Source organism: Lineus longissimus, unplaced genomic scaffold (genome assembly GCF_910592395.1).
Source record: "Lineus longissimus unplaced genomic scaffold, tnLinLong1.2, whole genome shotgun sequence".
Lineage (NCBI taxonomy): Eukaryota > Metazoa > Nemertea > Pilidiophora > Heteronemertea > Lineidae > Lineus > Lineus longissimus.
In genome coordinates this window covers 6,971-74,178 of record NW_027020281.1, presented here as the reverse complement: position 1 = coordinate 74,178, position 67,208 = coordinate 6,971, and the positions used below count along the sequence as shown (strand labels likewise).

At 40.7% G+C, this 67,208-nt stretch overlaps 3 protein-coding genes and 1 long non-coding RNA gene across 8 annotated transcripts; 1 reads left to right on the top strand and 3 right to left on the bottom strand.

The window, feature by feature from the left end:
• Nucleotides 1-7,623: 7,623 nt before the first annotated feature.
• LOC135503560 (uncharacterized) lies at nt 7,624-24,286 on the bottom strand. 2 transcript variants are annotated; one of them, XM_064797164.1, is made up of 6 exons: nt 23,744-24,286; nt 23,002-23,142; nt 22,258-22,294; nt 17,797-17,920; nt 17,217-17,525; nt 7,624-12,163 (listed from the first exon to the last, which is right to left on the bottom strand). In XM_064797164.1, exons 4-6 carry the CDS (start codon nt 17,890-17,892, stop codon nt 11,948-11,950), a joined length of 621 nt encoding a protein of 206 aa, XP_064653234.1. In that variant the 5' UTR covers nt 17,893-17,920; nt 22,258-22,294; nt 23,002-23,142; nt 23,744-24,286; the 3' UTR covers nt 7,624-11,947. The 2 variants fall into 2 exon arrangements, with proteins under 2 accessions (XP_064653234.1, XP_064653233.1); XM_064797163.1 differs by lacking the exon at nt 22,258-22,294.
• A 993-nt stretch (nt 24,287-25,279) lies between these two features.
• Nucleotides 25,280-39,114, bottom strand: LOC135503558 (tigger transposable element-derived protein 6-like). Of its 3 annotated transcripts, XR_010449914.1 has the most exons (6): nt 38,522-39,114; nt 36,567-36,684; nt 34,498-34,632; nt 33,519-33,630; nt 30,177-30,407; nt 25,280-28,271 (listed from the first exon to the last, which is right to left on the bottom strand). XR_010449914.1 is itself a non-coding variant. In XM_064797160.1 (5 exons), the coding sequence occupies exons 1-5, from the start codon at nt 39,076-39,078 to the stop codon at nt 28,047-28,049; spliced, it is 1,260 nt and encodes a 419-aa protein (XP_064653230.1). In that variant the 5' UTR covers nt 39,079-39,114; the 3' UTR covers nt 25,280-28,046. The 3 variants fall into 3 exon arrangements, 2 of the variants coding, with proteins under 2 accessions (XP_064653230.1, XP_064653231.1); XM_064797160.1 differs by lacking the exon at nt 36,567-36,684; XM_064797161.1 differs by lacking the exons at nt 25,280-28,271; nt 30,177-30,407; nt 33,519-33,630; nt 34,498-34,632 and having other exon boundaries at nt 34,644-36,684.
• A 17,737-nt stretch (nt 39,115-56,851) lies between these two features.
• LOC135503562 (uncharacterized) lies at nt 56,852-60,781 on the bottom strand. Of its 2 annotated transcripts, XR_010449916.1 has the most exons (5): nt 59,875-60,781; nt 59,150-59,210; nt 58,723-58,798; nt 58,445-58,515; nt 56,852-58,224 (listed from the first exon to the last, which is right to left on the bottom strand). It is a non-coding gene; the product is annotated as an uncharacterized LOC135503562 (long non-coding RNA). The 2 variants fall into 2 exon arrangements; XR_010449915.1 differs by lacking the exon at nt 59,875-60,781 and having other exon boundaries at nt 59,150-59,373.
• Nucleotides 60,782-60,853: 72 nt separating this feature from the next.
• Nucleotides 60,854-62,173, top strand: LOC135503561 (uncharacterized). Its single transcript, XM_064797165.1, has one exon. It carries the CDS (start codon nt 60,947-60,949, stop codon nt 61,868-61,870), a length of 924 nt encoding a protein of 307 aa, XP_064653235.1. The 5' UTR covers nt 60,854-60,946; the 3' UTR covers nt 61,871-62,173.
• Nucleotides 62,174-67,208: the final 5,035 nt, after the last annotated feature.

Below are 67,208 nucleotides of genomic sequence, written 5' to 3'. Positions count from 1 at the left end.
GGGTGGCAAAAAATGTGTAGGCTGTAAAACAGAGGATTTTTTTCTCTCAAAGGGGTGGACCGCCTTGTTAGAATGGCGTGTGGAGTAATTGTTATTTGTACTTGCCTCCTCAAAATGTACATGAGCCTGTTTCATTTCGGTTCATTTCAGGAATTTTAGACATCTATTGTATTGTATCTTTATAAAGATTTCATTTACATTTATATACACTACTATGTTGAATCATTGTACATATGCCTCTTGCTGTAAAGTAACCCCTAAATTTTTAGAATCAAAATGGACTGAAATGTATTGCTTCAATAAATTCATAATTATCTGATTTATGTACTTAATAGCTGTGTTTGTTGGCTTCCTGATAATTTATGCAGGGTGAAAATAAGGCAGTGACCTGTCAAGTACCGTACTTTGTAGTGGGCAACGTCACAGTTTTCAAAAATGTTAAGAGATGTACGCAAGTATTTGCATGACGACCACTCATTTATGAAGACTTGGGGACCTTTTTGCCAATCATATAGTTCATATTTCACTTTATCATCTGAGAAAAAAATGCCTACAATGTATGTCTCAATGATAAAGGGTCCAAATCGACCGAGAAAGAATCTGTATGTAAAAATGTACAGGGAAATTTCTCCCCAAAACGAAATGTTTCCCAAGGTCGAAGTCTGGTGTGACGTAGCCGACTTAGTTACATACCACTTGGTGTCCTGTACACTCTTAGAAATAAAGGTTTTTCAGCTCTTGAAAACCTTTAATGGTTTTTCAGCCAGCACAAATATGCACCCGGTAGAGGTTTTTCAGCAAAGTGAAAACCCTTAAAGGTTTTTCACGATCTCGAAAACCATTTGGGGTTTTTCATTTTACCAAAAAACCTCTACGGGGTGCATATTTGTTTTGGCCAAAAACCCTCAAAAACCTTTATTTTTAAGATTGTAGATAAAACTAGCAATTACATATAACCCTGATTTGCCCAAACGATTCCCATTCTGAGTACTAGGGCCTTGTATGTTATGATTGTATGTTATGTGTACGAGACATTCATCGTTCAAGCATACATTGTAGTTCACCAGTTCTTCAAGGATTAGCCTATGGATGATGGATGAAAGTAGAATATTCTGTCTCCCTATTTCCTGCTCAACCAATCGATCCTATCGTCTATGCATCTCAAGGACGGTCTGAATATTGAACCATCCATGGACAATCGGTTCTGGATCCTGACGACTTGCATCTCTAGTTCGCTGCAATTCTGACAGAAACCGTATCTAAAGTCCCATTGTAGTAATAAAAGTGTCCCCCCCCCCTGAAAAAAATTCTCCCCTTCTGTATTCGACGAATTACGGCTCTAAAGAAGCCGCTCGACCGTCAATAGCTCAGCGCCTGATTGTCCGGGTAACAAATGACTTTCCATCATGGGACATTTCAAACTTCTACATCGGGACTAAAAAAAAAAGGACCATGCGAGATCATAAGTAGGGTCCCTTGTCTTGTGTGACCATGTGAGGAGGAATCGAGAGTTCTTAGTCGTTGCCATATTTTGTCAGGTTAGTACCCCATATCTTTGTGAGGCTGCTGCCGCTGCCGGGCCCCGCTGTTCCTTTACGGGTTGGCTATAGGCACCGCCATTTTGGCTAGAGCTTGAAATCTTGGAGCAAGTAGAACTCGTTTAAAGTGCTGTTAATACCAATTTCAAGGCTGGGATGCAGTTCCCTGGAAAACAACTGCATACCCCGTGCATACCATCCTTGAAATTTGAATTCATTTTGAAGAAGTTCTAATTACTCCGAGATTTCACATTCTAGCGAAAATGGACCGCTGTCGTATACAAGGACATCTTGCATGAAACCTTAGAGTAAGGGAGTATTAAAAGTACGCAGCCGACTTCAAACGTTCAATCGTACATCCCCCGCCACAGCGTGGCACAGACTCCCTGAGAGTTGCCGTTCGTGTCAACCTAAGTTGGTCTAACTTGTTACAAAACATGACCTGTAATCGCGTATAAAGTACTTGTAATTCCTAGTGGTCTGGGATCTCTTGGTACCACTCGGTAAGAAACCTGCTTCAGAAGACAAAATTCAGCGTACAGTTCGGGACATCAAGTGTGAAAGAGGTCTGGAAAAAATGTAGGCCCTAAATGTACTTGGTCTGCATAAAATAGTCGTATAAAAATCGATGAGTTTGAGATTCTATATTCCGTTAATTCTATCTATTGATATTTTCTTTGTATCTAGTTGGCTGTTTCAGTAGGCCTAGGCTATGGCATTTACCCGGCAGTTTATTTCTCAAGTCCACAAACTAAATGTATCAGTTTTATTGAACTCCTGAATTAATTCCATGTCGCTCCACTCATAAATATATTCTTCAACAACCATGAAACACAATTCGCCAAAGGCCCGAAGACCGAGCAGCAGCTCAGTTTAGCGTTCTCCATGTGCCAGTGCAGACGGAACATCTTCACTGATTGGCTGATGGCCGTCACCGCATATCAGAGCCTCGCCGCCGGGGCGTAGGCTCCCTGGGCAGCCGTCCGCGTCAACCAGTTCTGGTTATCCAAACGGCTGCCTTTTATCGCGGGTTTTTTGTCATATGATCAAAGGTTGCTGCCTCCTTCCTGATGTTCGGCGGGACGAGCTTGATACCTCATCGATTATTGCAGTGCAATATCGTTGTATGGTATTGATTCATGCGTGAATTCTGCGTTGTTTATACCATGCTCTCCATCGTGAATGTCGATCTTTCCTTGCTCACCATAGTGATATTGTTTAGCCTGCTCATGGTGAATACATGTATGTGCGTCCCGGGATTATTGTCAGTTTGCCATGCTGCCATTTGGTGGTGAGTTCCGCTAGGAAAGTGTGGATCAAACCCTGTATACCTAACAGTAATAAAGGTGACTTTGCTCATAAATGTGACTTTATGCATAATATCAAGATGTCAAAGAACAAAATACTGAATGAAGATAGATAAGCTACTCTCTGTGTACAGAAATCAAATAAATTTATTAATGCAATACATTGTAGTGTATACTTTTACATTCACGACACAATGAAAGGCCAAGTTGAACACTTTCTTTTACATTCAATACAACATTTCATGATGACAACCTCTCTGTCGCCATATGACCGCATAAATTCATGATTGGCCTCGAAAGGGTAAAATTCTGATGCATCTGAAAATATTTTTTGGCTCGATTCCATGAGAAAATAAAATTCAGATAATTAGTCGCTTGAGGGGACGCGCGTTGTCCATCTTGCCAGTAATAGCCTATGGGCTCCACCTGTTGAGTTGACTCCAATGTTTTTTATTACTCGTTTAAGTGGACATGGTCATGGTGAACCTGAGAAGTGGCCGAAGCCTGGTATATTATACACGTGCCTTATACGGTCGAGTCATGATAGATATCCATTCGTTGTGAAAGTTTTACATCAAGCTTGGCATGAATTTACATCCAAACAATGGGGGAGGACCAAACCCGATTTACTCGTATGCTGGTCAAGTGTTCAAGTCGACGTTGCGACATACGCGAGTTAAAACTTATACCGGCGTACTAGGGAAGGGTTGGTTCAACTGGAATTGTTGTATATTATGGGTTAATCAATATTCATTTCAATTCAATTTAATTTATTTGACTGATATTTAGGCCACCAGCCCCTTTACAGTATAATAACAAGGAGAAGCTACTAGACTCTGAACCCAGTCTTTTCGGATTGCGGCGTCCGTCATCCTCATGCAAAGGGGCGGGATAACCACTGCGGGGGGGGGGGGGGGGGGTGTAGAAGCTACTGGCATGTTAATACAATTGTATACAATGACATTAAGAACTTGCGTTACACTCACATATCGTGTCTTTGCCTTTTTGCTTCTTGTAGAAACGATGATACACCACGTAATACATCATAATGTTTTGAAGACATAGTATTGATGAAGGATTGAATAGTTGGCAGTATAAACGGCAAAGATCAAACCCGTAAGTCATGTAAAAAACACAGATATTGAGGATATGAATTCATCATCCACTTCTCTGTTACCACAGTAGCGGCAGAAGTCTAGTTCACGCTTGTCTCTGAAGAGGCCGCATCTAAAACTTGCAATATATACAATGTCGGAATGTTTTTTATGGAAGCACTAGAGGTATATAGCTCTGCCTCGAAATTGGTTTTAAAGAGTTTGTAGTATGATAAAGTTGTTCTGGTTATCCAAACGGCTGCCTTTTATCGCGGGTTTTTTGTCATATGATCAAAGGTTGCTGCCTCCTTCCTGATGTTCGGCGGGACGAGCTTGATACCTCATCGATTATTGCAGTGCAATATCGTTGTATGGTATTGATTCATGCGTGAATTCTGCGTTGTTTATACCATGCTCTCCATCGTGAATGTCGATCTTTCCTTGCTCACCATAGTGATATTGTTTAGCCTGCTCATGGTGAATACATGTATGTGCGTCCCGGGATTATTGTCAGTTTGCCATGCTGCCATTTGGTGGTGAGTTCCGCTAGGAAAGTGTGGATCAAACCCTGTATACCTAACAGTAATAAAGGTGACTTTGCTCATAAATGTGACTTTATGCATAATATCAAGATGTCAAAGAACAAAATACTGAATGAAGATAGATAAGCTACTCTCTGTGTACAGAAATCAAATAAATTTATTAATGCAATACATTGTAGTGTATACTTTTACATTCACGACACAATGAAAGGCCAAGTTGAACACTTTCTTTTACATTCAATACAACATTTCATGATGACAACCTCTCTGTCGCCATATGACCGCATAAATTCATGATTGGCCTCGAAAGGGTAAAATTCTGATGCATCTGAAAATATTTTTTGGCTCGATTCCATGAGAAAATAAAATTCAGATAATTAGTCGCTTGAGGGGACGCGCGTTGTCCATCTTGCCAGTAATAGCCTATGGGCTCCACCTGTTGAGTTGACTCCAATGTTTTTTATTACTCGTTTAAGTGGACATGGTCATGGTGAGCCTGAGAAGTGGCCGAAGCCTGGTATATTATACACGTGCCTTATACGGTCGAGTCATGATAGATATCCATTCGTTGTGAAAGTTTTACATCAAGCTTGGCATGAATTTACATCCAAACAATGGGGGAGGACCAAACCCGATTTACTCGTATGCTGGTCAAGTGTTCAAGTCGACGTTGCGACATACGCGAGTTAAAACTTATACCGGCGTACTAGGGAAGGGTTGGTTCAACTGGAATTGTTGTATATTATGGGTTAATCAATATTCATTTCAATTCAATTTAATTTATTTGACTGATATTTAGGCCACCAGCCCCTTTACAGTATAATAACAAGGAGAAGCTACTAGACTCTGAACCCAGTCTTTTCGGATTGCGGCGTCCGTCATCCTCATGCAAAGGGGCGGGATAACCACTGCGGGGGGGGGGGGGTGTAGAAGCTACTGGCATGTTAATACAATTGTATACAATGACATTAAGAACTTGCGTTACACTCACATATCGTGTCTTTGCCTTTTTGCTTCTTGTAGAAACGATGATACACCACGTAATACATCATAATGTTTTGAAGACATAGTATTGATGAAGGATTGAATAGTTGGCAGTATAAACGGCAAAGATCAAACCCGTAAGTCATGTAAAAAACACAGATATTGAGGATATGAAATTCATCATCCACTTCTCTGTTACCACAGTAGCGGCAGAAGTCTAGTTCACGCTTGTCTCTGAAGAGGCCGCATCTAAAACTTGCAATATATACAATGTCGGAATGTTTTTTATGGAAGCACTAGAGGTATATAGCTCTGCCTCGAAATTGGTTTTAAAGAGTTTGTAGTATGATAAAGTTGTTGAATTCTTCAATCTGGCAAACCATTCTTGTTGATAATTGTCCTTTATTCTTTGTTTGAACTCGGAGATAAACTGTTCTTCTCCACGTTCTGACATGTCTTACGCAACATATCACGCATCACATTTGCAACCCAGTTTGGCCTTCCCCTTTCCAAATCTTCTAATTGGCACTCATATGCCATTGTTGCATATATTGTAGAAAGGCATGTGGGTCAATCGTAACCAATTTTTCATGACCTTGACTTTGGAATAATAAGAAACCAGTTTGAAACGGCCGCAATCTCCCAAAACGGCAGTATTGTTGGCTTTTAAAGAAACATCGCTTGCACGCTTAATAACAAAAGAACAAAGGACCATTTTCGAGAAATTTCTGGCAACGAAAGGGTTAACCTCATTATTCAAATCTAAGCATGCAAGTGTGGTGAAATCCCGAGAGGAAAAAATATTCTCTTGAAGCTGCACAAAGTTTTCGCATGCTTAATTGAAGGTTTTTTTTCATCCTCGACAGAATATATCGATCAGGATTCAATAATGTTGATAACAGCTGGGGTGTGTTTCATGCGTCTGTGGACTGTGGCCCCTATTCACACTACTAGTAAATGACAAGTCAAATCAAACTGAGGTACAGCCATGATGTTAAAAAGAGGACAAACGTAAACAAGTGAATCTGACGCATGTTCAGTGAAACAATATCGAGATCCTATGTATAGATGTAATCACATCTATGATCAAGTCTGGGGTTCTGGACCCAAGACGCATCAAAAATGTCGTCATATGACCAAAGAATATCGATAATGCTATGCGTCCGCGAATATTTAAATCCATTTACATTTCCAAGACGTTCCCACTGTGAGTAAAAACAAATCAACTCGGCTCTATCTAGAGGAAATTCATATGCACTAGCACTCTGCGACTGTATTCACTGCAACAGGTGTAATGGTTTTGTGTGTTTCAAGTTTTGAGTGTTTTCCTCTCATTGTTTAATTTGGGAGCAGTCAGCAGTCAACGATAGATTGACGACTTTTATTGTGTTTTCCCCTATATTGAAAAGTCGTGGTCTCTCCAGCTGTCTCTATGTTTGGAAACAATGACACATGCACTCTTAGAAATAAAGGTTTTTCAGCTCTTGAAAAACCTTTAATGGTTTTTCAGCCAACACAAATATGGACCCCGTAGAGGTTTTTTGGCGAAGTGAAAAACCCCAAGAGGTTTTTCACGATCTTAAATACCATTTGGGGTTTTTCATTTTACCAAAAAACCTCTACGGGGTCCATATTTGTGTTGGCCAAAAACCCTTAAATGGTTTTTCAGAAGCTCAAAAACCTTTATTTTTAAGAGTGTGGGGAACATTCCACAGATGTTACATCGGTCAAGATTCAAGGAGACTTGCATTAATTCTTTATTAAACCGTGGCGACATACTAGTATCCTGCTTGGGCAAAAGAGAAAAAAATGGTCTAGGGCTTTAAACGCATATTCTAGAATGGGCCAGCAAAAGGAACTGCAGCAAAAATCCACTAACGCTTCTTTATAACAATCTACTAGGCCCATTTTAAGTCGCTACTCTTTCTCTCCCCAGAAGATTTGAAAAAAAAAATTGGAACACCGGATACACGTTTTCCCGGCATTTCAGCACCAAATTGCATTAGAGATAGGAGACCTTTTGGATGTGTCGTCTCGCAATGCTTTCTGGCAAAAAAGGGGCATCTTCTGGCCAGATATTGGGGGGGGGGGGGGGGGCACCCCCCCTCCCTGCTCCGCCGACCCTAATTTGTTGATCGATGCAACGATGTATCCATGTTTCAGACGTATTCGACAGTAGTGTAATAAACGTCATACATATCAATGTATGCACGGCTAGGTAAGGAATTCGTCCCATGAGTTCACCAGTCAGAATAGAATTTGTTGGAGACCTTGAAGAACACATATTTCCTCGCATACGCTGTCCCTTAGAATAAATGGTAGTAAATTGGGTGGCCTGACCCACAAATTTGTTGAAATGAACTGACCAAGATATGACTACGTCATTCGAATTAAGCATCTAACATTCTAAAGATAAAACTACACGTTATAGTACTACTGCGTTGTGTGGCCAGAACCCGGGTTCGGGGCCACGCCTAAAACCGTCGAGGACCTACATTGTTTCCCTACTCTGGACCCTATTTTACACCACCGCCTATTTACAAAAATGAACGAGGCCTATGCGAGTTCTGGTAGGAAAAAGCATATCGGTTTGTATGGAAGTTGTGCATGAGTCATCACTGGGCTACTGACCTGATTTCGAGCTCAAGTTGGAATGAGGTCATTGCTCTCATGGACTGGCCCAGTTATATGACCGGGAATTTGAAGACAATTGGTAATCTGGGTCAGGGTAGTTGTGATGCTCTCTAGTGGTAAAAAAGGGCACCAAAAACTTCTTATAGGAGTGGGGACATTGGGACAAATTGTGGGGACATTCCGAATTTGCATGCATTGGACCTTAGGGAAGCGTTTTGGTGACAATGTTTTGTGGGGTCTTTCCTTTAGCCCCACAACCGGTGGGACGTCCCCATTATGAAGTGGAGAATCCAGCAATGTCTCCACGACTAGGTGCTTATGAATATAATAATAATAATAATAATAATAATAATAATTGAGTTCTTATATAGCGCATTTCCAGGTTCCCTGCTCAATGCGCTTTTGGGACTACATTATTATCATCCCGGTCTCCACAGAAATCAATCTGGGGTTTCAATGAGCAGCTACTGAGCGCTCGATTGAACTCGACCAGTAGGAAGTTTCTAAGTGGCGACTCAGCCGGGAATCATACCCACGACCTTCCGGTTATGAGACCGGCTCTCTGCCATTGCGCCACCAAGTTTCAACTCAATAGCTCTAACAGTTACGAAACGTGCCCTGCTAACGGACGACGGACGACGACGACGACGACGACGGACGACAGACGCCACGGTATGGGATAAGCTCACCTCTGCTAAGAGGTGAGCTAAAAACATGTGCCTGTCACAAGGAATCACAAACAAAATAAAATGCAAAAGAAATTGATCAAAATGACAATCAAGATATTACCACTGCCATACTACAGCAAACGGGAAAACGAAGTACATTATATGAGTCTTTTTGAAAAATGGCCTTCCCTAAAATGTTTTTTTTTGACAAGAGGTATATACAGTGTGGATACAGTGTTACCTTTCATGCCTTCAAGGCTCAATCAGATGTAGCACAAGCTCTATTCTGAAATGAAATCATCAGGGGAAAAAATGTGTGTGGTGTGTTTTGACTTGACATGACGGAAGAACTGACCATGACGGATACAGTTTACAGTCTCAAACCAGCGATGAAAACAGACTGATAACATTATTGTAACAATGCAGCTGTATGGATTGGGAGGGTTGTGGTTCTGTGACTTAGGGTAGGAGCAAGGAAATCTTCAAATTTAAAGCACTCCAGATCCTTATATAATATTGTAGTTAACCCTTTAGATCCTGGACGGCCGCCGTGTTTCGTCAACATTTCCCTGAACGGCCGCACCCGCCCGGTCAGGTCAAGTAGTTCAGAGCGTTCGCAATTCCATCTGCGAATAGAGAGTGGAACTAATACCCCGGATCCAGGTTCTAGAAGACCAGTGGCATTGAATGCACGGTAGATTTTCATATGTTGCCGTACAAAATGATGGAAAATTTTGCAAAGAGGTTGGAGGCGAGGTCGTCAGACAAAAATCTTCCAGGGAAATACGGACATTTCGATAAAAAATCCCCAGGATCTAAAGGGTTAAATATAAATAACAATTGGAAATCCTCCAAAAATGCAGCGAGTTCATCAGAATCAAGGATATCAAGACACTAAAAAAAACATATAGTCACTAAATAATGAGAGCAAGATTTAGACAAGGCTTTGAAAAACAATGCACTAACAGTTCATCATGGAGGTCACATTGAGAGAGTATATGAATTTTTTCTACATTTTTAAATGGAAAAAGCACAATAACAGAGCGATTCACCCTTCTATTCAAAAGAGATCACCATATTACATATAATATCCCTCAAGTATCTCTATGAGGAACCGGTGCGGAATCTAACTGCGACATGGCCCTGATTCACAACTCAGTCTCGACGACGTCATCGAAAGTGAGGCTAACATTAATTTTCATTCATTTTGGAAAATATAACCCAACTTCTCCGACCAATACATTAGAACCTCCTTGTAGAATATCTAGCATGAATATCTAGTTTAAATATCTAGCATGGAGAATCGTAGTGAATAAACAGATTCTAAAACATCTCATATACTTGATTTGATTGACAACCTTTACGATATTCACCCCTACAACAGAAGCGCTGACCCACAGCCAGCTTGAAATAATGACTGACGTCGTGCATCGTCATCTGATCTTAGACACGACATTCACAATGCACAGCATCACCATTCACTCTGTTCTAGAGGTAAATATAATGAAGTTTATCATTCAAATTTATAGTGAGCTTTCGCAATCCTTTTTCAAGAACGAATTCACCGAGGAAGACAAGTTTTTGTGTATGACGTCATCAAGAGGGCAGGTTTTTCAGTTCTCGAAAGCCGATACCAAGAATCAGGCCAACGAACCCGGTGGCTCCATCGCGAATAAATGAGGGTTAATTTTTGGAACATTTTAGTGGTAAATGACCTCTTTTTTTCACATTCGATTGACCAGATAAAGTATACGGTATTAGGAAAAGTCGAGACACCATGATAACAGTCAGTCTGGTGAATTGGTTCTCGGAACGGTAGAGCAAAACGTCACTATATCAAGTATGTTCCTGACAGAATGTTAATTTCAAATGTTTTAGGATCTGTTAATTCACTACTATTTTCCATGCTAGATATCGAAACTTTCAAATTCAACAAGGATGTTCTAATGTATTTGTCAGGTAAGTCAGGTTATATTTTCCAAAATAAAAGAAAATTTACATTGGCCTTGCTTTCAACGACGGACCGAGTTGTGTGTTCGGCCCACTTCGGCGATTAGTTTTGCCACTTACTCATTATTCAATAAAGAAATAGAAATACTCAAAGAAACACTGCTACTAATATATACAGACATGGCACAATGATGAAAAACCATCAAACACTTTGTTACTGTAAATGTAAAGAATCAAGTTGTGAAGCAAACAGAAAAAAAGATTGCCAGGCACCAGGATCATGGTTTCTCGGCAGATATTGTGGAATGTCATTACAAAGGAATACCAAAATGGAAAGAGGCTGACAACAAAATATAATAAATAAATGGTAGATTATTGAATTACATACGATATTGGGCGACCCCCGAAAAGAAGACTGGAACGCACTTTACCTTTGTTATTACTTCTGGCCATGGGCACCAGGCACATAAATGTAAAAGTGGGAAAATCCCAATGTTGGAGAGAAAAAAGTATTTTTAGCTACTGATATCTGATAGAACTGCTTGACCATTGCTATGTGTTAGACTAAGAGGTACTCGTCAGGTAACTGATAAATTGTTAACAGTAATTTTAAACAGCAACAGCAAAAAAATAAAGGCCTCGACATACAATGTAACACTCCCTCCATCTACTGAGAATTGGGGCATTATTTGGCCCCTAAACCGGAAAAAATTTGGACAAGATACATGTACAAGTTCTTGAGCCATCACGCCTTTTGGTATTCCATAAGCCATGAATACATGTAGAATGTAAATGTTTAGTAATACCAATGTACCACACACCTGTCTCCTCTTACATGTCTTACCTCTTTCAATCATCATGTCACTTTAACATGCAAATTAATGGCTCATTATTCATCATTACGTAAGAACTGCCAGCGTGTTTGCTAGTTGACAGACTCAATGGGAAAAATCCATCCATATAATTCCATATTGGATTAGTCAACCTGATTTATTGATCTTTTACCAATTCAATGAAACACCAAACCATTTAGTGTGCTCACGTTGCCAAGCATCATCATTCTTCGTAACTTACACCATTATTGTTTGCATGTCACAGCTGTATCAAACTTTCTACGTTCTGCACTCTGTCCATTGCAATAAAAAGAGAAAGTAGAGATCGCAAAAGGAAGAAGAAGACAAGAGAAAGTGACAAATGATTGCCCTAGTATTAAATGGTCACAACATTTGCTCAGAGAACAGTGGGTAAAAGATTTGCATCATTGTCATTTGAGAGGAACAACAGGTGCCGCATAATGTATATCAACTGTGCACGTTCATCCCTCTTCAGCATGTCATATGCTTTTGTATAGAAGATGGTTGCTACATGAGTCGGATTTTCCTCGGGAGGTTTGCCTTGCATTTTCTTCAAGTCATCGAGGTCCATCTCCAAGCATGTTAGTCGGACCTGAAAAATACAACTATCATTAGTGAAGACACAGTCCCGAAAACTACACGTAAGCTTCTGGGCCACTGTCGATTTTCAGCCTTTTCGTATTGGCCACTGTCAAATGGAATAAGCCAGCGACTTTTACGTTTGAGGTGCCTTCACTTGAGAGACCAGATTCCCTATCGAAACACAGAACACCTGACACAGGACGTTTTTTAAAAAGAGTTATTTTCCTGTGGCAGCCTAAAAAACAATGAATGGTCCAGGGACCATGTGCTCACCTCAGTTCATGTTAGTGCATATCATTTGCATGTCTCTAGGAAATTGGTTGACATTTAAAATTCAACGAAACTTTGTTACTCCCTAACCTGCTGATTAGATTTAGGTTAGGAAGTAACAAGGTTTCGTTGAATTTTCAAGATGGCAGCCTAGCAGCCATATTCGTCATCAGATTACATTAAAAATTTGGGATAACATAAACTAAAGTGTTGCAATCCAATCATCAGTTTCAGAGTAATAGGACTTTGAATGATTTTCAAGATGGCCACCTGGCAGCCATATTAAATGTAGGTGAAAGATTTGACTAAAAATTCAGGAGAATGTAAAGGGTACCTATATACATAGTCATAAACACGAGAAATTGGCTTGAAATCCAATCATCAGTTTTAGAGTAATATGACTTAGTTCAATTTCAAGATGGCCGCCTGGCATCCATATTTGAAGTCCAAGGATGCCAAATTTTAGAGGTAGATCAGAGGGTAACTAGATACACGCCACACAACTTCAGAAGCTTATTTTATAGCTCAAAAAGAAACAAAACAAACCACCTTACTGTAAAATTATTAGTTTTAAATGAAGTTCCGCCTCTGTGACCTTGAAAACTAGGTCAAATTGAAAACCCGGAGGGATGTACCTTTGCTTAAGTACTACCACATTTTTTTCTAAATTTTCTGACCAGTATTAAGGGAGATATTGCATAATTTCACTTTTAACGTTTGGCCCCCTGGTGGCCAAACCATGCATCGAACCGGACCGAAACTTGGTCTCCAAAGTGCCACTACATACATTGTAAGGCATGTAAGGGTACATGTGTACCAAGTTTCAACACAATAGCTCCAACAGTTACAGAACATTGCCCTGCTAACGGACGCCGACGACGGGCAACGACGGACACTATAGGACATGTAGGATAAGCTCACCTCTGCTGAGAGGTGAGCTAAAACCTTTTAAATTAATTGTGACACTTCTATTGTACATTGCTCTCACTGAATGAATTAATGGTCTTTTTGAGGGGAAATGATTGAAAATGGATGGTGGGCGTGGCCCATCAATGTGGGACTCTATTTGGGCTGTACCCTGTCACCACACAAACTCCATTTAATCTACAAAAAAAGTATTATCTTTTTATCTTTATAGGATAAAGGCATACAATGTAGGCAGGAGCTTTCGCCTATGAATAAATAATTTTCAACAATGGCAGAGGTTATTTCCACTTGTGCCGTTTACGGAATCAGTGAAAATCGGGTTGCGTGCACGACTGTCCGTGTACTGAATGACGAAACTGACTTAGTGTCTATGACAATTTTTAGATAAAAAGAGATGCATGTCGGCAAGGATGTAAATCCTTGTCAGCAGCGGGGTTAGATTTTTTTGTGAAAGTGTCCACAGTATATTTTACATCTCACTCAACGAATGATTACCATCAAAGTCAGCTTTTTTATTACATGTACAACTTACAAGAGAGACCATTTCTTGGGCACACTCTGGAGACTGACCATGCATAGGCTGTGACACTCCATGTACCAACATAGAGCCTGTGAGTTACAGTACACTACAAAATGTAGCTTCTCAGTGAAGAAATTGTGCAAGATCTCGACATCAAGGGGTCACAATAACATGAATAAGGGTTATTTCAAGTTCTGATCACTCAATTCTCCCAACAGCATATTATGGGATGGTAAAGTTGAAATGTCTACCAATTTGCATGCAGAGGCCAGATGGGAGAATTGTAAAATGTAGCATTATGAGAAGGAACCAAGGAACCGTTGCCAGGAAATAGACAACAGAGGGCTCTTTTTAAATTAATAGTAGGCCTACCTAAGATGAAACGGCCAGGGGCCATTGTGCTCACCGTATAGATATTTGGTGCTTTGTAATTCATCCAGATTAAGAAACATTGTACATGTATAGTATATAGATCAAACCAAAGTCGGTATGACATGTGATGTATCGTTGCTTGGAGTAAGTACCATAAGAATATCATCAAAAACAAGTCAATAATAAACGAGATATTGCACTTTTTACCTATTTTAGTTTTGGCCTCCTGGTGGCCGAGTTGAGTACCAGATCAGATCGAAATTCGGTGTCCGAGGTTACATGACGTAGGGAGTCATGTGTATCAAATTTCAAGTTCAAAGCTTTAGTGGTTAAGAAACGTGCCATAGTTACAATCAAACGACAAATTTACGCCATTTGACCTCTGTGACCTTGAAAAGCAGGTCAGATCAAAAACTCATATGATATGTGATGTATCCTTGCTAGGAGAACCTACCATAAAAATGTTATTGAAAACGAATCACTAAAAATAAGCAAGATATTGCACTTCTTACTTTTTCCATTATGGCCCCCTGGTGGCCAAATAAAGAATCATATCGAGCCAAAATTTGGCATCAGAGGTTATCTGATGTAGGGGGTTATATGCACCAAGTTTCAAGTTCATAGCTTTACTGGTTAAGAAACGTGCCATAGTTTACACTCTAACGGCCAATTTACGCCATATGACCTCTGTGACCTTGAAAAGTAGGTCAAATTGAAAACCCGTAAGATATGTGATGTATTCTTCCTAAGGGTACCTACCATAAAAATTTTATCGAAAACAAGTCACTTATAAGCAAGAATCACACTTTTTAGATTTCCACTTTTGGCCCCCTGGTGGCAAAGTTGAGAATCAGATCAAACTGAAATTCAGCACCAGAGGCTATGTGATATAGGGGGTTATATGTACCAAGTTTCAAGTTCATAGCTTTAGTGGTTAAGAAACGTGCCATAGTTTACACTCTAACGGCCAATTTACGCCATATGACCTCTGTGACCTTGAAAAGTAGGTCAAATTGAAAACCCGTAAGATATGTGATGTATTCTTCCTAAGGGTACCTACCATAAAAATTTTATCGAAAACAAGTCACTTATAAGCGAGATATCACACTTTTTAGATTTCCACTTTTGGCCCCCTGGTGGCAAAGTTGAGAATCAGATCAAACTGAAATTCAGCACCAGAGGTTATGTGATATAGGGGGTTATATGTACCAAGTTTCAAGTTCATAGCTTTAGTGGTTAAGAAACATGCCATAGTTTACACTCTAACGGCCAATTTACGCCATATGACCTCTGTGACCTTGAAAAATAGGTCAAATTAAAAACCCGTATGATATAAGATGTATATTTGCTATGAGTACCTACAACAAAAGTTTCATCGAAAACAAGTCACTAATAAGCGAGATATCACACTTTTTAGATATCCACATTTGGCCCCCTGGTGGCCAAGTAGAGAATCAGATCGGACAGAAATTTAGTGTCACGGGTCATCTGACCTAGGGGGTCATGTGTACAAAGTTTTAAGTTCATAGACCTAGCGGTTAAGAAACGTGCCACTGTTTTTGAACTAGGATACGACGGACGGACAACGACGACGACGACGACGACGACGACGGACGACGACGGACGACGGACACTGCGGTATTGTATAGACTCCCCTACGGTGAGCCAAAAAGTTGCAGAGAGAAAAAGAAGAAAAGACGACAGAGTGGAACTCGAACTCGGGTCGCTGGCGTGATGGACAATCAAAGGTGTACCATAAGGCATGTAAGGTCACGGCACCACTCTGAATGGAGGGACAAAGCAAGTTCAACAAGTCAACACACTGAAGTATGTAATTGCCCAAAGAATCTCTACAGAATTTCGCCAATTATCCCATTTCGAAAACATAGTAGTTGATCTAAAAGACGGTGAATGCAGCATGGTACTTTATGCCCATGTTTTTTACCCTAAGACTAAGTGAAAGAAAACTCGCCGAGGATAGTCCAAGCAAAGTACTCAATTGGTTTCATCGGCTGAAAATTGTCATGGACGCAGCTCAATTTTCGCTGTTCGGTACAAGTCAGTCGTGGAAATAACCACTCCCTTCAACAATACAATGTGCAAAAAATACCAATGTCTTCATGAATGGTCCTATTACTCAAAAGGATTCTCTCCAGGACGTTAACCGGGGACAGAAAAAGAGAAGGAGGTACCTAACCTTGTCGACGGTTACCACTTGGTTGGTGGAAATCATCAACACAACCCAGCAGCTTGCAATCTATTTTGTTTCTCCAACTGCTACAATTTTGTTCAAGGGATGTTTTTAAAAAGTCAACAAACCATGTCCTTTATAAAGCAAGGCAAGTTCAATGAAAAGTCCAGGGACCCTGTGCTCACTTTGTAGGTAACGCTTATGCAAGTAATTTGCAGTGGATATACAACCATGTTAGTCCACAAGTCACGTGTAAATTGATTGTAATGGAGTGTCACGATATTAGGTTGCAATCTGATCACGAGTTTCAAAGTACACGTAGGACTTTGCTTGTTTTTTAAGATGGCCCCCTGGCGGCCAAATTGGTTATCCCATTTGACAGACGATGGATGCCACGCCAAAGGATAAGCTCAACTCTTCTGAGAGGTGAGCTAAAAACAGTTGAAAAGTTTTAAAATAGCAATTTTCAACAGTTGAAAAGTTAATCAATAAATCAATCATTTTACCGGCGTCATAACCCCTATTGGGGTTTTGTCGGAGGTATGGAGTCCACTATAGGCTACTGTCCACCTATTTGGGATCTAAACTTGCCCTGGCATAGACACTCAGGTACAAGGGACCACGGCTTTTTAGAGTCTCATCCGACAGACTCTCTTACTTTTTGTCCTTTAGACCTTGACGGCTTGAGACCTTGAAGAGCCAGGAATTTTAGTTCCTTGAAAGCTAAATAGCAATTTTCATCAGAGATGCAGTGAACAAAACAAATGCATGAAGAATACATACCAGTGTGGCTTCAACAGTCAATCCCAGAATCATGGGCTTGTTATCAACCTTAATCAGACATGAACGTTCAATGTCGGCTAGAAGTTCTATACCGAGCTGTCCACGCAGTTTACTGCCAAATTCAACATCATCGTCCATGTCATCATCACCTTCATCATGAAAATCATCACCAGCATCGACATGCAAGTCACCTATGTCAGTAGTGGCTACCTCATCTCCTCCGTCCATTTTTCGTATCTTAACACACTGATCAAACTCTCGTTTGGGTACCTTTTTTCTCTTCTTAGATTTTTGGGCTGTTTTCTTCACCTGCCAAGTGCCAAAGGCAAAGGAACATAGTTTTTTAAAAACACAATTACCGTATTGTGAAAGAGTGATTCTTTCGTCATGTTAAGTCATGAATAACAGAAAATTCTTCAAACAATGACGTTTTGAAACGATAGATAGTATCTACCTCCAAACTGATACTTTATACTAGTTTCACTGCAAGAAGTGTATCAGAAGCATCCAAAATAAAGTGGACTCTGCCTCCCTCCACCCCGCACCCCACCCCACCCCACCCAACCCATATCTTACTTACCTCTGCAACAGTAACTACTACTGTCGGTTTGTGAAACACTTCATCTTCATAATCGTAGCGGAGGTCATTTATGGAAAGCACATTCATTCCACCCATCTTAAAACTCCTTTTCTCTCCAATCACTCTGAAAGAAAACATGATCACATTGCACATGATCTGAAGTACATGGTAAATAAATTCAACAGCAACCAGCACATTTTTTAAACAATCTGACTATGGAGTGTGCTGATAATACAAAAGACATTTTGAGTAGTTTCAAATTAAAAATGAAACGGCCAGGGGCCATTGTGCTCACCGTAAGTATATTTAGTAGACAATTAATTCATGGTATTTAAAGAAAGTGCTACAGCATGTAGCCAAATGGAACCAAAAACCGCATGTGCAAGTATGGTGGGTTAGGTGGTCCCATGTTCATCAGACTGCAGTGACTGCCTTTTGAAAAAGCCAGGTGCATGGTTTTCAGTGCACCATAAAATCCTAGGTGCACTGTTTTTTTTACCACCAACCAACTTTTCTTCTGGTATCCATCGACAACGTTAGTCTGGTGGACACGAGGTTGGCCTTAAACTTGCTTGAAATCGAAAATTTGGACAACACACGTGTACTACAGCGCAAACGGCAGCATTCCGACATATAGAATGAAATGGCCAGGGCCATTGTGCTCACCTCATGTGGAGGAAAGATGGATAAAGACTAAAAGAGCATGGTATTTTGACATGTAGTGTTAGGTTTGATGTAGGTCCGAGCAATTATAATTTCCCCAAAATGGCCAATTTACATAACATTCGACCTCTGTGACCTTGAAAAGTAGGTCAAATCAAAGAAGACCCGGGTGACACATTGAATGGTTGTTAGAATTAGATGTACCTATGATATAAAATTGGTGCCAATCGGGCAAGTCATTACTAGGAATAATGGCATTTTGAAGAATTTAGGATTTGGCCCCCTCCCTGGAGGCCAAACGGCAAATCAGATCGCACCAAACTTCGGTACCTGAGATCACCTGACCAAGGGGTACATGTGTACTTAATTTTTGATCAATAGTCATTGCAGTTAAGAAACGTGCCATAGTTACGGCCTTACAGCGAACTTACGCCATTTGACCTTTGTGACCTTGACAAGAAGGTCAAATTAAAAACCTGTGTGACATATACTGTATGGTGGTTAGATGTACCCATGATATCAAATTGGTGGCAATCGGGCAAGAAGTTAAGGAAAATCACATTTTTAAGGTTTTTGGATTTTGCCCCCTGGTGGTCAAGTGGTGAATCATATTGGACCAAACTTCGGTCCCTGAGATCACCTGACTAAGGGGTAAATGTGTACCAAATTTGGTATCAATAGTCATTGCAGTTTAGAAACGTGCCATCGTTACATCCTAACGGCCAATATACACCATTTGACCTCTGTGACCTTGAAAAGGAGGTCAAATCAAAAACCCGGAGGATATATGATGCACCTTTGCTAGAAGTACCTACCATATTTTTTTCAAAATTTCCCGACTACTATTAAGGGAGATATTGCATATGTTCACTTTTAACGTTTGGCCCCCTGGTGGCCAAACCATGAAACCATGTAACGAATCGGACCGAAACTTGGTCTCCAAGGTGTCATTACATAAGGGTACATGTGCACCAGGTTTTAACTCAATAGCTCTAACAGTTACGAAACGTGCCCTGCTAACGGACGACGGACGACGACGGACGACGACGACGACGACGACGACGACGGACGACGGACGCCACAGTATGGGATAAGCTCACCTCTGCTAAGAGGTGAGCTAAACATGTGGTCTGATTCTATTTTTACTTGTCACTAAGTGATAACGCGTCCAACCTCGTATGCAGGGTAATGTGGCTTTCTCATTGGTCGAACGTTAACTTTGTTCACAGCCTTATAAGGCACTTGAGCGCAACGCAGTATTTCTCTGAAGGAGAAAAGCTTGATGGGATATATCCGGTACGCGCGAGACTACCGCAAAGATATTTCCAGAACTGCGAGATTTACGTCGGAGTACCGGTATAGTATGTCTTCTCTTGAGTATATAATTTCGGCGGGAATATTGCATCTCGGCTCGTGCACCTGCGGCAGTCGCGTCCGGTTTCTATAATTTCTGTCTATCATGGCCTAGTCTTTAGCACAAAAATAGTTCGATAATTGAAATGTCTGACTTACTGACCCCTGTGTAATTAGCATCACTTTCCACTGCGTCGCAATCATTTTTTAGGCGCGCAATTTTTTAATGCATTTTAAAGGGCAGGCGCGCGACGTTTCATTCACCTAAAAAAAATTGAGGCGCGCGATGGTGCGCGGGCGCGATCGCGCGCCTCAAAAGGCAGTCACTGAGACTGGTGGCAATTGGGCAAGTAAAGCAATAATCACAACTCTTTAACCTTTCAGATTTGCCCCCCCCCCAAGGTGGCCAAGTTGAGAATCAGATTGGACTGGAATGTGTTATCTGACATTTTGTCTGAGGTTATATCTGACCTATTCCGCCATGTATACCCAGTTTCAGGTTCATAACTTCAGTCGTTAAGAAACGTGCCGAAGTTACATGTATGTACACTCCAACAGACAATTTTTGCCGTTTGACCTCTGTGACCTTGAAAAGTAGGTCAAATAAATGAAATGGCCAGGGCCATTGTGCTCACCTCATGTGGAGGAAAGATGGATAAAGAGCATGGTCTTGTGTCATGTAGTGTTAGGTTTGATGTAGGTCCAAGCAATTACAATTTCCCCAAAATGGCCAATTTACAGTACATTCGACCTCTGTGACCTTGAAAAGTAGGTCAAATCAAAGAAGACCCGGGTGACACATTGAATGGATGTTAGAATTAGATGTACCGTATTTTCCGGCGTATGACCCGTGGCTTTTTGCCCTCAAACAGGCCCAAAAAGTGGGGGTGCGGGTAATACAAAGGTGCGGGTCTTGCATGGATTCTGAAGGGATAAGCCCCAACCCCAAAGAAAAAAAAGGGGACCAAACTGGTTACTTGATAAGGATTTATGTCCATCGTTTTCGCATTGTTTTCAACCAATATTTCCGCCATGATCGCATAGTTAGTGATGTCTCCGCTAGGGAAAATAGTTACGGCCATGCTGGAATTGATCCACTTTGGTTAACAATTAAAAAAAACATGGCGGTTCTAGGATGTCAACATCACTGAATGGCTTACTATTTTTGGAGAATGCGGGTCTTGGAGCAGTGCGGGTCATAATCAGGTGCGGGTCTTGCGTGGCTTTAGGTAATGGTCAAAGGGGGTGCGGGTCATAGGGCAGTGCGGGGGATAATCCGGAAAATACGGTACCTATGATATAAAATTGGTGCCAATCGGGCAAGTCATTACTAGGAATAATGGCATTTTAAAGAATTTAGGATTTGGCCCCCTCCCTGGAGGCCAAACGGCAAATCAGATCGCACCAAACTTCGGTACCTGAGATCACCTGACCAAGGGGTACATGTGTACTTAATTTATGATCAATAGTCATTGCAGTTAAGAAACATGCCATAGTTACGGCCTGACGGCGAATTTACGCCATTTGACCTCTGTGACCTTGACAAGAAGGTCAAATTAAAAACCTGTGTGACATATACTGTATGGTGGTTAGATGTACCCATGATATCAAATTGGTGGCAATCGGGCAAGAAGTTAAGGAATAATCACATTTTTAAGGTTTTTGGATTTTGCCCCCTGGTGGTCAAGTGGTGAATCATATTGGACCAAACTTTGGTCCCTGAGATCACCTGACTAAGGGGTAAATGTGTACCAAATTTGGTATCAATAGTCATTGCAGTTTAGAAACGTGCCACCGTTACATCCTAACAGCTAATTTACACCATTTGACCTCTGTGACCTTGAAAAGGAGGTCAAATCAAAAACCCGGAGGATATATGATGCACCTTTGCTAGAAGTACCTACCATATTTTTTTCAAAATTTCCCGACTACTATTAAGGGAGATATTGCATATTTTCACTTTTAACGTTTGGCCCCCTGGTGGCCAAACCATGAAACGAATCGGACCGAAACTTGGTCTCCCAGGTGTCATTACATAGGGGTACATGTGTACCAAGTTTCAACTCAATAGCTCTAACAGTTACGAAACGTGCCCTGCTAACGGACGACGGACGACGACGACGACGACGACGACGACGACGGACGACGGACGCCACGGTATGGGATAAGCTCACCTCTGCTAAGAGGTGAGCTAAAAACCTGTATGAAAAAATATGATGTATCCTTGCTATGAGTACCTACCGCAAAAGTTTTATCGAAAACAAGTCATTGATAAGCGAGATAACACACTTTTTAGGTATCCACATTTGGCCCCCTGGTGACCAAGTTGAGAATTAGATCGGACAGAAATTCGGCACCAGAGATTATCTGATTGAGGGGGTTATATGTACCAAGTTTCAAGTTCATAGATGTGACGGATTGAGAAACGTGCCATACTTACAGTACACTGAAATGGCGATTTATGCCATTTGACCTCTGTGACCTTGAATTGAAAAGTAGGTCAAATTAAAAACCCGTAAGATATATGATGCACATATATCCTTGCTATGAGTACCTACCACAAAAGTTTAATCGAAAACCAGTCATCAATAAGCGAGATATCACACTTTTTAGATATCCACATTTGGCCCCCTGGTGGTGGGCAAGTTGAGAATCAGATTGGACCGAAATTCAGTGTCAGGGTTCACATGACCTAGGGGGTCATGTGTACAAAGTTTCAAGTTATAGCCCGAGCGGTTTAGAAACGTGCCACAGGAGACGACGACGACGACGACGGACGACGACGACGGACACTGCGGTATAGACTCCCCTACAGTGAGCCAAAAAGGTGAGAACTACATACATGCAGAACTTTTTTAAAAAATGTAGGAGAGCTAGCCTTGCAAACTTGACTGTTCCCAGTATTCGATTATCCTTTTAGATAGATACAATAATGTTTTTTTAAAAACTCTGGTATGAAACTTCTCTCTCAGCAGAATCACCACCAAGTGGCAAACAATAGAAACTTCATGCAATGCTTTTCTACGTTGCTCCAATGTACTGCAACTATGCATCTGCCAGGTCTGATTCACAGCATTATCAGCAAACCTCTTTCTCACAAAGTATTGATGTACCACATGTACAGAGTAAACCCATGCCCTGTGACATGTTTGAAGATGCATGAAGGAAAAGAAAAAGGTGAACACTTACTTAAATTGTACTAGAAACATTCCAGCAAAAACTTGGAACAGGTCCACAAATGTACCTTCATTTATTTGCGAGTTGACAGCTTTTTTCAGGACAGACTTGAGGGTTTTAAGGAAGGTCTTTAGTCGTTCATACGTTGGAATCCTGAAAAAAAGAAATACATGTAAACGCCACAGCTGGACAGACATGACATAGGGTAAAAAGCAGATTACATGGCGTGAACTGACCCCATTCCTATTTCGAATCGGTAGATGTCGTCCTTGGTAAGACTAAAGTTTACCCAGGACCAACCTGGGTCAGAAGACTAAAAGTTACCCAGGGTTCCTGGGTAAACTTTACTTTTAGACCACACAGTTTGAATTGCGTGCACTTTTCCAACCTGCGTTCGAGGTTCATGAAACTCATTCCTGGCTCGCCGCTCCACTTTCGGGTCCAGTTTTGCCCCTCACAGAGTTTTTTCCATCCACGATCTCCACTATTATAGTTTCCTTTTTTATTTCCCTACCTTTAGATGTGAAATGACCATCTCGAAATGATGGGACCGAGTTCAAATAACGCTAGACCCTGTGCAGTAACACAAGTCACGTACCATTTTCAGGAACCTCGACCGCTGGTTGGAAAAGTGCGCAAATTCATGGAATTTCAAACTGCGTGGTAGTCTTTACCCAGGTTGGTCCTGGGTAAACTTGCCGATTTGGCCCAATTTTCATGATGATTTTTGTCTATCAGTCAAATGAATACTCACCACGCTATCTTCAGAGAATTAACAGCTGCAGTTCTCTTTCTCTGAAGAACACTTTCTGCTTCAGTGATCTGAAATCTGATTCATCAGCCTCTGGCTGATCAAAAAGGCTTCACTCACTGCGTTCAGCCTGGCAAGCATTCTGGCTAAGTTCGATCAGTTTCAGGAGCTCGAAAGAGTCAACGTCGAAATCCAGTGCCAATCGGTAACCATCTTGCAGTAGTTCGATATGTGTGGAATGGTTAGGGAGACCATCGTTGAGTTTTTTATCCCAAAGGTTTTCGCTGGGCTGACGAAGTGTAGAAGGAATATAAGGCTTGATAATCTCGAAAATATCCTCTGGTTTTTTCCGGCTGTACTGTATACCGAATTTATTGAGATCTTGCTCGGTCCAGTTGCTACCGTTCGCTAATTCCTTCCTTAGAGGTGACGCCCGGACTGCTGGAGATTGTATTGAACTCGCCTCAGAGCCTTGGGAACCCCATGAAGACGGCGAATTTCCCCCATCTTCAGCAAGTTCCACCACCATTCCATCTATAGACGCCATGTTGGTTTTGTTCAGCGATGTGATTGCATGTTCAATGAATGTCAGAAACTGCGTTCTGTGGCCGGCTAATAAAGTGACGTCAAGAAAAAGTTGAAAGCGCGGGAAATATGAATGCAAATCGGACGTGAGTTCGGTGGGCCTACATTTTTAATGAATTGGGAATATTGACGTCTCTATACTACATGACTCCAATGGATTTTTTGCCCAAGGCAATTTATTTTAAATTGTTCTTTTGTTCACCACTCAGCCAGAACAATTTGACGACCTTGAAAACAGTACTGAGTATTATTACCGCCAAGGTTCTATCAGAGCCTTTGTGTAGAAAGACTCTGGTTCTATATACGCATATTGAAAATTAACCTTACATTTGGTTGTGCCAAAGACCAGAGACTCTGGTTGTGCTCTGTATATGTAACTTCCTTAGGCTGCAATGATTAATCATCTGACAGTCACCAATCTGATTCTTCATCATTATTTGGGCTCGATCTATTATACGTCATTACACTCACTAACGAGTTATGTAGACAACCGAATTATGATTCCGTACTGTTCTATTATCCTAAATTGGTATTTTGAGGACAGAGTCACAACCAGGATATGAAACTGTGATATATGGAGAAGGAAAACCAAAGCAGAAAGGGTCCACGCACTTTTCACTCAGGCCACATCGAACCAAACCAGAGTCATCGTGCCTGTTTACATGGCAGACCATTCTAAATCGATTAAGATGCTTGACTCCTGTGTTAAGGGCCCGAGGACTAGGTTGTTAAACAACCCTTTGTTTGGCTAAGTGGGCATTTCCTCAGGCTATACTGTGCAGACTTTTCCTCTTGTGCACCACAGATCATGGACATGGACCCTTTTGACTTGGAATAAAAGGAATGCTTTTGCTAGGTCACATCCCAAAAAAGTCTACAAGTTAACAGTCAATTAACCTTAGCTTAAGAGATCACTGCTCCGGAGCAAAAACAAATTAATTACGAAAACAAATATTTGAATCAGTACCATAATTTATTTCTTACAATTGAATACTAGTATTTAACAGCCAAATGACACTTTCTGAACACAACAGAATATTAGCTTGGTCTCTCCTCAAGAATTAACACGGGTATACTTTAATATACTCAAGTCCATTCAGCAATTAGCATTATCGGTAGATGGCCCATTGCGTACCAGGCAGCTAAACATTTTGGCATATAATTCAGTTTCCTTGTAAAAAAGCACATAAAATGTACATACATACTTAATAATGCAATCAAAAACTAAAAGTGACCTACATGTAGAACGCAATTCAGTTGCATTGTATTCAAAATATGAACGTCAGTGTTCTTAAAATGAACTGTAGTGTGTTATATGATGATTTGAATCAAGGGATTGCGAACTGAAAATTAACTTGATCGACCAGCCATGGTATTGGGAGAGGGCAATCCCATGATTCCATTGCGAAATGGCACAGTCCTTTCGCCTAAACAACTTCGTGTTAACATTGTGCTATAAACCCATAAATATTTGCAGTCATTTTAGTTCAAGAAATTGCATTAGCACTTCGACAATCCTGTACCAATAGGCCTAATTTCAATCATTTCCTTTTTTGCTGCCTGTGAATGTAACTTTTATGCATGCAAGTAAAAATAAACAAAATACACAAAACATATTAATGATCTCCTAAACTGTGAAAAAGTACGAGATCGATACACAAAATGTTTTCAACAACAACAATGTCAAATCACCTGGTAGCATAAGACAATAAAATCTTATGTTTGATGTGCATTATAGTAATATCAATGTCTAAAAAAATTAAAATGTACCAGCTTGTGTGAATTATCAACACCTATTCAAACATGTATGATCACTCACAAGCTAATACACCAAATTCAATGCAGTTGTCAGCATAATGTGAATATTTCATTCGCAAATCACTTAATTTGTTTGGTACTTTTTTCAGTTTCTTTTTAAAATTTCTATACATACATGTAGATAAAGTAGATAAGGTCTGACTTGTATCATGAGCTGGTCATACAAAAAAGCTGGAGTTTGCACATTCTCATACCATACTGCATTCTGGGGACTGGCTTTAAATTGAACGAATCTAAAAATCCATAATCATTCTCCATCTCAGAGCCACTATCAGTGAGACATACTGAACAGGGCCATAAAGCCGGGCAAACTCCTTTAACATGATCATCCATCTTTGGTTAAAAAGACTTGTGTACCTTTGCTAGAGTCATGGGGTTTATTTCAAGTCAAGTTATGATAGAAAGTGATCAGTGAATGTCTTTGTAACAACAGTTGCACATTTAGACATGGTTTCTTGAATCATCTTCTGAATTCTACAAACATTTTTTGTCAAAGTAAACTTAGGCAGCTCATCAACTTAACTGTATCCTCTTTTCTCTGGCCACTTTCTGAAGCTTTTGATGTTAGCATCATTCTGGTTCAAAACCCAAAAAAATCTGCCATTAGATAGACACAATCTTTATGCTAATTTGTGAACAAAAAGTATCAAAACTGAGAAAACAAATGCTAAAATAATCTTAAGGCATTTTCATTAAAAAGGGAAGATACATGTATTGTATGGGAAAAATGTTGGGTCTCTTTTTAAACCATTTTCAAACAGAAACAAAAAAGTGGCCATATTTTTAATACCCAGTACCATGTTCTAGAAATGACAACTAGCTCATCGTCAGCGTCCAAAAAGGTGTACCAAGCACATAATGAAATACAGACTAAACTTGAAAGAGACATTACATACAGTTAACACAGACACCAGGGAGTGAGTGAAAGATAAAATGATCATAGGAATGAAGCAAAAAGGCATGGCAATATACATACATATGCAGTAGATATACCCTGTCACCAAAAAAGCGATACTACAATGCAAGTTAAACGTTAAAAGAGAAAAATAGTTTCCTCTATAAGTATTGATGCAATTATAGGCATCCTTGATTGTAATTATTTTGTGTCATTCTGTATTAACAAAAAAAACCGCACCAGAAAATGTGACCTGTTCTGGAAAAATGAATGGTCCAGGGACCTTGTGCTCACCTCGCGTAATAAATGTCAATGCAGTATGTTCAACAGTCTAGGGAGTGTAATATTCAAGATGGCAGTGGCCATATTTGTCACCGGATTACATTGAAAACTGGGGATACTGTTACGAGTACATAGATACATTAAATTTGGTTGCAATGCCATCATTAATTTCAGAGTAGCGAACTTTTCGTCAGACTCCCATCGAAAAAAATCGAAAAGATTTTGTACTGTTGTGCCACGTTTTCACCAAAACGTTTTCCTTATAGTTTGTGTTTGTACAAATTCATGTCCCAATAATTTGGCTCAAAGACCCCCCTTCTGAAATAGGTTTTGGTATCCTAATTGCTCCTCTCCCACATCATTATTGATTGCAACAAAGACTGTAATGCTGGTTCTCCAAGAAATACATGTAGAGTAAGTGTGGCTTGAAATACACCTTCCACTATGTTAGTTCATTCAGACTCATTCATTACATCAAACATAATTGATTAGTAAAAATACCAAATTCAGAGACAAATTTATAACAGTGTAAATTTTCAGTTCATTATAAGAAGAGGTTTAGATCATAACAAGACTAACATGTTCATAGTAAGTAAAGAAAAATTTAAAAGCGAGATTGCCATCTGGCAGCCATATTGGGTTCTGGATCAGACTCAAAATCGATACAGCACTGTTCCCACCTTTGCACTTTATAGAGAAAACTAAAACAAGCATCGAAATTTTTATTCATAGCTTATCCTGTGGGTAAAGGAGATGCATCAAATACCTATTGTCGGCTAATTTGACCAAAGTTAACAAGATTTTGATAAGGTGATGACGATCTTCCTTGATGAACATGTCATAGGATCGTGTGTGGTATATCATTGCCTTTTCATCTTTAAGCTCTTTGTAAACAGGCTCCTGCAGTTGCTTGAAATGGTCCTCATCTATTTCCAAACCCGTCAAACAGACCTGAAGCACAAAAGTATAATTTTACTGCTCACTGTTTCACATTTTACACTTGGTCCAGGACCATGTGCTCACCTCGGATAATGATGATAATGCATGTCATTTGCCCTGAATGTACATGTCACATGGAAATTCGTTGAAATCTGGGATAATCACAGAGGCAATTCCATCAATAGTTTCACTTATCAGAGTTAGTAAGACTTGGTTTAACTTTCAAGATGGCCCCCTTGCAGCCGTATTGGTTATCGCATGAAAATCAGAGACGATGACATACGTCCATGTAGAAATAAAGAGATACAGTACAACCTCTCTATTGCGGACACCCATGGGACTGGGCCCAGGTGTCCGCAATAGAGAGGTGTCCGCAATAGAGAGGTTATGCCAAATCGTCCGATAGGTGGATTTGAAGTTCCCGCCTTGCAGGTCTTGGTTTTCTCTGTGTCGACATCTAGCGTAGAAACTTTAAACCTGTTGGCTGATCGGTATTTGCTTGTGATGTTGCGTTGAATGACGTGAGCTACTTTGGAACTCAGAGCGTGAATAATCTCTCTAGTAAAAGGTGCCCCTTTTATTGCAAAATCTCCTCGACATGTGATAATGTGTCAAAAAACACCATAATTTCTGTCCATCAGCCACCTTTGATAAATAATTATTTTTTTCTAATTTCTCTACTAACGCATATTCGCCGCAACACTGACAAAACCGCGTGGATTTATGAGTGTCCGTAGACACAAAAGGCCTATGTGATTAGTTGAAAAGATGAGTAAACAAATGCCACGGCTTAATTAGGATACAAAAACACAATGCCAATGCCGCGGCTTAATTAGGATACAAAAACACAATGCCATGGGGTAATTACGTTGATTAATTGCGCGAATATCACACCTGTCGGGCCTACTTGACTCTCCAAGCGCAAGCGGGAAGCCATTGTTTTTGCCTACTGTCCGTAATTGGGAGGGAATTGGACCAAAAATTGGCTATCGCCCTGTCCGCAATTCGGAATAGAGAGGTGTCCGCCGTACAGAGGTTTTTGTTATTGGAAATGACTTAGAAAAAATCGGGACTGGCCGGACGTGTCCGTTATGTAGAGGTGTCCGCCTGGCAGAGGTGTCCGCAGAGGGAGGTTCTACTGTACATGAATTTTGGTTGCAAATGCAAAACAATAACCAGTTTCAGAGTATAGGACGAACAAGCCAAATTTTAGGGTAGAATAGAGGGTTGCTACACGCATCTTCTACTAGCTCAAATTGAAACAAAACATGCCACAGCTATTGGCGACTTGATGAATTTTGACCTTTGTTACTGACCTTGAAAAGTAGGTCTAATCGAAAACCCGGATCCACTGTATACTACAGCTACCAAGTTTCAAATGTGCATGCATAATAAGCACTACAGCATTGAATCAGTAACTGCATTTCTATTTTCCTGATCCACTATTTTAATACGAACAGCGTACCCTTCAGTTCAAAGATGTGAATTCTTGTGAGTTAAGGCCCGTCTCCATCATAGTGTTTCTGCTCGTCGTTCGACGTTGCGTTAAAAGTTAAGACGCGGCAGCGACAGCGTCTTTTAAGACGTATATTGTCTGCACCATTTCACCGACAATAAGGTTGTCAGTGAAATGTGCAGACAATTTATGTTACAGCACGGTTTTTATAAGTCGCTTCCGGGAGTGCCGCGTCAAAACGTTTTTAAAATGCAACGTCGAACGACGAGAAAAATGCTCTGATGGAGATGGGCCTTTAGATAGAGTATTCGACCAAAGATAGTGGTGAATTCCAGAGCCACATACATGTAAGAAAATCAATCAGCCTGGATAACATCCAGTCCAGAAGTGCCAGTTTAATAAGAACTGTTACTGATCTTGAAATAATAAGCTGAGTCAGAAAAGTTCTGTTCTGTACTTACATTTGTTCCTTGTATAATCAATCCCAGGACATGCCTTTTTTTCTCATGTATGGGGAGGATTGATTCCGATACTTCAAGTAGGAGCTCAGCTGCATGCTGCCCACGCAGTTTATCACTCAAGAAAGAATCCTCCTCCTCATCATCATCATCACTATCATCACTGATGTCCTCATCAATTAAGCGCCGACGCTTCTCTGGAGGGCCACCTGCTATTTTTGGCATTTTTTTAACCTAATAAAAAAATGATAATAAAATGCTTAGAGTCAGGAATGAAATTTTGGATATATTAGCGCAAGAGGCAATATAAAAAGCAGCCAGGGGAATTGTGCTCACCAGATTGATCTTGGACAAATAATAATTAAAAATTCACTAGATTTAAAACAGAAATTTATAGCAGAATGAACAGATTATTGCAATTTGAGCCTTGTGACCAGTTTGAATATGGCTTCAAAAGGTACATGTAGGTCACTGTCTTAAGCCCAGAAAGTACGAGTTCAATTTGCATTGAATTGGGATGTTTTTGTATTAATGTATGTCAGTCATTCATGTCAAGTCATGTTGTCATTTAAGACAATGTAAGACATTCACATACCAAGTTTCAACTTCATGTATCTAGCATCAATGGTGAATGGTGAGCAAACGTGCCACCATTGTGGAATGGGAGATGAATGAATGATCCAGGGACCATGTGCTCACCTCAGCTAAAATGTTAGTGCATGTCATTTGCAGTGGATGTGGATTGACATCTGATCAACAGTTTAGCCAGGGAGTAACAGGGTTTCGTTGAATTTTCAAGATGGCGGCCTTGCTGCCATATTTGTCATAGATTACATTGAATGTTTGGGATAATGTAAAGAGTACATATGTAATTACTTAATGATATTTGGTTGCAATCCAATTATCACTTTCAAAGTACAATGTAATTAGGACTTTGATTGATTTTAAAGATGGCCGCCTGGCAGCCATATTATATTATAGTTTTGTCCAAGTTGTTAAGAAATCTTGAAAATCGCTCTGAGTCTGATTTCCAAGATATCTGAACAATCTCAAATGAATTCTCCCAGAAAGTCCCAGCATGTTCTTCCATTCCAAACTTTGCTCCGACTTCATCTGCACCAGAAATGTTGACTTTGCACCAACATACATTTTCCTGTGCTAAATGCAATGAAATGCACTGCCAGCAGTCTTGAGTCATGAATGACGCGACGTCATCAACAATGTATGATATGACCCTCTGTGTACAACGTAATTAGGTCCTGGGTCTCAAAGCCTGTACATTTTTTTTGTGTACAAAAAATTTCCTATGCTGCAACATTTTGCCAAATTTGAGAGTGGTTGTGGTCAATTAAAAACACTTTGGAATGGAAGAACATGCTGGGACTTTCTGTGAGGATTCATTTGAGGTAGGTTTTGTCCAAATTGTTCAGATATCTTGGAAATCAGAGCGATTTTCAAGATTTCTTAACAACTTGGTCATTGGACAAAACTTTATTAGACTGAAAATTTGGGCTAAGGTAAAGAGTACATACATCATGTACATTACATAGACACATTTACATAACCACATGAAATTTGGTTTAAATCCAATCATCGTTTTGCGAGTCATAGGACTTTGTTCAATTTTCAATATGGCCACCTGGCGGCCATATTCAATCAATCAATTTTGAGCACGCCAAATTTTAGGGGTAAAGTAGAGGGTCACTAGATACATGTCCACACAAGTTTAGAAATGTGCCACCTTACCGTGATTTAATGAATTTTGACCTAATGTGACCTTGAAAAATATCTAGGAGGAAGAGTGACAAAAGAATTCCCTCAATGAAGTTCTCTGCTTATTTCTTTGGTGACATATTTTTCTAAAAGTAAGACGCTTTTCCAATTTTAGATTGTAGAAAAACGTGTTCTTCGATATTTTTAGAAATAGGAAGCGCAAGCCATGGCACAAAAACCCATTCAAGCACTGTCAGTGCATCCCGAGTTCAAAAGTTTATGTTACCCCTCAATTAAGACACAACGTCATTTCCCAAGTGTACAATGGTTGTAGTAGAGGGGGAAATCGATTGATACATGATGACCTCATCATGCATCGACATGGCTCCAGACAAGGCTCCGCATGAAGATGGTTGCAGCGTGAAGGGCTAAACTCCGGTCCTGTCTGAGCCAGCAACTAAAAGAAGTGAGGTTTGCTAGTACATGTAACCTCACTTTTCTGAATCTGAGGTTGTTTTTCATCACAAACCTCACCTTTTCATGGTAAGATTTTGCGAAAATCGCAGATAAATAAACTGATTTTTTGAAAGAAGATGAATTCTTTGCTGGGGTAGCACTAGCAGTAATGGGCCATTTCAAATCGGCATGCCTTAGAAATGATTTTTTTGGGCTGTACCTCAAGAAGGCTGAGGTTCACAAAACTGACAACCTCACTTTTTCAAGGTTGAAAGAAACCTCAATTTATTGAGGTACAACTAGGCACACAACCCCACAAAAACAAGGTTCCAACAATAGAAACCTCAGAAAATCAAGGTTAAAAATAAAATGTACAATTGAGTACCAGGTACCTCATTTTTCAGAGCATGAGAATCCTTGATGATACGAGGTTGCAGCACACCTCATCCATGTCATATTTTTGAGTTGGTCTGGACTGGCCTTGGAGAAGAATGATGATTCAATCAAATCTTACAGACAAATTTTCCCATTTTACAGGCAATGTCTTGGTGGAAACTATCACGTGCACAGTAGAATTTAGAATAGTGACTGGGAAGTCGAAACCATGGTAAACTAAAAATGCCCTCAATTAAGAGGAGGTAGTAAGTCTTGCCCAGATGGCAACACATCATAGACTGAAAAAATTATTTATATTATGTGTCATGTCCTTTGTCTTAGAATTCGTTGATATTGGGAAAAAATAGCAATTGTTCTGGGTTTTTTTTATACACCCTGTAGTACAAACCTACTGCAGACAGAAATGGCTAGCTGAATAGAGTAGCCAAAGTAGAACAGCTACTGACTACTGCAGCTGTGGGTTTAGACCAATGGATTCGTCACTAGCAAATGCGACGCTCAAAGCGAAACTGATTGGCTGCCAAAGAATGACCTGATTGGTCAGCTAGGGTTGTGACGTAAAACTATTTTAGATACCGAAGGTGTTTTCCAATAGCAGTAAGCTTTAAAAATGCGTGGTGCGTGTATTCCCACACTATTTGGAGCTCACACATGCGCTCGATGTATGGCGGAGTCGGAGCTGAACACATCGAAGATATTTTAATGGGCTATTGGCGTTGGCGGTGATCAAGAGGTAACAGGCATGACAGGAAAGAAGTTGAAATTGAGAATTACTAGTACCTCAGCTATTGTCGCCACTAAAACATCTTGATCCTTGCATTTAACATAGCGAAGATCTGGTGTCGAGGTCACTTTTTTCCCAAATATATCCATTTGCTGCATATCTCCAGGACTACAAAAAATTCAAATAGAATTACTTTTTAAAAACAACAGCCAGAACTTCATATGATACAAATACAGACAATGATGAACGTTGACATCTTCCGTTAAAAAGGTAAAATCAAGCTCACTCATTCTCCATAATGCCTCACGTGCGTTGTCTGCTATATCCTCCCCACGCTCTGCAACAACCAATGGATTTAGCTGTCCAAGGGTTGAGGCAAAATCGTAACGTCCAATCAGAAACTTAGTTTTGAAAGTCGGTTACAAATGGTTACAAATAGAAACGTGCCATTTATTTGTAATCTGATTAGCCGAACTCGGGTCACGCGGCACCAGAAGCATGTGATGCAAGACTAGCGGGACGCTTTTTGCTCCAAGCGGATTACTCCAATCTGATTTAATTGGTTGTTCAATTAACTCCCGGTAAGAATGATACATTTGGCACACGACCAGTAGAACGTGTCATACTTGCTGGTTGTGTGAAGGTTAGAAAAGGGCAGGCCCGATGATAACCTGAAGTCAGTGAAGATGAGCTAACTGTGCGCATCATTATTACTATGTACATGTATGCTCAGTGGTAGCGTAAGATTATCGTTTAGAACATACCCGTATGTAACAACTTTCATCAGTGACTGAATTCTTTTTCTGGCAATTGGCAGGCTGTGGAGCCTGTGAGTGACACACAATGTCACTCAGACTTATTTTAAAAAATATTTTTGTAGATTGTTCCAAATTGGAAATAATTTAGGAACACTTTATTTTTTTAACCCCCAAAACGATCGGTAAATTAGGGTGTTAGTAATGGAGATGGAGATATTCACATTAAATTTGGTTACAATCCGAAAAAAGGGCCGGAAGGCCAAAACAAGTAACTTACCAGAAGGTTATGATAAAGATACTAGCAAATTCTGCAAATAGTGTTTGGTAATTTATTTCCGATGGTTTCTTGCCCTTGAGGAAGCGCAGCAGGATGGATTCAAATCGTTGCAAAAATATAAGTGTACCTGGATTTCTGAAAAAAAGAAGGATTTTTATCACCTTTCAGTGTTTCACCATCCACAATATTTTTAATGAAACGGTCAACAAGGATTGGAAAAAAAGTCCTGAGGCCATAGAGATTTGCCACTGACAGTCTAAAACAGGAATTACTGTACAAACAACAGCGACAGTACAGAACGATACACCACAATGCACTGGACTGGAATGGGTATTCCTGAATATAGCTGACATCAAAATGGCAACATCGGAAAGATGTTCTTTTGTTTTTAATACCAGTCCCCACAATGCATGCAATTGCAATGTAATGAAGTACATATAAGATTTGTAAGATACACGTGTACCATGGCATGCATGGAATGGACATGATGGACATGAACCTACATGTAACCCTGCTGACATTTATCTCTTTTTTTCAAACTCCGTTTTTAAAATACCAAGTTAGTCAAATTCAAAGTTTGATATCTCAATGTCGACAGTGGACTGCGACAGTGCGTGCTACATGTACTCAGAATGTACTACTTTAATTCCTTGCGAATAAGAACCGATCCTGGCCACCAGTGAGGCCTAACTTGTCCCGCCCACGACATGTGAGTAGGCGTGCTTGATTTGACTACATGAATAGGCTTCGGGAATTGACATAAAGGGGAATTCTTTATCGATGTCGTTGACTTGTGGTCAAATCCCACCATGTTAACCCTTAGTATACCATAATGGGAAAGATGGTTACACACTGTTTCAATTTTATGCTCGGCAGGGTGACGTCGGTGAAGGAATTTTGAATGCATTTTAACCTCTAAGAAAAAAGCAAGTTTTGCGGATGCCTGCAAGAAACAAGATTTGATGTGGTCATTTAATGGCAAAATGAACACTTCTACAGGGTAGCCCAAAAAAGGTAATTGCATGAGACGGCTTCAAGAAGCCTGCAGGTCCTGTTATTCATCAGGGTCCTCGACAAGGTCTTCCTCTGGCAGGTTAAAAAATTCTAGTCCCTCATCGACGTCCCCAGCAGGTTGTTCGAGATCTTCTGCCCCAACCAGTGGAACCCCATGCCCAATACCAGCAGCATGAAATGAATTTTGCACCACCTGTTCGGGTACTTCCTGCCATGCGTCTCGGACAAGGCGTGTCACTTCTAAAATTGAAATCCTTGGACAATTTCCATCCGGCGTCGTGTGTTCCTGTTTCCACAATCTCCATAGCAGACGAAGACGGACTTTGAAGCTGTGGATGACAGAAACATCCAAGGGCTGCGCAATGGGGGTACAACCTGGTGGAATAAACTCAATAACACCGCCATTCTCAATGATGAGAAGGGCAACTTCTTCTGTAAGATGCACACGGCAGCGATCCCATATGAGAAGGAAAGGTAGATACCCGTCTTCCTGGTCGTCCTGGTCCTGATGCATGAAGGGGATGAACACCTCTCCGAGGTAATCTAACATAACATTTGCTCTCATCCACCCCGTTGGTGATTGTGCCACGACTACATCTTCAGGCAGATTGTCTTGAAGCTCTTGCCATGCGGCTGCAGTTGGACGTCTGAAGGTGATGTGCGGGGGTAATTTTCCCCCTGCCATTGTGACTGCTAAAGTGACGGTACATCCCAGCCTAGGATTGCCCCACGAAGATTTGATATCAATCTGCGTTGCCCCTGTTCGGTTGTAGGTATAACTGCCATGGTTGTCAAAAAGGGTGAAAACCTCGTCTACATTTGCCACTTGATAATCTTCATAATGTTCATGCTGTTCATGCACGCTTTCCCTAAATGCAGCTACTAGGGCGTCAGCATTATCTGGCACCTGTCGGCTGTCCTTGGTCTTCCTTCTAAGGGAGATGCTGTACCTTTTCTTAAACCCTGATAACCAGCCATTTGATGCTGTAAAGTGAGATTTCCGTGGGTAATCGTTCAATATACGGGTCTGTTCTGCAATAGCCAATCCAACCCACCACTGTTGATACAGTTCCCTCGATGCATCTTTGATGTTGTGATGTGATATCGCCATTCCCAGGGCACGCCTCTCATCGAGCCAATCAGCTAGGTCTGCCTCCATCTCTTCGTATAGGCCTAAAAGATAACAGTTCATTTTACTCTGTCAGCAAATCACTAAATTTGTTCTTTGCCACATTCCATGCAAAAATGCATCCTTCAGTTTCCCTTCACTTTAGCTGTACCCTTAATGTTCAGGGGGCTTTGCCATGGTTCCCTAGACTTACCAGTGCCACGTTCTCTCCACGCTAATTCTGAACCCTTGGCTTTTGACGATGCGCTATGATGATGAATGTCATCCTCACTCATTAACCATTTCATCATTGTAGATTTTGGCAAACGGTTTGTGATGGCAAACGCTCCCACGGTTTCATTACCGGCATGGAAGTCAGCGAGAAGCTTTACTTTTTCGCGCAGAGTGTAGCGCCTGCGTCTTCTAGGATGTTCAGCCATAGTGCAGACAGACAATCCCAGAATTACCCTTCCTTTTATTCTCATCCTGGTCCACATAACCATTTCAGCATTTCAGTAACTAACATGTCTCATTGCACCACAGAAGAAACCACAGATTGTGTCACGCAATAACTGGTGCAAGGCCTGGTCTCGCCTATATGCATATGAATGGCAAGGGCGGCTGTCGTATGCATTATGACATTGGTGGATCTGCCCAGACAAAAATGGCCGCTGGTTCTTATTCGCAAGGTATTAAAGTAGATCGCATGCATGAGCAATGATGCACTTTTGGTTTGAAATTCATAAAATTCTGTCATGTCTGTGTGCGGCATATAATTTTTGTTGGTTGCTAAGCTATTTCCTGAACTACGTATGCTAATTTTTAGAGCTTCAGACTGCCGGAGCCTTCAGGAAGTTCCGGAAGGCTCAAAACGTGACGGCAAGCCAATCACCGATGAAACGGCACCCATGACGTGGTATTGTTCAAGCCAAAATCAAGGGATTAAAGCTGGCGACAGCGGGTCGCGGTGATTTAGACGGTACCTTTGACATGTTTGAAGTACCACCTGATGTGTCTCCTTTATAAATCATAAGACCTCGTTGCCCCTAATAATGAAATTCCTAATGATTTTTCATTTCGCTCGATGACTTTTTCGCCCCCAGTCGTCGTGTCGTTCTGATGCTGCGCCTGGGATAGCAATTTGCATTTCTTGAGTTCAAAGAACATGATTCATGAAGATGCACTTCAGAGGGCGTTCAGAAGTTTCAAAAATGACAAGACACGATAATATTACATGTACATCATAAAATTCACCTCTTGGCCCGTGATTGTTTTTTTTTCCTGACGCAAAACCACGTCCCAGGAGGCGAAATTACCCAACCAGAGGCAAACCTACTGCATGCTATTTGGGGCGAAATGACTGGGGGCGAAAAAGTTATGGAGCGAAACGACCAGATACCATTCGGACACTAGGCGGTATGAATTTCATTCTGCTGGCCTCGCCTTGGCCCGGTCATCCTAAACTGCGTCCACCAGCGTCCACCTGCGTCCACCAGGTTTAAAGTCAGATATAAAGTCATCAAAATTAAATTTAGTAATCATAAACGAAATAAATACACCATAAATCGTATTTCTTGAAAACTTCATGACATTGGGGTGTAAGATAAGGAGTTACTATCTAAAATCACAAGCCTCCTTTAGTGCTATGAAGCCCTGTCATTGCCTCCAAGTTGAATCCAAGATGGCCGCCGACAGGGTGGTGGACGCTGGTACATTTTAGGCAATAACTTACTCATTTTACACACAAATGTCACGAAATCTCCTTGAAACACGAAAAATGTCCTGCTCATTTCATTTATTGCCATTAGATTTTATTTTGATAACTCTAAACTTGATTTTAAACCTGGTGGACGCTGGTGGACGCATTTTAGGATGACCCCCTTGGCCTGTGGAAAAACTTACAAGCGAGTGTCCACCAAGAGTTTACAGGCATTGAAATCTGTCGAAGGCGATGGTTGAGCCATCATCATCTGTGTTGCACATATCCTCGAAGTTTCAGGAAGAGTAAGCCGGCTGATATTTTCTTTCAGTTTATCACAAACATCACGAACCAGCATCAGATCAGCTTCTTTCGCGCATTCAGAACGTGTCATAATCAAGTTTACTTCCTTAATTTCAGCTGGCGAGCAACGAAAAACGTTATCCATGTATTTTGAGTAGAGGGAGACCAACTTGTCCAGGTTTTCCCAACCAGCAATGCCACATCCATCATCAACATGCTGAACACGGGCTTTTTCGAATATTTCATCGTATCCATACATTTCTCTACACCAGAAAATTCCCAGATCCTCGGCATTCATAGCACGCCATGCCGAGGCTCTTCGTGGTATTGGCCTTATGGGCTCTCCTTTAACACGATGTTCACTGCCTTGGCTACTCTCTCCTGATTCTTCAGCGGGCTCATCATGCCCTTTTTGCTCAGAATAGGACAAAATATCGGGGGTGATACTAGACGCCATAATAAAGTAGGCCTATTGCATTTGAAATCTTGTTGCTGCGAGCGTTTACTAATCAGGGTGATCAATGAGGTGACGTCAGTTACGGAAATTACCGATCGTAGCCGAACGCATCCAACTGGTAGATCGACATAGAGTTCACGATGTTCGTGCGTCGCCGGTGTCCAGGCAGCCCAGACAGGGGTGTGGATGGCTTCTAAATCCCCACCCCCTTGCAGTCACGCACACATGACATTACACATGGCACATGCAACCATGGAGGTTATATACCTCCATGATGCAACACAGCAATGTGCCTTTGATCATTGTGCTCAGCTCTTGGCCTAGACCTCAGAGCACGACCACAAAGCTCCCCCCCGCAGGGCCGTATTTAGAGGGGGGGCAGGGGGGGCAGCTGCCCCCCCTGTGCAATAAATGTTGAAAATTTTTTTTTCAGACAGTAATAAAAAGACAAACTAATCTTAGCCATAGCTTTACCAGCATGATAGCAGCAAATGGATAGCAGATGTTATCAACTCAGGTGCAACCCTTATAATCTGACCAGTCCAGTGCCCTGACCCTAGTCTTCATAAAAGTGCCAAGTGGTCCATTTTTAGAGTAAAAATACTATTGATTCACACTTCCAAATGCCAGGAAAATGCCATTTCAGACCTTTTATTTTCAAATTTTTCTGGGGGAGAGCCCCCAGACCCCCCCTTTCGGATGCGCCTTCGGCGCATGCAGATCGCCTTCGGCGATCTATCCCACTGCCCCCCCTGGACAAAAAAGTTAAATACGGCCCTGCCCCGTCCATCCTGAGGAAATCAGGGGTTAATGTTCGCTTCTCCGGCCCACCGTGCATGGTCGGAGAAGCGAACATTACAACCCCTGATTTCCTCAGGATGCCCCCCGTCATGCTATAGCGCTTAGCATTTAGACAGACGTCATCGAGGACAATAATTGAAGGTGGGCTATCTCAAATCCTGAAAAAATTCAGTCAACCTCATTTATGGGAAAACTTTGGATACTGTTGTACTTAACCGAGGAGACTATGATCTATGATATTTGATTTCTATATGCAACGTTTTACAGAGATGTTTCCCCTATACACGTACAGTCATTTATGTCTCTGCAGAATGACTTGGTTGTGACGTTTGGACTGACCTCGTAGAGGACAATGTTTCCCCTATACACTATGTCTCTGCAGAATGACTTGGTTGTGCGTTTGGACTGACCTCATGGAGGACAAAGTTTCTCCTATACACAGTCATTATGTCTCAGCATTGACTTGGTTGTGACGTTTTGACTGATATCTCATAGAGGACAATGTTCCCCAATACGCAGTAATTTATGTGTCAGCAATGACTTGACGTTTGGACTGATCTCATAGAGGACAACGTTTCCCCTATACGCAGTCATTTATGTCTCTGCATAATGGCTTGGTTGTGACGTTTGGACCTCATAGAGGACAATATTTCCCCTACAGTCATTATGTCTCAGCAATGACTTGGTTGTGACGTTTGACTGACCTCATAGAGGACAATGTTTCCCCTATACACAGTCATTTATGTATCAGCAATGACTTGGTTGTGACGTTTTGACTGATCACATAGAGGACAATGTTTCCCCTTTATACGCAGTCATTATGTCTCAGCATTGACTTGGTTGTGACGTTTGGACTGATCTCATAGAGGACAATGTTTCCCCTTGATACAGTCATTTATGTCTTTGCAGAATGACTTGGTTGTGACGTTTGGACTGACCTCAAAGATGACAATTCTCCCATGCATATTGGCTTTGACGTTTGGACAGACCTCATAGAGGACAAATAATAATGTAGTCATTCATGTCTCAGCAATGACTTGGCTGTGACGTTTGGACTGATCTCATAGAGAACAATGTTTCCCCTTGATACAGTCATTCATGTCTCGCTGCAGAAGGACTTGCAAGGCTGTGACGTTTAGAATGACTTCATAGAGGACAATATTTCCCTTATAAACAGTCATTCATTTCTCTGCCGAATGACGTGGCTGTGACGTTTGGACTAGTGACGTCATCCTAGCTCCTGGGCGACTTAGCTGTGACGTTTGGACCGGCCTCACATAGAATATCATATTTCTCCTCATACACCCTCGTCCAAGTCTCTTGATGGCGTTAATTTGACAGAACTCATGTTTCCCCTATGCACCGTCCTCCAAGTCTCTGCGGAATGACTTATATTGGCATTGTGGCGTTTGGACAAACCTCATAGAGGACTATGTTTCCCGCATAAACTGTATCCATGTCTCTTGTTGACTTGGCTGTGACGTTTGGACAGACCTCATTGCGTAAACACCGTCATCGTGGCTGTGACTTTAAACCGGCCTTTTTTATATTTAATATATATTTCCTTTATACACTCTCGTCCAAGTCTCTGGATGACGAAGCTGTGACCTTTTGACATACATGATTCATAAAAGACAATGGGTGATATGAATAAAGACTAGCAAATGCTTTTATCTAAATCTTCATGTACATTTACACTAGGCCTTTCTGTACAAAACCGGAGTAAAAGCATTTGCTAGTCTTTATTCATATCGCCCAATGTTTCCCCTCTACACCGAAATCCGTATCGCTGGATGTCTAATTGGCTATGATATTCGGATGCCGCACACTCTTAAAAATAAAGGTTGTTGAGCTTCTGAAAAACCATTTAAGGGTTTTTGGCCAACACAAATATGGACCCCGTAGAGGTTTTTTGGTAAAATGAAAAACCCTAAATGGTTTTTGAGATCGTTAAAAACCTTTAAGGGTTTTTCACTTCCTTGAAAAACCTCTACGGGGTCCATATTTGTGTTGGCTGAAAAACCATTAAAGGTTTTTCAAGAGCTGAAAAACCTTTATTTCTAAGAGTGCATGGAGGACTATTCCCCTAAACACCGTCATCCTCTGGGCGGCCGACTTGGCTGTGACGTTGGACAGGCCTCGTATAGGATATGGTTCCCCTGTGCACCGTCATCCGAGCCTCTGGATGACCTGGCTGTTACGTTTGTGGACAGAGCTCATAGAGGACAGTGTTTCCCCTGTACACCGTCATCAGAGTCTCTGGATGACCTGGCTATGATGTTTGAACAGACATCATGGAGGACATTTTTTCCCTATTCATCGGTGTAGATGTTTAAAATAAACTAGAATAAAATGTCCGAGAAGAAAGGATTCTATATTATGCGCTGTGCAATTGACGGTCATCGCCTCCTCAATAGAACTATATATTATATCATATGCCTTAATCTGTCAGAATACAATAGGCCCGGACACTTTTTCCAGGGGGGGGGGGGGGGGGGGGGCGGGCACCTTCAGCTTTTAAATCGGCAGTCTCGCGCCAACCACGGCGCGGCAACCTTAAACCCGGGGCTTGGTACGAACTGCACAACAGCGCCACCCTCGGCTCACCTCACCAAAGAAACAAATTCAAATTATTTTATTGCTTTCCAATATGTGTGCATGGAATTGTAACAATAAAAAGATAAGAGCACTTGTATAAGATGAAACGAGACAGGCATAATTACAGGACATACCGGTAGACAATCAATAGGCCTATATCAGATCCTCAAACTAAGACGGTTAACCCGTAATAAGAAACTGTCATTCACAAAATCAATGAATTTAAATATTTTGTGGTCACCTTTATTATATCCCATAAGGAAAACAAACATCATCAGACATTTTCTGAATGTGGTAAATTCTTCAAGTTTCGATAATAGTGACAGCCGTTGTTGATGGTTTTAAGTAGGCCTACAGTGTAGCAGGAAGTGGTATTCATCTTCAATCTTCCGCAAATTACAGTTGGGATAGAGTCTATTTTCTAGTCGTGTCTTGGGCTTGGAGTGCCTCCCGTCTCAATTTTCAATTTATGTGAACTAGTTCTCAATTTAGTGAATTATTTTCTTTTATTAATGTCGGAGTAGATTAGATAATTTTCAATCATAAAATTATGTTTAAATAATTTGTAAGACCTTAGTTTGTTCTGGGATTGATAAGTGTTCACCAATTATTTTCGAATTTCTTTTGAGTAATTTTCTTCATGAAAAGTATATCTCTGGTTTTATAAAGTGACCCTTGGTTCCCCCAAGTTTCACTAAAGTTGAACACATTCATATGTTTGATGTGACTAGCCCAGCCTATGCTGGGCAGTCTTAAAGAAGTTTGATAAGCTTGACTAACGAGAGAAGACGGGTCAGAATCACAGATTAAGAACCAGTATTTCCATGATTTCACAGAGTGAGGTTAAACAGTAGTTAGGAGTCCGTGCTGACCAAGTTCACCTCACACGGCTAAAGTAGAAGAATTCTGGCAGACACCAAGGAGATATCTACAAAATTTCACTACCGTAGTATTTTTTCTGCTGGTAGAGAGTCACATTTGGATATAAAGTTGTCTTCACTCATTCCTTCTGGGTATAGTAGGGGCCCCACACTTCTGAACCATACAGTAGGACAGGGCGGATTAGATAATTAAGCAAGGTTTATATTATTGCGTACAACTATCAGTCATCAAAGATTTCTGGGATGTCGCTAGTAAAGAGGTTAAAGAGTAGGGGACTCAATATGCAACCTTACACCCACTTTTGTTTGAAAGGGCTATTTTTAGTATTGATAGACAGATTTACATTATTATATAGGCTCTATTGTATTTAAGAAATTACCACCAATATCAGCTGTCAACAATATTTGTAGATGATGTATAGCCTCTCTTGATACATCAAAGGCAGCTTTGAAATCCACAAAACAGCAGAAAAGATATTTTTTGGCCCACTGAGTAGCATAAGAGTTTAGAGGGTGAGGATGTGTGGTCTGCAGTACGTGATCTCTTTTTGAATCCAATCTGGTTATTTGGTATGAGGTTATGCTTACTGGAAAATTCTACCAGGCGTTTGTGCAAGATACAGAATAGTTTCCCAAGATGGCTGCCAACAGCATAATCCCTATCTATAATTATGGTTCCTGGGCATCCCCCTTTTGATGGACTGGAGTTAAGAAATTTGTTCTCCAGTAATTTGGGAACTCGCCCTGCGACAGTGAATACTGAGCCAGACTTAAATTGGCAGGAAAGATGCGTGAGGTTATAAAAGACCAAAATCATTGATTTGTTTGGAACCGTGTGAAAAAATACAGGCACGTCCGCAGACCCTATATTGGGGCTATTTCATGAACACCAGAATACAGAAGAAAAGTGGTTATCTCTGACCTTGTTGATTGGTATTCATCAATTAATGGGATAATTTGATGAAAACACAGCATTCGGCACTATTCGGCACAATTGCCGGGCAAAACCTAGTCAACCCCTTGTGTTCCATGCCCCATCCAATATTGATGAATGTTGTATTTTTTAGAAAATCACCTTTCTGTGACTTAAATTGGCAGGAAATGATGCGTATTGGTATAAGTGACCCACTACTTTTGATAGTTGTTTTTCAAAGTTTACTATTTCCTCGTGGTAATCGTTGAATCTTCCTCCTCTCCTGTAACCACATAAATAGTAATTTTTTACTACTTTTAGATAGTTGTCTGTCAAAGTTACTATTCCTAATTAGTGGTTTGGGCGGCGGCGGGGAGCGGGGGACAGGGGGTCCTCGATTAGCAGCGGGTGCTACTACTAGTATTACCAAAAAAAAAACGGTAACAAAAATCATCCATACCCATGATTTTAGGTGCTTTTCCATCCTTTACTGGTGTGAGATGTCCAGGGGAAAACGCGTCCGACTCGGAGAAAAAGATGGCGACGACTCGCAATAATTTTTTCTGAATTAATTAACTGTGAGGAGGGCTCTGATTGGTTGACACCCTTACTAAAAAATAGTTATTTTAGAAATAGACAACTTTGATTGGTCAAATCAGTTAACTACATCAGAATAGTTAATTGAACATGCTGAAACAATTGTAAAATAGTAAAACAGAGCCTTGATTATCATTTAGTAGTAATTTCCGGGTTTACTGCTGAAAATAGTGGGAAAAATAACTACTTTCACCCCTGATTTTTTAGAGTGCAGGGTGTATGAGAATTCATTGGGGACAATCAGTCTAATGAGATAATTTTGAGTACCATTCATTTTTTTCAAACTTTTCGTCTATTGAACCGTATAAAATTAGGTTTAGAAAGTCCTTTCTAATCAATTTGTGAAGTAGGGATTATAAAAGAAAAATGGACATCTGGACTGATAACTTTGGCTATGTCCTGGAATAGTTTGATTCTGGGGGCAGCATAAGCTGGACACGTTAAAAAGAAATGTTCAAGTGTTTCATTGTAAAAATCACACCTTGGACAACGACTATGGTTGATGAAGTTGTACTTATTCCTATGGGAGTTAGGCCCATACGCAACCTTGAAAGCAGTCTTGCTCCGATTACGGAGCCAGTGGGCGCAGAAAATAGTTTATTCCGTTTGTAAATGGCCTGAGTCTTTGCCGAGAAAGAGTCAAGAGAGGGGCTGGCTCCAATATCTGGTGGAAGTGAGTTCCAAACCTTTATGGTAGACGGAACAAAGGAATTTTGAAAATACCTCAATCGAGTGTATGGTACACCAATATCATTTCTATTGCGAAGGTTGTAGTGCCTAGGTCTATTCATGAGAGGTAAAAGGTGATTGTGAGGTAATTTGGTGCATTATTGTTCACGATTTTGTACATTATTTTCAGTTTTGCAACGTTTCGTCTTTCACATAATAATTGGTCCCGCCCTAACTCTTGTAAGAGGGCCTACTGTGGGAGGTGTGTCGATATGCCTCAGAACAGATGATTGCTGCCTCTCTCTGGACTCTTTCTAGCTGATCAGATGCGGCTTGACTCATATATACCATCGAAAACTACGGAGCCGTACTCAAGAATCGGTCTAATAAAACTGAACTAAATGCATTCCAGTGTAGACCTTGGAAGCTTGTGTTGAGGTTTCAACGCACTCACACGTTTCATAGCCTTAGTTGAAATTGACCGAACATAAAAATTTGATATTATTAGTGAGAGGTAACCTCCTCAAGTGCATGTTCATTCAACAAGAGGTCAGGATGAGCCTGCCTAGTTTTACGTTTTGAGATAACAGAGTACACAGTTTTCGGAATGTTAAATTGTAATCTCCATGATTTAGACCGGGCATCAAGTTTTTGGAGGTCTAGATTAAGGGTTCTAAAACCATCAGTGGGTTGGATCAAAGTATGAATTGGCACTGATTGCATCATCGGCGAAAAGCTTCATCTCACAATCAATGCCATTTACTATTGTTCACAAATATATATGAGGAATAAAAGAGGGGTAATTCACCGGAGTGGGGGTTCCCTCTCCCTCAAGTCTTGTGTTACGAATTATTCAACATCTTGCAGGGTGGACAAATCATTGTGTTACCATGGTAAAAGCGGAACACCAACACACCCAACCGTTTTTAAACCCCAAGCCATGACCTCAGCCAATCAAAAAATTTGCTAAGCGCAAACACCATGTAGGTCTATGATTATTTGTCGAGTAAACAAAATATTTAAAGGGTCATATTTCAAAGCCGTGAACCCCCTCTCGCGAGCATTCAGCAATTGAAAAGAAGAAACCTTTGTGCCTCCTTTCATGTTAGAAATAACGACCATAGTGCTGTCTTCATTCACTACAAGTTGCATAGGTTTGTCATGTAATGGATTATTGAACACAATTTCATCCGAAACATATTGATTTTTCTTTCCCTTCCGTCCAGAATATTACAATAAAAGATTATTGCGTATGCCATCTTGTTCAAAGCTCTTTGGTTTCATGCTAAAATGACCGTATATACCTCGTCTTTACACCAACAATGTGGAACCCGGTTATTCGATCGCAATTCTCATCACTCCTCCCCCTCCAGCACACATCTCCACAACCCCGCAAAATGGTCCATGCTTCCACATTGATCTGCCATGCTTTCAGATTTACCATGTTCCCATCAGATTCATGGAACACCAACGTCTTCAAGACTGGACGTAAATCTATCAGTCCAGCTTCATCAAATCAGCCTGCAGTAATCGCCTCCCTAGCTTTCGGTGTCCACTCAGCTCGTCCACACAGTGCCGGGTATTATAATGTCATACGGTTGTCATGTGGTTAAGTTGCATTATGGGAAATTTCACTCCAGACGAGCTTGTCCGCACAGTGTCGAGTATAATGAATGAAGTTAAGTTTCATTCCAGACCTGGAGATATGCGGTAAAATAGGTTCTTTATCATAATAGACTATAAAGCAAGGCTAACTAAACACGTGCACCGAGGAGACGACGAGAAAACATTTTTTACAGACTCGGTCATCCCCTTTTCAAATGCAGGGATTCTTGTTTAAAGTGGTTCTCCCAGGAAAATTTATACAGCTCAAACACGATCTAAGATTTATCCAGTAAATCACATATTGGGTGTCCCAAAAAAACGCCACACTTTTGGACTATTTATAGGCCTACTTCGCTTTCTTTGCATTAAATTCAAGTAAATTTTGCACTAAGTATTATAAAAAATAGATCTATTTTTGGTATTATATTGATTGTAAATATTTCAAAGGGATCCATCGCTGATTCTTAGTGATGCAATGATAAGTACGAAATATTATGTTGAAAAATACAATGTATATCAGAGTTTTGTCATCTGAGAGCTGCATGGTGCCGTCATGTCTGCATTCAAATTTGGGTGTTGTCAAACACTGTCCACCTAAAGTTAGGTCATCTCTGTTTTAATGTTTCTCATCACTACTACTCGATTCCAGCTTTCCATGCAACTGATATTCGTATTTTGTCACGGAGTCTATACACAGGAAGGAAATCCCATCCCTTGTTGGGAAATTTTCTCATAATACTCCTACTTGTACACCTCAGCCGTTTCCCATGGAACAGTAAATAGAAGCTATGGTTGTACAATTAGGGAGCTGGAGGGCAACCCCCAGTGGTAGTCTGAATCACAGGGTCGTATTTAACCGGGAATGCGGTGGCAGGGAGCAAAGCAGGGCGTCAAGGCAGGGAGCAGACCAGGGCAGGGAAAAGTGCAGTCCATTTTCAGGGGTGGGTCCCCAATTCACCGCGCAGGTCTATAAGATCACAGCACAAGCCATAAAATTATGCATGGACCAAGACATTCTAAACCATCACAATCAAGAAGGGAGACATTGCAAGTGTCAACTAAGTGGACAACCTCCTTTTCAGCCGTGCAAAAAAGTATACATATATACCATATATAAACGGAACTGGGGAAACCGATGTGGTCGAGATATTAGTCCTACTAGGGATAGTAGGCCGAGTCCCAAAACAATGCCAGTGTATTGTCAAGGGCCGTGGTTAGGGATAGTCTCATAATCACTGACCAAAGAGCGCCGCGCCTTATCTGTTGTTGCAATAGAAAGCGGTCTATAGCTCCAGGGGGGACTATGATCACTGTCACATCGATGAGTGAAATGTCAACGCTTTATGTGTCCACATTATAGCCTACACTTGCTTATAGCCTATAGGTCCATCAGTTTACATCTGAAGGGTTGAGATATAAATCAAGGCCTAGCACTCTTTACACTCTGACAGAAAAAGGGGCATGTCATCCAATCCCCAGACCAAAAACTAATAATAATAACTATCCAGTAACAGAGTTACATTTTGAATAATCAAAAGGTTTATTGACAATGACCGATACATGTTCACCCATTTCCCCTATTTGCGATAATTCTACATTGAAGCCCTATAAAAAACATTAGTTAATCATCCTTTTCACCTCCAGTATGTTATTCAGTATTTTTCTCTTCAGACGAAACACACTGAATTTAACCAAAGTTGCACTTCAGATCGTCATTACATATATAGGCTACACTAAAAAATGGAAGGTGCCAGGAGCATGGCTAGTAGTAACATAAATTACAGCGATGTCTTTGTGCATGAAGGTACAAATTTGATCAGGAAAATTTACATTTATTTTTTTGGTGAGAGCAGAAAAGATTATGCAGGCGGGAATGATAAAATATAATCTTTCCATGGGGCCTAATAAAGAAATCAGCCACGCATATATACTTGTTTCATGACTAGGGCAATTCTAACCTCAAAATGTCCTCAAAAACTTATGCGAGTTCGCCTAGTAGTTTCAACCAAATATTATGGAAGGGCCACAATTGTCAATAAAAATAGGCCTTAAAATACCAAGTTTAAATGGTCTTCAACTGTTGTGAGGCCAAGCAGTGATTTTTTACCGGTTATCTGCAAGCCATAGGGTTTGAATGTCACCATATGGTGGGTTTCTCATGTTTCTCGTAATTGTCATGTTGCTCTTATTCCAAATTTACAGTCTCTTCAAATCCCCGGACTCTTTCCTTTTTTTACGCTGCATGATGTTTGTCCAATTACAATTAGTAAATCTCATGATTACTAAAGATATTCTCTGATTGGCTGATTGTTGGCAAATTTCAGCATACATGAAGCATACATGAAGAATGAACATGTCAAAAACATCGCAGACCTGTTAAGTGCTGTTTGGTGTTGGTCATGTTTGCAAACAGAGGTTTACCAGTGTGGACCGACCTTTAATGAAGCTAGTGCACATTACTCAAGAGTAGATTATCTTTTCAGTATAGTACTTCGGTTCCAACACCTCCGCAAATACCTACTGCTTGTTCCTAAGATGCAGATTGGCTTGTCAATTTTATTTTCATCCTGAAGGAAATCTGTACAGAAACGGGTTCAGAAAAAAATGATATACATATATAGGGTAAAGCATACACAACACGATGAAAATGTCGCTGGTACATTTTGAACAATGCACGCTTTGTCATTTTTCAAGGTGCGAGAGAATGGTTGTGCCTCAACAGTAGGCCTACTGATAATGACATGCCAAAGATACAAAAAAAGAAATCATTTCTACTTGAAACTGGTCTTTGTTCTGAATCCAAAAATGTTGACCCTGTAATTACCGGTAGTGCGACTAGTGACGATAGTGGCACTACCAGTGCAATGCTAGGATGTGAGACATATTGAAGTATTGGCTAAACTCATTTGAAAGCTGTCAGAAACTCTCATTATTCACTAACGCTATTTGAATCTCACAAAATCATGTCACAGAAGATAAGCCCCCCCCCCCCTTCTACCAACACCCACCATTGCAGGGCCAGTTTTTGTACCAATTTGGTGCAATTGTCTGGTCCTGGCTTTCAATCCGAAGAAGACAGCCCTGTCGATATGTACAATTGGTGAGCTGTTATTAATGTTTGGGAATCAGTCAAATTATTCAAGTAGTTGTACTATTGAGTTGGTGAAAATTTGCTTCGTTGCGCCGTTTGCCCTGAAAACGGCGAACATTACTTTGTTTCTATGGAATGTGCGAAGAAAATCGAAATGGTTAATGCTAGGCGTATCATAACACATCGTATCATACGGCAAAAACCCATTAACCTAAATTTGAACTACACAACTTCCTAAAAGAATTGGATAACATGGGATTTTCTTGATTTCTCTGTCATCTGTGATTATGGATCCCTCGATTAAAACAAGACCTCATTTATACCTTTCGGACCAACAGAAAGCATCAGTTCGATGGTAAGTTAAAAGTACTTTTATTTCTTTAATACTCACGGCGATTTCGCCGCAGTCATTATGCTGGTTTTGATAAGGTTTGGCAATGTTGTAAAAGTGCTGAAAGTTCTCTCTCCAGTGATGTAAGTCGATTATGAAGATTGACCCCCCCCCCCCGATTTTATAATTTGCTTATTATCAGGTATGATATTGAGACATTTTAAAGCATTCTTGTTGCGATACTGCAAATGTGCTAGTCGGTATAGTGAAGACCGAAAACTAGATAATGATGGTAACGTGCCTCGTCCGTATACCGCGCCCTGAGCTATGCAGCTACATGAAAAAAAAAACACAACAGCGTAAGAGCCACAGATCATTTATTCGGTTCGCATAATATGGCCCGTATTCTAGAGCCCTCCTTTAGCACTGAGATAGACTTTAAGTCAACCTTTAGCTGAATTTAATTTCAGGAAGCAACCTTTATCTCTGACTAAAGGAATCCTTTGCCATTTCAAGAACCTTCCTTTATCATTTTGCTGTAAGGAGGCCTTTGAAATAAAGGTTGGTCCAGAGTAACCTTTAGTCTCCCTTGAGCAGCCAGTGTGCATGGATATCTTCTGATATCTTAGCGATGGGTGAATGCCACGCATGGCGGACATTGCTTTTTGGGGGGGGGGGGGATAATGTTGCAATGTACAGATATCCAAGTAAAGACTAGGTTATATTTCTTGATGTGAAATATTTAGGCCCTTTTCAAGTCTTTCAACACCACGCCTGGAGAACGCCTTCTCATGAACACTTTTGCAGATCTCGATAAACGCATTTAGATGTTCTAATTTATTCTTCAGGAGAAGTGATGCCCATAGTGCATCATAGCATGTAATTAGTGGTGCTATCTGTACTGGGCCTAATTACCTCATGGTACAGATAAATGTAGTCTGGTTCACTAACTAATGACGCTTCCTTCAGTGTATTTTGTCATTAAACCACAGTCACTCTACCCAATGAACTGCATACTATACTTCATAAGACAACTGCATAATATAACAATGGCAGCAGAAATTAACAGCAGTGTACTAATTGATTATTACACGGGACCAGGGTTTCCCCCAGGATTTCGCCGTAGGGGCCCCAACCCCCTACAAAAGATTGTTAATTGACCCATCCTAAAATGTTTTCTGGCCTCTAAAATGCCATATTGTGCTTCTAAGTGCCCTATATTAACTGCTAAAGTTGTTGGGATTTTTCAATAAAGTCCTTTTTAAAAAAGTTACTCTGTACTTTAATGGGGGGGGGGGGGGGGTTTCTCCCATCTCAAATTATAGAGGGAAAAAATACTCCCTCCCATTGTATGAAACACTGGGGAACGCACTGTTACCGCACACTGTAACCTAAATAGGATAAAGCGAGCCTTGTGGAAAGTGTCCCTTATTTAAAGGCACCCTTTACAAACCATGAGGTAAAGGTCGACCTTAACGTAAGGGAGGTTAAAGTGTGGTTCTTGAATACCATTTCTTTAGGGAGCCGTTATTAAAGGAACTCCTAGATTAAGGTAGCCTTTATTAAGGCTTACTTTAGGTCTATTTAAAGGAGGGTTCTAGAATACGGGTCATTGTCTTTAAAAAGCTGTGTGGGGTGGGGGTGGGGGGCTATTAGGCCGACAATCTCTCGCATTTTGACTTAAATATGGCTGCCAGATGGCCATCTTGAAACTTCTGACTTTGTCCAATAGCTCACTTTAAAGTTCTGGACAGCATGTATCTACATGAGGGCGTGCAAGTTGTGGCAGTATCCTTACCAACACAGCATACATGTAGCTACATTATAATACATTTGACCGCACCTGAACACGACTGGTAGTGCAGATAGAACTTAGCAGTAAACTACGCAAACTACGAGTGGTGCCCTCATGAAGTATCCTCTATTCCCCCTCAGTCTTGGCCTAATCGGGTTTCCAATATGGCTGCCAGGTGGCCATCTTGAATTTTTGACTTTGTCCTTTTAGTTATACTTATGATAAAATTTCAAATGTCCAGGGCTTGTGTGAGCATTTATCTAAGTTCTCTCTATTACTGCCCGATTTGATATCCAATATATAGCAGCTATATTGAAAATTTGAAAAATGCTTGCCATTTCATTCCCGAGGTGGGCACATGGTCCCTGGACCATTTTGTTTTCTTTCGTCGTGTTATTTACGGATACGTAGTGAGTACATCCCGGGCACGTCTCCGGAGTACTTGTCGCCGGTAGTATCTAAAACTTGAAACCATGAAACCACCTTGAAACCATGAAACCACCATGAAACTAGCCAAAAATAACCATCATAAACTAGTCTAAATTAATCTTGATGTATTTTCTCGCATTGCCGAATAATATTTGGCCTTCGTAACACGAAGAAAACAGTACTTTGCTGCTGCTTAAAATGTCAGGCCATTTTCCTATTCCAGTTTTTAGAGATACAGCTGCATTCAACCTCGTCGCTGGGTTTAGGCTATACACAGCAGCACAGCACAGCACACAGGCAGGCATGGCAGGTGACATGACGTGTACTGCATGTACTGTAGGCCTACATTCATCGTCATCGATAACGGATACATCCACGATACTCACATTATTCTACCTATTACCAGTGATTACACGATTAGAAAATTGATGGCACATGGAATATATCTGATGACAGACATGACAGACATGAGTGCTAGGTCCAGGATTAACTGTTTAGTGTGACCATGGGACAAGCTGGTAGTGCGTACTTAGACGACCGTGTGATGTTTCGATAAGGGCCTAATGAAAATAGTTTGGGGCAAAGTTCTGAAAGTTGACTGTTTCTTTTCACGTTAGATATATCTAACACATATTAGGCCCGTATTTCAATATCTCTTATCTGCCAAGCTTGGCAAGGGTGTATGGTTACAGTTTCTGAGGGTGTTAACATAGCGTCATTTTGATATGAATTTGATATGTTGTCACAAAATCCCCAATAAATAGGTCCAGAATCATTAGAATTTAATAAAACTCGCACAATTATCTGATAAGAAGTAGTTTAACAACATATAAAAAAATTAAGAAAATTCTATGTACAGTTTAATTTTTTTTTAACAAAACGTATGTACAGTCAATGTACATAGAATGTATTACAGATTTAATTGTGGACCTAGCCCATGACAGATCATGCAGATGGATAGACGGGCAGAGACCTGTATTCATCCACGACCGGAAGTGTGGCACAGTCACATAGAGCTTATCAAAATGTCAAGTTGTGGTAAATACATGGCTGGGATGGACCAAAGTGGAATTAATTCTCAATCTGTGGTTGATTCTTAATGTACAGAGTCAGGCCATCACAGAAATATGCTTTTTGATAATATATTTAAGAAAATGTGGTCTCACTGGTCAGTTTAGAACTTGTACTTTGACAGGGCCATATCAATGCGCCAGTGACGTTTTGATGGATACGGTGTACGGAAATCTTTTTTTCTCAGGCAATCGGTATTGGAATTTTTTAAAACTTTATTATGCTATTGGCAAAGGGTTCTTCTTGACACATATAAAATTTTGTGCAGATTGATTGGTCCAATGAGTACTTTTTTTACCAAAACCTATGCACAACAATGTACACGTAATGTACACATGTTTTAATAGAGGACTCTGGCCAGACGGCATTTTTTTTTTTTTTTTTTTTACATTTATGGTAAGCGAACTACAGACCAATTCCGTAGCAGCCGCGGATTGCCCAGACAGGGCGCACGAGCCGCGAGGACCCGCAAACCATGCTCTCCGAGGGGAACGTGGTTGCCCTGTAAGGGGGCTCAACCAAGTAGTGTTTCCACCACCTGGGAACTCACCTTTCATACAAGTACTCCCCCCACATTACCCGATTTGACTTAATTTTAATATCCCTCACCCGGGCCCACCATTAGCATTCACCCCAGTGACAAACTGATACTACATTGTGCCGTCCCATGCCATTGCCCAGGATGGGACGACCCCCCTCCCATTAAGGTTGATTGGGCTTCCCTTTCCCTACCCCTTCAGCCATGGTCCCCGTTTCCCATTTCCACTTAAACCAAACCCTGGCCCAGCAGACAGGTCATCAGTCCTACCTAGCTCCATCCATGCCATGTGATCCCACACTCACACACGTTCAGCAGCACTGTTACTGTATGACCAGTCAAGTCGTAGTTCTGTCACCAAGATGTTCAACATTGCCTCGAAGAGACCCTGACTGGGTACCCGGTATACACTATAATACAGTATCCATCCAGAGGGAACTTCCAACCCCCACCTACCAAATTTGCCTATCCGTTAATTATAATCCCTCTCCGGACCCCCCCCCCCCCCCAAATTATCCCCATTCACCCCAAATCCACAGTCCAGGCTGTAGTGGATGGGAGGCAGGTGACCCCCGGGCAGCAGGCTCGGTTATGGGCACACTCATCGGCATGGCCCGTTGTTTTTTATTTCATTTGGTCCTTTCCACTTCGGCCGTGAGAAAAATGTTGTCGTTGTTGGTAGGAAACTGGATGCGAGGTTGCAGTGTTGGGTATAAAATATGGAATGTCCGGCGTGTTGAGCGATTAATGGTAGTTTAATTGCATTTTAATCAATTAAACCAGGACGGAAGTTCTTGCAACAGTCAGAATAACAGTTATAACAATCTAGACGGACAAAAATAGGGAACAAAACATGTTTCCAATGACTATAACGAAAATAATGGGTGGTTTCAAGGTAGTTTCATGGTTTCAAGGTGGTTTCATGGTTTCAAGTTTTAGATACTACCCTTGTCGCCAAAGAAAACTCACTAGGAGATCCCATCATTTGCATGGCATAATTGCTATCCTCTTTAAGTGGTTCTCGCATGAAATTGAACTACGAGATTATTCATTACGAATAATTATTTGACGCCTTAATCTTGCGTACACCACTACATGAATAAAGTGTATAGGCCTACTTAGCAATATCTTTCCCGCCAAATTCCGTGGAAGAACCATTTTAAGATATGTTTCCAAGTTCTCTATTAATAGACAAGGTACGAACTATTTCTGGCGGGGGTCAAATAATTGATTGACATGGCCGCCTTTTAGAGGAAAGGAGTAAGGTGATCTGACAGGAAAGGTTTTTGTGGAAGGCCCTCGATATCTGGCAATGCATTGGAAAAATCATGTGCGCTGTGCTTCATTCCATTTTTAAAGCTTTTTTCTAGTTTACTATGATGCATTCATAAATGGGCGTTGCACAGTTTGCTTTGTCAATTGCATAAACGGGCATTGCACAGTCTATGTTCATGACTGATTAGAATATTTCAACATTCCAGGCTGAAGACAACATTTATTTCATGCGAGACGTCTAAAATACGCTGTCAACAGATGCACGAAATGCACGAAATTGCGGTTCGCAGCATAAGCCAGGTACTGTTAGGTAGACTTATAAACAAGCCTATCGGCGTCTGATTCACAATGTGGTTTGTGAGGAGTGTCATAGTCGTCAACAGTGTAGCTTACGTATTTCGAAGACCAGTGGAATTGGCGGCGTCAAATTATTAGTGAAATTTATAATTTACAAATTACAAATTACAAATCGTTTATTGAAACCGTGTAAAAAGTTACATTTTACATAAGATGAAAGTACAATGACCATAAGCATGATGAACTAAATAACTGGTGTGACATTGTTGTGGATTTGGTGGTGTGCAGCTGGAGGAGTGGACAATGTCACAACCAGGGTTCCTACATTATATACAGTGGAACCTCCGTTAGTAGACACCTCTCTATTAAAGACAACCTTTCCAATAAGGACACTAGTTTTGGTCCCAAATTGGTTGTTTCCATTCAATTTTGACTTCTCTAATCAGTCTTTGGGTGTTCCGAATGCTTGACACATTTCGAACATGTTTTGGTTGGAAACAACCCTACAGTCTTACACTTATGGCTGAATGAATGACAGTGCATTTTCGTGTAAGCTCGGTGACGAAATGCTGCGACACTATTCGTCACCAACATGCTTGATGGGTGGTGCCATCTGCACAAAGGACGATGAATTAAATAACTGATGTGACATTGTCGCTGCATTTGCAGGTGTCCACATCGAGGAGTAGATGATGTCACTACATGTACCAGGGTTTGTACTTTCATATACAGTGGACCTACTTTTTGTGGACACCTTCCTATTGAGGACAACCTCTTTAATAAGGACAGTAGTTTTTGGTTCCAAATTGGTTGTTTCCATTCAACTCGACTTCTCAGTTTAGGACACCTCTCTGTTAAAACAGCACTTTTCAGTCCCTGGGGCATTTCTGGAAATTTCATGCTATAGAGCAATAGGTTCAGCTAAGTGACAAGAACAGTACTATAAGACGGTTTTAAAAAGTTGAAAATTATTTATTTAAATGACATATGAATGGTTCAGCAGTAATTGGCAGTGTGCATTATGTAATGAAATATGATTTACATAATATAACATTTTTGTGACAAATAGTACAGATGATGGATAAATCGATACAGTGGATAGCTGTTAGAATATGCAATACATGCAATAGCATTTGTTTTCATTGAGATTTTGCGAGAACCAAGTGGTATTTTGACAAGATAATAGAAAGCCAATAACACTACAAGAACATGACTTCAATACATTGACATTGTAGTACTTGGTATACTAAAAATATTCAAAGATGGGTATCTCGAGTTAAAGTACAAGATGTATGAATGAAGGAGGCACTCGGGTAAGAAATGGTGTCGCTAATGAAAGATTAGAATTAAGACATATCTCTGTATTTCATGTGGTGTACTGACAAATGGTGCAGTTTGTTAGCAATTTTGTACATAGTTGGTGTGTCATGTTTATTCATACATCTTGCTCTATAAAAGCGAGTGAGAGAGGCATTGTGACATTAGAGTGTTGTATATCTATAGAATATGTGACCCGTCACAGCAAAACCAGGTACATGTCGCACAGAAGATGAGCCTAAATGACACCAGGAGATAATGGAAGAAATTGATGTGCTCATATTTTACAAAAGGCAGACAATAGATAAATGAACAAACAGTCCGTCTCAACCTGCCAAGCTCAGAGCGACATGCGCCTGGTTTTGCTGTGACGGGTCACATATACAAAGTTTACATAAAACAAGATTTGTATGTTTATTTAGGAGTACAAAAGTTGTATATAAAATGCCGACTTCATAATGATTTATAGGACACAAAATTTGACATGACAGCATTTTATAAAATATGAATAATCTATAATGAGAATAGTTTTGTAGCACCAATGATTTGAAAATACTGAATTTATTTATTGCATGAATAGAACACAAAAAACAGGATGATACCATGATTGTCACATGCGTGAAATATATTGTCATGGATGGGCATTGGGAACAAAAAGAATTGCTGTTATCAGCTGCATTGGTAGCGATTGCTTTAGCTGATTTTCAGAAACTGACAGGAATGAGAATGTTGATATAGTGTTGAAAAAATATTTTTATAACATACATTGCATTCAACACTAAGAAGTAGACGAGTACTAATTTCGCACACTTGAAAATATATGGACATTGACTGTCACTGGTAGTGGTAGTAGAGTAATTACATGCCATCAGCAGCACTAATTCAGACAGTTTTCGCTGTGCTTCAGTAACTGACTGGAATGACTAAGTTTGATTGTGCTGAAATGATACATGATAACGTACATTGCATAAACAAAATGATTACAAGATTTGTACTGTCTTGAAATATATGGACAGGGACAGTCACTGGAAGTTTGACATGCCATCAGTTGCACTGCTCCCGACAGTTTTCACTGTGCTTCAGTAACTGACTGGAATGACTAAGTTTGATTGTTCTGTATTTGCCTCCATTTGGATTTTGTGAACAAAAGTTACTAACCTTGTGTAATTGAAGTGTCGAATTCGCCTTGGTCGAAATGATAATACAGTAAATAAATCTATTGAATGTTGCTGAAAAGAAAACATTTACTACGTTAGAAGCCATGTACATGATAACACCACCACCACCATTATCAATATCATCACAAGTCAACTGGGGAATATGTGTGATATTTGTTCAAAACTTGCGTATATGGTATTTGCAGGTCTATTGTATTGTAACATATTTTTCACTTTCAAAATTAACTTTTTTACTAGAAATAATGAATCAATACTAACCGTAAGAAGCGTATGAAATTACAGAAGGCCTTCGTCGAAAAATGTAATGTACTTGTACTCATTCGTGTCATTAAACCTGAAAGCAGCACAGCATAACAGTGAAATTACCGTGACATCAATGGATGTCAAACTAACGTAGTGACGTAAATTTGAATTCGAAGTGCACAATTTCACAATTAAGGTTTTGAACACATTGAGAACTGAAAAACTTCAATCAAATGCTTTCACACCAATGATATGATTGTGGCGCTCCTGATGAGGTATCGCCCTCTGCTGAGCAGCTTTGGTCGTAACTAGGGTAAATGTTTTTTTCAAGTGATATGAGCGATGCAATACCTTAGTTACCACCAGCGCCACGTAGCAGTCAATGAAGTTGTGCTGGTACCCCATTAACGTCATGCTTCAAATTTGAAGAAATTAATATTACCTTCATCAAGTACGTAATATTACACCAGGCCTTTGTCGAAAATGTAGATCTCGAAGTCTAACTGTAATGAAAGAAAACATCAATGTGACAATATGGTCTACTATGTATGAGGGGGAGAACGGGTATTTTCGGGACACTGGGATGGGCCGAAAATAACTGTCGGGATTCGGGATAGACACCCTTATTTTAGCGGGATTCGAGACAAGCCGTGTTTTGCGTCACGATTCGGCTGAAATTGCGTATTGGGAAACGGGATAAGCCTTTTTTCCTAACAGGACGTCGAGACAGTTACCCCCCCCCTTCCCCGTTCCCACCCTCATGACATGTAGCATTGATTGTAGGCCTATTGTTACTCACAATCTATTTTTTTGTAATTGATACTGGTAGTATCAATGTGAAATATGCCACACGTTGGGAGCATGCAAGGCCTAGTACAATACACCATCATCACAATCAAATATTTCAATAATACACTGCCAACGAGAGGAGAGTGAATGTTCAACCATCAATCACGTGCATTGTAGTGTACATCCCCCATGACGGCTTGCGCCCCGCTGACACGACGAGCACATGGCTGAGCCAATCCATCGCCTATACACTACTTTACAAAAATCGACACCTACTGAAACTTTCACTAATTATTCTCCGAAATGTACTTTATCGTTACATCAATAAATGCACATTCGAAATTCAAAACTACCACTTATTTTTGCCGTGAAACTGACCTGAGTTATCGAAACACCGTCACTACGAAAAGAGGAAGAAGCAGGTCCGCATTTATCGAAATATTGCTAAATATAATTGTCAAAATGTCGACCAAATTACCAATTAAATCACAATAAACTTATCAAATGTTCCCTCATGCCTTTGGGTGAAAAAATACTGATTTTTCAATCATTCTCAATTTTACAAATCACCAATCACAAAAAGAAATAATGATGCAATTACCCAAAATAGATGAGATTTTACCACTGGTATAATTCCGCCATCTTGGATATCGGCATCGTCACCACCACTTCAAATTCTAAAGTCTTATTCAGGCCTAATATGTGTCACCTGCTGTGGTGAAATGGCTAGTTTTATCAATAAATAACAAAATATGATCTTTGTAAATAAAATCGGAGATCTTCTGGTGTGTTTTTATGTGAATTTATTACGAACTATCAATGCAGCGCAGGGCAGCCATCGTGTTCTCATGCGTAGTGGCGATGCGATAGCCATCCGCGGCACTGCTTTTCAAGATGGTGGCAATTGCCCAGTGCTAGAGGCGTTGTAAGGAAAATTGAGAGCAGGCCCCTAATGAATGAACTCTCAACGATATCGATATATTTTCGTAATTCCAGCACAACTGTTCAACAATGAACGTCCACCGACAATCCCACTTAACGAATATTAATATCAATTCATATCATGTATCTTAAAACGCTTTTATTTCATTTTAAAAAGAGTTATCGAGTGAACGATGACCTCCTACCGCACCCTCGAAATAAACAGCCAAAATGACCACAAAAACACCTTTTTAGAAAAAAACAGCGATTTTTACGAAATAAATGTCATCAGAGACGAAACTAGACACTAATTTAGCTAGGTATGCACAGTAATAGTACCTGAAGTGATCGATTTCAAGGAGAAAATACACTGAAAACAACTTTTCAGGAACAGAAATAAGATCACATTGTGAATAAAAAAGCGTTTCCGGGCCGAAGTGTTAGAAGAAATACCGGACGAGATGGTAAATCCTGGTATTATGGTTTACGCCAAATCGACGGAGATGTTAAGGAGACGGAAGACGGCAAAATGAACGTCTCAGTGTGTTTACAGAAGGCAAAGAAGAAATGTCGATCAGCTTTGAACATGTACCGCCGTGAAAGGCTTGAAAAAGAACGTGTCATGGCGGAACTTGAAAAGGTGCAGTATAGCAATACTGCAAAATTACCATCATCACTGTTCATTAAAAAAAAACAACTCAAAGACAGTCCTCATACGAGAGGAATACTCGGAAGTGGGTCCTTCGGTGAATGCCTGCTACAAACATTCAGAGGAATGGTCGTGTCCGTCAAACAATTCAAACATCTTGATCTGCATAAACGGCGTGTTCGTTATGAGGTCGTCAAGGAGGCAAAGGTTCTATTGAACCTTAATGCCTCACAACACGTACCATACCTGATAGGCATATCAGTAGAAGATCCTCCATTCGTTTTAGTAACTTCATTTCATGGAATAAGCTTCAAGTCAAGTACCTTACATTCGGTAATGTCGCGAAAAACTGATATTCGATGTAATCCTATTGACTGGATAGTTGTTGTGAAACAAATTTGTGTTGGGCTTGGCGACATTCATAACAGTGGTTACCTCCACAATGACTTAAAAACAGATAACATTCTCATCGAATATGAAGGGTCGGGAGTTAATATTGTCATTATTGACTTCGGTAAAAGCTGTCTAATACGCAAGGCAACACGTAAAGTAATATCTATAGAAGAGAGACAAAGTTACAGAAAAAGATACCCATGGGTCGCAAATGAGATAATTGATGGAAGCGCGACATTTTCCATTGCAAGCGATATCTATTCATTGGGATATGTTGTCAACATGATTCAGAAGTTTGGTCACTTGAACACCACGCGATTTCTAAACATTTGTGAGCAATGCATGTCGAATACTGTTTCTTCTAGACCATCTTTACCAAGAGTAATTGACCTCATTTCTGGTATAGTTTAGTGGGTGTGTTGGATGTGAAAAAAGTAGGCCTACTGCTGCAGCATCGAACAATGGTTAACCCACTTTGAAAAGAATTGGGAAGAATTCCAGCTCCAGCAAAAATAAGATACATTGTCCAGCTGTCATCAATTTGGTAACAATCGTTTATCAAAATTAAGCCCGGTGTGACAGCGATCCAAGTCCCCCAGGGATGTAAGTCCGTTTCTAACCCAAACCAAACCTCATAACAAAGCGAAGCTATTGTACGTGGGACCTATATCCCTAGGACTTCTATCACTGTGACACCGGTGTTCTATCAATAAAAGGAAACTCTCATAACCCCCTACCATCTCTTTGTTTTATTGAAATTCCATAGAAGTAGCGCCTTGCCTTGTCTTATTGATTTACCATTTGGCATTTATGGGTGAAGATTTTCGTAGCAAGGCAGATGGGTAGTTTCCGGTCATGGAAATTTACCTCGGTATATCTCACCCGTCACCACAGAATGAGTCGCTTGTCACTCGGACGTTGACGAGTTGAAACCATTTCAGCGCTGACTGGCCACTTGTCCATTTCTTTCTGGTGTCATTTAGAGTAGTATAGCAGGTACCTGGCGATTTAATTGACCTAGTTAGCATTGCCCTAGTTTCAAGTGACCTTGACCTCCCATGACCTTGACCTTGGAGGAAAGGAATGATTTGAGAATGACCTTGACCGAGAAAGATGGCTTTAATTGACCTAGTTAGCCTTGCCCTAGTTTTAAGTGACCTTGACCTCCCATGGCCTTGACCTTTAATTGACCTAGTTAGCCTTGCCCTAGTTTCAAGTGACCTTGACCTCCCATGGCCTTGACCTTTAATTGACCTAGTTAGCATTGCCCTAGTTTCAAGTGATCTTGACCTCCCATGGCCTTGACCTTGGAGGATAGGAATGCTTTGAGAATGACCTTGACCGAGAAAGATGAGTGTTTGCGCACTCTTGTCCTTGAAACGGTGAAGGTTATTTTCAAACCATCTGTCACATTTGAAATGAGGGTGCATTGGTCAATTAACCAAGCAAATGACCCGAGGCAAGGGCCTAAAACATGTGCTGCAAAATGCACATGCATAACATTGCATACAAAATTACCAACCATAGGCCCTATATCTTAACTTCAAAATTACAGAAAAATTATAAAGATAATTAAAATAAAAAACTCACCAAACTTTGCTCCACTGGTTCACTATAAATCCCACAGATTACAAATCCTTAAAATCCGAAACTTCCAAGAAGAAATTGGAAAAGAAAGGGAACAACATCCTTTCTAAACCTCCTCCACCATCTTCAAGTCCAAAAGAGGCCCACATAGAATGTAAGGGGCTACCTAGAGGTCCACAGAACCATAACTAATCAAAAATGTCAAAAGGGAGGCAAATTTAAAAGGTCCAAACCAGAGCTGCCTCCTATCCTAAGATTTTGAAACTAAATTAAAGACTGGGCTCTACAGTGTCCTTGACTTCCAGGGTCTTATTTTTCCAGGGGGAGGGGGACACTTTCTACTTTTACACCGGCACGTTCCGAAACATCGCCGATGCGTGCGATCCATAGAAATGTGTGGTATTTTCCATCACCAGGGCATAGACAAGCGTCCAAAGAAATTGTCTCTACTCATGTTGATGTCCGGCTGTCAAGATGTCAAGAGAAAACATTGTATTCATTCCGCATCTTTCTAATGCTGTATTATAAAACACTTGAATAAAATTGTTGTATTGCTATTTTTGCATCACGTTTCCAAATGAATGCGTGCAGAAGTGTGACAAAAGAGGCGTCCGGTATAGTGACCAGTAGGTATTGTGCATGTCTTCCAAGCTTCAGGGATTTTACCCGTTTTTGGGTCGGGGTCATCGCTGGTTGGGATGTAAATGTGAAAAGTGTTATTGGTTTCGTTGACATTGCTCCAAGTGCGTGGATATTTTATCTCCGCAAGGCCGACCTCCCAATTTTCAGCAGAGCCAAGTCTGATGGCTGCGCTGAGCTGCTTTGTGTAATGACCTATTGTATTGTCGGGAAAGTATTTCAAGGAGCTATTGCAGGGTAAAGAAACATAAAAATGGTCATTAAAAGTAGTCATTTTGCCTTAATTGGGAAAACGTTTCTTGGTTAATGCACGCGTGTTCTCGGGTATTGATGGATTTGGTAACAAGTAACCTAAACAGCTGCACAGGAGAGAGAGATCCACACAGTACTTTCACCGTTGGCAATAGCTATATCAATGAGAGCAGTAACGATCACTATGTAAATAATTATGATCTGGGCAAAGAAATTATCTCGGGTTTAGGGACATTGTGACCAAAAAGTTTCCAATTCTTCTGTTGTGAAGTGATTGAATCGTTGCCGTCGCCTTCCTTGTTTTCAGATCCGCGTGACATTTCTGCAATCATGCTTTGTTTACTCAAATATCAAACGTGTCTGTGACAGTGTAGAATAAATCATAGATGTTGAACGTCTGCCTTGCGCACCCAACTGTTGAACTTTGCTGGATATCCATCCCATTTAACTAAATATTCTTTTGTTCTACCCCTGCCGCGTTCTGCAAGTATTCTCTCGAATTTATAGGTCTTTTCTGGCGACACATCTACTTTCTGCAGCTCTTTTTCGTAGAAAGTGCCTAAGATGTTTTCACCTTGCGCGTCATGGACGCCGTACAGGGTTGGATGACTTTTAACGCGTCTTTTTATAGTGAAGATTTCTGTTGACCAGTTGGGTAAATAAGATTTTTCGAATAGCATTTTTGTCTTGCCAATCCTTACCTTATCGCCAATTTCAAATTTGAATTTGACGTTTTTTGTTGATAGGTTTTCTTTTGAGTAGAGTACGTGCCAAACGTCATCTGCATTACCCTTGTTCACCTCGCTGGGTTTCCTCTTGATGCTCCTATGCCACATGTTGTTGTATGAATGTACAAGTTTCTGAAGAATTGACAGGTATGACAGAGTGTTCTGCCATGTAAAGGCACAAAACATGTGTTATTTGAAAGTTATGTTGAAACGCTCGATTATAGCTGCTTTAACCTCATTATTCGAAGTAAAAAAATTGATATTTTCTTTTTTTAGAAAGGCTTGAAATTTCTTGCCCAGAAACTCACCCCCCCCCTTATCGGTTCTTAAATTTTTTGGTTTTCGCTTGGATGTGGCAAATATTTTAGAGAATGAATCCACCTGTTCTGCCCCTGTTTTAGTTCTTAAAGGGACCACCTACGCGAATTTCGAAAGAGTATCGATCACTGTGAGCAAATATTTATGAGGTTTATTATATTTGACTATTCTACACAAATCAACGAGATCCGCTTCCCACTGTTCGGCGATGTCGGCGACAACAATACGCCTTCGTTTGAAATGGCGACGGATCGGCATGTGGAGCGTGTATGTGGCTTGACTTCTTAACCATTTCTTGATGTCAGAGGTCGATATCTTACTACCGACCACCCTCTTTAAGGTATTTACACCTCCAAAACTACCGGAAATACCAGGTGTGTAATAGATCTTTTTCAATAGCCTGGCTGCTTTGTCACTACCACGCTTCCCAGCTTTCATTTTTGTCGTCATATTTTCATGTGGAGAAGATGGTATCAGGACTGTCGAATACAGGAGAACTCTGTCTGTGAAACGTCGGAGAGTTCCAAGAAGCTAATGGGTCTCTCCTCCTCGACTTGGGCGTTTTATTGACCCCTATACCCTCCCTATCATTGAGTTTGAGTTTTTTCTTCCATTCCCTGTTCGTAATCATGTTACTGGATATTTCACCCTTACCATCGAGATAAGATAGGATCGAATCAACGCCGACAGGAGGGCTAGAATGTTTTGCGTTTGAAGAGGCGTTTTGTATGACCGACTTGATATCGCTTCCTTTAATGACGTCTCCGTTAATTGAAATTTCGCCGCTTTCGTTCCAGCTAAATTTTGGGTCGTCCTGCAATGCCTGTACTAATTTTTTGGCCTTTGGTTTTGAGTACCCGAGAACTTGCTGCAATATCGCCTTGGGGGAAAGCGGAGACAATACGGAGGGCTGGGCAGCCATTTGGTTTACAGCAGTTGTATCCGCAGCTTGGGCAGTCGTTGTAACAGCATTTTGGGCTTGTCCTATTGTTCCAGCGTTTAAATCTAGTGATGGGGAATGTATTGTTCCCAAGTACTTGCGAAGCAACTGCGAGTATGCTGTGGCCTTGTCATACTCATTCATAGTTGTTGAGGACAGTATTTTTTGCATTTCTTCATCAATACCCATTGCGTTGTATGCCTGGGGTTTGGTATCCTCTTTGTGGCGTTGCTGATACAGATATTTATCTACCATCTCATGAGGTATTAACGCCATTTTGCGCATCTGACTCATTATGCGGCTATTTATCAACCACCAAAAATACTTCCAATGGCTCTAATCACGGGGCCTAGCAGTGCTCCAAGAAAACCACCCTTTTGAATGATCCGTTTTCGTTCCTTTAACGATGTCTTCTTGCACGCTAATTTACGGAGGGAGTGCTTGTGTTTCTTCAGACATTTAAATTGATTTCTATTAAGGGGTACGTAGCCTTTTAAACAGTTGCTCGCAGACTCCCCCACCGCATTAAGGAGCCCTTTGTCGGCTGTTTGAAGAATCTGGGGTCTTTTCTTAACCTGAGCAGATTTCAGTGCTTTGAGTTGGCGCACGTAATGTTTAATGTGATATTTTGCCATATCGAATAACTGATGCTAAAATCCAAGAATAGATATCCAAAGGGTTGACGCGTCGCATCGGCAAAAGCTTCGGGAAGGGCTTTGGTATTACCAGGAGAAATTTGCTTTGCCAAATGTGTGATCTGAGACACGTCTCTTGGATTTTTGAATAACACCACATAATATGATGCGCTGCTGTCTCCGTGAAAAAAAAAGTTCTGTACGATAAAGATGGCTCTCCGGTTCAAATGATGACAATCCTTGGTGAAGATCTTTGTGACTTTTTCATCTGTTTCACACGTTAAATCGTCGATAATGAGCAATGTTCGCTCATCTACAGATGTATTTTCAGAAAAATTCAGACCAGAGACGAACTCCACATTTGGAAACGCTGCAAACGCCTCCTGCCATACGCCTCCATAGCACCAAACAATGCTATCAGGTGGAGGGTCAATAGTAGAGGCAGCATTGGATATCAATCGTTGTACAAAGAAAGACTTCCCGCACATGGTAGGCCCTGCTACTAGACATGTGAATGGATGTTTCAAGAGAAGGTCTCCACTTGAAATATGCATGCTGAGATCTCGACTAATATAATGAGGGATTCAACAAAAAAATACTGTTATAGGTTATAGTGTAACTGTCTAGAGCAAAAACAGATAATGATCTAT

What these genes read in the sequence shown, in the direction of transcription:
- LOC135503560 (XM_064797163.1), bottom strand. Translation starts at nt 23,021, where the DNA reads ATGTTTCTAGTACAATTTAA. An exon ending in ATGTTTCTAGTACAATTTAA is followed by an intron (nt 17,921 to 23,001) that starts GTAAGTGTTCAC and finishes GTTTTCTTTCAG; the next exon opens with AGTGATTGGAGAGAAAAGGA. An exon ending in TAGTAGTTACTGTTGCAGAG is followed by an intron (nt 17,526 to 17,796) that starts GTAAGTAAGATA and finishes GGCACTTGGCAG; the next exon opens with GTGAAGAAAACAGCCCAAAA.
- LOC135503558 (XM_064797160.1), bottom strand. Translation starts at nt 39,078, where the DNA reads ATGGCGTCTAGTATCACCCCCGATATTTTGTCCTATTCTGAGCAAAAA. An exon ending in ATCTTTATCATAACCTTCTG is followed by an intron (nt 33,631 to 34,497) that starts GTAAGTTACTTG and finishes AATTTTTTGTAG; the next exon opens with TCCTGGAGATATGCAGCAAA. An exon ending in TAGTGGCGACAATAGCTGAG is followed by an intron (nt 30,408 to 33,518) that starts GTACTAGTAATT and finishes TTTTTTTATTAG; the next exon opens with GTTAAAAAAATGCCAAAAAT.
- LOC135503561 (XM_064797165.1), top strand. Translation starts at nt 60,947, where the DNA reads ATGAACGTCTCAGTGTGTTTACAGAAGGCAAAGAAGAAATGTCGATCA.